This window comes from Eutrema salsugineum, unplaced genomic scaffold, assembly GCF_000478725.1.
Source record: "Eutrema salsugineum unplaced genomic scaffold, Eutsalg1_0 scaffold_3, whole genome shotgun sequence".
In the NCBI taxonomy this organism is placed as follows: Eukaryota; Viridiplantae; Streptophyta; class Magnoliopsida; order Brassicales; family Brassicaceae; genus Eutrema; species Eutrema salsugineum.
In genome coordinates this window covers 7,972,203-8,044,291 of record NW_006256756.1, presented here as the reverse complement: position 1 = coordinate 8,044,291, position 72,089 = coordinate 7,972,203, and the positions used below count along the sequence as shown (strand labels likewise).

Here is a 72,089-nt window from a genome sequence, read left to right as displayed (position 1 = left end):
GCATTGTTCAGATGGGTTTCTTCTGACGTTAAATTTCCTGGGTATGACTCTAATCTTTCCAAATCTGTTGAGAAGGGGGTAAAGTTTGCTGGGATGAAAAGCCATGACTGCCATGTGTTTATGCAACGATTATTTCCATTTGCATTTGCTGAACTCTTGCCCAAAAACGTCCATGAAGCTATTGGAGGCATTGGTGCTTTTTTTCGGGATCTTAGTACACGAACATTATCAGTTGATGTAATATCACAACTGGCATTGAATATTCCAATCTTGTTGTGCAATTTGGAAAAGATCTTCCCACCATCATTTTTTGATGTTATGGAACATCTTCCTGTTCATCTCCCACACGAAGCAGAGCTCGGTGGACCCGTTCAGTACAGGTGGATGTATCCGTTCGAGCGTTTCATGAAGCATCTTAAAGGTAAAGCCAAAAACCTAGCTAAAGTGGAAGGCTCAATTGTGGCGGGAAGCTTGACGCAAGAGACTTCACACTTCACTTCATACTATTTTGCACCGAAAGTACGAACACGCAAAAGAGCTACTCGTCGATATGATGATGGAGGAGTTGGCCATACATATGCCGTTGAAGGTGTACCTGACATATTCTCGCCGATCGAACGTCTTAGTGGAAAACTAAAAGATGTTTGGTGGTCCAATGAAAAAGATTATCACTGTGCACATGCGTATATCCTGTTAAATTGTGAAGAGTTGTCATCGTATGAAAGGTACTTTTTAATTAATAATATCTTTATATATATATATATATATATATAGTCAGTATTAATAAACTATTTGTTGTTTTCTCAGCACATTCGTTGATGAGGTTAAAGAATGCATATCTGGGGTTTCTGAAACTGAAATCAATGATCGTAAAGATCAACACTTTGCCCAATGGTTAAAAGCGCAAGTACGTATAAAATTTTAATTAAAAGACTACTTTGATATATATCCAAATCAAGAAATTAAAGCAAATTTTTTTCCTTATTATAGGTGGACCCGAATGATCCTGATGAATTCATGGTTCCATGAGTTACTACTAGGTCCGATGGCAAAAATAACTACAGCCTCCATGTATTTCACTCGGGGCTATGTTTTTCACACATAATGTCACGGTGCAAAGCAGGCGACAACTAACTATGGAGTTTGTGTGAGGGGTGAAATAGATTTTTATGGAGTTCTGCAAGAAATAATTGAAGTAGGGTATCCTGGATTGTTAAGGCTGAAAACTATTCTCTTCAAATGTGATTGGTTTGATCCAACTGTTGGAAGAGGGGTACGTCTAAACAAGTTCGGAGTTGTTGAAGTGAACAAATCACGACGGTACAACAGGTTTGAGCCAATTATATTAGCTTCTCAAGTAGAACAGGTAACGTTTCTGCCATACCCTCGAGTTCGATCAACAGGAATCTCATGGTTAGCTGTAGTTAAAGTGGCTCCGAGGGGCAAGATTGTAGGGGTTGAGGATGTTCCACTTCAACAGGACACTTGCGTAGATCTGTCTGAACCAGATGTTGATGAGCAGATTTTCTTAATAGACCCTCGGAACAAGGCAAGTTGAAGATCTTCCTGATGATACAGAAGAAGAAGGTGATGATGAGTTTGCTGAAACCGATGATGACGATTTGGCGGAAGACGAAGGTGATGGTGACGAAGTAATAGAGGAAGATGAATCAGATTGAGTTTCATGCATTGTATTTAGTGAATGTTTGTTATTATGTAATTTGTAACTTTGATTGTTCGAACTTTGAAAATAGAAAAAAAATCGATTTTACGACCGTTTTACGACGATTTTGATAAACCCTAAACCCTAAGTCTAGGTTTTAAGCCCTAAATGAATATGGTTTAAGCATTACGACGTCTTTACGACGAGCAGTCGTAATAGCGTCGTAATACGACGATTTTACGACGCGTTCACTATTTAGTCGTAAAATCGTCGTAATACTGAAATCCAAGATTTTGAATCTTTTATATCTTATTGGTTGTAAGGTATTTCACAAATATTTTTGATTGGTTATCTTATTTTATATGAAATGCTATCAATCTGATCAAAATCAAAAATTTGAAAAAAAACATACATATTTACAAGTTCATGCATGTTTTCGTAAATGGTAAGTAAAAGGTTATATATTAGATTACGGAATTTCAATATTTACTATCTCATGTCATAAATCCATCATACATGCAAAGTTATAAACCTTTTGTTATATGTTAGGATACAATAACCTTTGCGTTTTTCTTTATGCAATAAGTCTTTTGAAAGATTTAGGGTTTGATAACTTTTTAAATAAACATCGTAAAACCGTCGTAATATAATCGTAACTTTACGACAGTTTTACGACTAAGTTTCCTAAAACCTTCGTTAAACCGTCGTAACGTTTGCACCCGGATAGGCTCCTGATCCGAGGTATGAGGTTATAAATGTTGTAATGTTACGACGGTTTTACAACGGTTTAGGGTTTAGTCGTCGTACAACCGTCGTAACGGTCAAACGCTCCCATCATGACATGTGTCATGTCATGCAGTGGACCAACTGTTATACAACCAAATCGTCGTAACGTTACAACGATTTTACGACGATCACAAAATTTATATAAGGGACGCGAGTTTTCCCCCTTCGTCGCTCATTCCTCTCTTCCCCCTCTCTCTCTCTATAAATCTCTCTCTCTAGAAAACTAAACCTCTCCCTCTCTCCCTACTCTCCCAGCCAATTAATTGTAAGTATTTTTTTTTAATTAATTTTATTACAGTTTTTTTTAAATAATAAATAGGCCTGGAATTTAGATAGGTTTAGGTTCGGAATTTAGATAGGCTCAGAATTTTTAAATATATGATGTAATTAGTAACAAATGTTATTTAATTTTGTAGATTACGTAGATATGGCTCCTCGGGCTAAGAGGTTCCACTACCGACAGCTGGTAGATCCAGACGGTATGGCCCCGTCCACCTCAGCGACCGGGTCAGTCATCCCGGAGTCCTCGGGAACACAACGGACGGTTTCCCAACCGGTCGTTGTACCACAGCCGGCACCACCTCCACCACCACCAGCCGAACCAGCGGCCCCTGCACCGGCCGAACCTGCAGTCCCGATACAGCCTGTACCGTATGCCCAGTTTACGGTACATGATCTTTTACGCCAACCGGTTTGTGAGAGTATGAACAAACTCGATCCGGATCGAGCCCCAGAAATATTTTGGTACGAGTTTTTTTTCTTAAATATTTTTTAAATAATTAATATTTATAATTAATTGAAATTAATTTACTTTTTCTTTACATTTGACTAGGTTTACGACCGACAATGCGGTCGGTCGTAACGTTGCAGACATCATCAAAGGGTTTTTCGTACAACCCCATACAAGCTGGAAGAAGCTGGATCAGGAAACACTTGACACTTGGTTCAAGTGTTTTGCGGTAATACTTTACAATTTTGATTTATATTAATTTTGATTTTTAATTTTTTACAATAATTACTAAATTTTTGTTTTTTTCCTAGCAAAACTGGCATTGGGAAACATCCGCACACGGACGTGTGGAGACGACCTTCAAGGAGAAGGTCAAATTCCGCCTCAACAACACCGTTTCCGACTGGAAACGGAAGTGAGAGGTTGACGGCGACAAGGCCAAGCCGGCGCCTATGGCCGATACCGTCTGACAGGGTCTGGTCCAATACTGGTTGGATCCGCACAATCAAACTACTGCCGCCAAGTGTTCCGGATCCAGGTAATTTAACTTAAATACTAATTACATTATGTGTTTTCCTTCTTATAATACATTCGAATGAATATATTTTTCAGGAACGCTACTGACGATGCGAGAAATCGGAAGAACGTCCCGCACATTTCCGGCCAGATTCCTTTTGCCGGAAGACGACTTATGATGGTAATTTAATTTAAATTATTAATTTCTTGTTTTTAAATAATTAATTCTTATTTTCTTATTAATATTTTCATTTTGATTTTGTAGGTCAAAAAAAACGGGGGACAACTTCCTCCGATGACGAAGGTCTTCGCCGAGACCCATAAGAAGCGGAACGGCGAATTCACGGATCCTCGGGCGGAGGATATCTACAACGCCGCCTGTGCGGCGATTGAGGAGCGGCAGACGCAACTCACTCAGCAGGTGCGTCCAACGTCTCCCAGAGGTAGCTCGGTCCAATCGACCCCAGCGCTGATGGTGGCGGAGATGGACCAGATTTGGTAAATTCTTTTAATAAATTTAATTAATGTAATTTTAATTTTAAATTGAATTTTTAACCATAATGTATTTAAATATTTTCAGGTTGCCCCTAAGAAAAAGGGGCGGGTATTAGGGATGAGATCCATCCGTGATACCCCGACAGCTACGGCGACTGGTCACGTCTGGGCCCCGGATCCGGTTATTCGCCAGGAGATCGATCAGATGCGGACCCACTACGAGACGAAGATCGACCAGCTGTACGGTCTCTTCAAGATCATGAGAGCCGACAACCCGGTGCTCATGGCGCAGTTGGACAGGCTGCGGGCTGATGGAGTTGTCGGATCGTCTGCCGGGTCATCTTCTAGGAGGCAACCACCGGTGCAGACGGATGAGGAGATGAATCGGTTTCTCGGGGTTGATCCTCCTAGAGCCGGAGATCAGGCGCCGGAAGCCTCTAACCAAAGATCCGGGGATCAGGCGGCGAAAACCTCAACCCGAAGACCCGGCAAAGAACATGTGGAAGACGATGGGGAGCAGGCCGGTGACGGGATCGACCTTAGTTTAGATTTAGAATTAGATCTTTAGGGTTTTTTTTTTTGTAAATACTAAAATTAATTTTAATTTGAAATTTAATTAAATTTTAAATTGTAAATTAATTCTTTTTTTTAATTTAAATTTTAATTCGAATTATTTTTTTTTTCAATTATACAAAACGTCGTATAATCGTCGTAATATAATTATTATTATTTTATTAAACCGTCGTATATTCGTCGTAAAAAGTACGACGAAGTTACGACCAAAGACGACAAATACGACGACTATACGTCCGTGTTTTACGACGATTTTACGACGGAATAATAAAATAGTTTACGATTGATTTACGACGAAAATTGCGTCGTATATTTTACGACGATCCTACGTCGATTTTTAATGACGACTTAACGACGGTCCAGGCGAAGACCAAATCGACGCAATTTTGATGTAAAATCGTCGTAAAATGTACGACGTATTTACGACGATCTTTTTCCGTCGATGTTACGATGAAAAGAAACCGTCGTAGAGTATACGACGATTTGTCTATTACGACGATGAGTTTACGACGATTTTGAAATCGTCGGTAGTCCGTCGTAATAGCCCTATTACGACGAAATAACGATCATTTTAACCGTTGTAAAACGCTGTTTTTCTTGTAGTGTTTTAAATTGTACCATTTGTAGAGGAATACGAGGTAATACCTCATGATTCGAAATTAGAATAGTTTAGAATTGTTTTATATTTTTCTTCACAATTATTTGAATAATAGAGACAAATCTAAGGTTTTATTCAATTTTGGACGCGATTCGATATTGATGACTGCGTATGAATATGGATGGTTGAGTTGGAAAATATCAATGTTTTTAACAGGTTATAAATTTTTACTCGTTTTTTCGAATTAAAAATATATCAAAGATAAATTAAAATTTATAATGAGGACATATGATAGTTTTTAGATCGCAAAAAGGACTTCACATAAATTTTCTCAAAACCTTCTTATCTATGCATGTTACTTCAAACCTCAGTACACTGTAGTTCTAAAAAAAATGTAGACTTATTCTAAAGTTCTTCTATTGAATTGGGCCAGATTTTAGAACTATAAAACGGAAAACATCCAATTGATTCATTTTTTTTAAATCCAAATTTAATGTTTTATGGATTTTGGGTCGGATCAGGCCGATGTAACCAGATCGAAAAACCTATTCGTATCTAGAGATATTTACATAAACTGAAAAATGTCCAAAACCAAAAAAGAAAGAGATGTTAAAAAGGATAATTATCCTCATCACTTTTTCACCGTCTTATACTTTTAGATATTTACTCTTACCGACTTACTTTTATTATTATAAGTTTTCTCTTGGTCTATAAATAGACCTTCATGTTATGTAAAGAAATCAACTTTCAGACGAGTGAAATAAGAAACACTCTTCATCAATCTTCTCTCTCCCACTTACCTCTCGTCCCTTTCTCACTTCCTTCTCTTCCAAATTAAATAATATATATATATATATACATATAAACATACATATACTCACTTATTTTATATAATACATAAAACGTTATCAGCACGAACCGTTCTTATACCGTTCCTATACCGAAAAGGTGAGGTTTAATTTATGATCAATCCGTCTACTTTTATGTTTATATTCTATGGTCGGGATGATAGGCGATGCCTTCTCCGAACCGATCGTCATGGAGGCTATGCCTTTACGATCATGATCATATGGTAGACTATGTCTCCTCAGATCAAATATATGGTTGGTTTATGATCATATGGTAGTTGACTCCTCAGATCATTACCTCCATATAATAAATGTCCAGAAGACATTTAAGAAAAGTTTTTGAAGAACTAAGAAAAACATGTTATGTCTAGAAGACATACTTGAAAGAAAAATATGTCCAGAAGACATATGAAAAAGAATAGTTCCAGAAGAACTATATAAAAAAATATATATCCAGAAGATATATAAAAGCGTTCCTGAAGAACTGCATAATTAATTTCGTCCAGAAGACGAATATTTATTTTAATTATTGTTCTTTAAATTCTGTTAATTACTGTTATTTAATTTCTGTTTATTATTACTTTAAATTCAGTATTTTAAATTCAGTTTTTATTACGTTTATGAATTCTAAAATTTTATCATGTTTTATTAAAATCAGAATTTTTGAAACTGAAATTTATAAATTGTTGTATTGATAACAGTTATCATGTCGAATTTGACAAAACTCGAGATTACTGCCCTTGATATTTCTGGAAGAAATTATATGAGATGGGCAGTAGCTGCAAGGATGCATTTAAAAGGAAATGAGCTCCTTGATACCATCGATAAAACAAAAACAGTTCCTGAAGAGAAAAAGGCGAAAGCCATGATCTTTTTATTCCACCATATCCATGATGGTTTAAAAGATGAATATATCACGAAAGAAGATCCTGCAGATCTTTGGCAATCACTCCAAGATAGGTTTGATCACCAGAAATATGTGATCTTACCAAAGGCTAGACATGAGTGGTTGAACCTCCGGTTCCAAGACTATAAGAGCGTTAGTGAGTATAACTCCGCTCTATTTGGAATCACTTCCAGGATAATGTTGTGTGGAGAAAATATAAGTGATCATGATATGATTGAGAAAACTCTCTCAACATTTCATCCTGGAAACGTAGTCCTGCAGCAACAGTACCGGGCAAACGGATACAAGAAGTATTCGGAGTTAATGCAAGTTCTCTTGGTGGCAGAACAAAATAATGAACTCGTGATTTTAAACCATCAATCTCGTCCAACTGGATCAGCTTCATTCCCAGAAGTGAATGTTGCATCGTCAAGCCATGAAAATTGGCAAAGTGGACGTGGACGCGGTCGCGGAAATGATCGTGGTCGTGGACGAGGTTTTGGACGTGGTCGAGGTCGTGGACGAGGAAGAAGATTCCGTCCTGCTGATTTAAACGATGGAAGAAATAACAAAAAGTTCAAGGGTAATGAAGTTGTTCGCAAGCAACATGAGAGTGCTTGCTACAGATGCGGCATGAAAGGACATTGGGTTCGTACCTGTCGTACGCCAAAACATTTAGCCGATCTGTACCAAGAATCGCAAAAGGCGAAAGGAAAAGAAAGTGAAACCAACTTCATCCATGGTGAATCCAGTTTTTCGTTTGATGGTATAAACGATGATACAAATCTCGATATATCTGATTTCATCGTTGATCCCGAAGATATCAACGAAAAATAAAACGAGTAAAATCTTCTCGAAGAAGAAGATGTGACATGATGTATACATAGTGTGACAAATAAAAATGTAAAATATAATGTTTAAAAAAAATGTATCTTTTGTTGTAAAAAGGTTTTTATTATAATATAGACTCTTTTGTTTGCTATATTAATTTATCTTTTATAAATATCTTGAATTCAGAAAATGTCAGAGATTAATATCAAGGATGGAGATATATGTCTGGCAGATAGTGCGACAACGCACACAATATTAAAAGATAAAAAATATTTCTCCTCTCTAAATATGAAAGATTCCGCTGGAAGCGTGAATACAATATCTGGTAATGCAAAAATTATTATGGGCTCCGGAAGAGTCAGTTTTTCAATGCCAAGGAGAACAAAGTTTGAAATAAATGATGCGTTATATTCCCCTGGATCTTACAGAAATTTGTTAAGTTTCAAAGATATCCGCAGAAATGGATATCACATAGAAACTATGAATAAGAACGGCATTGAATATCTTTGCATTACATCAGTTATTTCGGAGAGAAAAGTTGTACTGGAAATATTACCAGCATTATCCTCCGGAATATATTCCACAAAGATAAATATGACTGAATCATATGTTACTGTAAACCCGAAGTTTACAAGTACATTTAAAATCTGGCATGAACGATTAGGGCACCCTGGTTCAGTCATGATGCGGAGAATTGTGGAAAATTCTAATGGCCATCCGTTGAAAAACCAGAAGATTTTTCAATTGGGAGAATTTATGTGTAATGCTTGTTCTCAAGGAAAACTTATAACTCGGCCATCACCAGCTAAAATCGGGAATGAATCTCCAGTATTCCTAGAGAGAATACATGGTGATATATGTGGGCCTATTCACCCACAATGCGGGCCATTTCGATATTTTATGGTATTAATTGATGCATCCAGTAGATGGTCACATGTGTGTTTATTGACAACACGTAATACGGCTTTCGCAAAATTCATTGCCCAAATAATCAGGTTGAGAGCACAGTTCCCTGATTATATGATAAAGAAAGTAAGACTTGATAACGCTGGTGAATTCACTTCCCAAGCTTTTAATGATTATTGTATGTCATTGGGAATTGATGTTGAACATCCTGTTGCACATGTTCATACACAAAACGGCATGGCTGAGTCATTGATTAAACGGTTACAACTCATTGCTAGACCGTTAATATTGAGAACAAAGCTCCCAATTTCAGTATGGGGTCATGCTATCTTGCATGCAGCGGCATTGCTTCAGATAAGACCGAGTTCATATAATAAATATTCCCCAATACAATTAGCATCTGGCCAGGAGCCAAATGTATCCTACCTGCGTGTGTTCGGGTGTGCGGTTTATGTTCCGATAGCCCCGCCACAAAGATTAAAAATGGGGCCGCAAAGAAGATTGGGAATATATATCGGTTATACGTCACCGAGTATAATTAGGTATCTTGAACCGCAAACTGGTGATATGTTTACGGCACGTTTTGCCGATTGCCATTTTAATGAAGATGAATTTCCAGCGTTAGGGGGAAGAATTAAAGAAGTTCCAAAAGATGTTACATGGTGCACACCATCTTTGTTGCACCTTGATCCCCCTACGAAACAACGTGAACTCGAAGTTCAGAAAATTGTTCATTTACAAAATATGGCAAATGAAATACCAGATGCATTCACAGATACGAAAAGGGTGACAAAGTCATATATACCCGCTGCAAATGTTCCATCGAGAATTAATGTTCCGGAAGAACAAAATGATGGAAAAATAGCAAATGAACCCAAAGTTCAGTTAAAGAGGGGGAGGCCGATTGGATCAAAGGATAAAAATCCCCGAAAGAAAAAGAAATTGGGAAAACAAAATGAAAATGGTCCAGAAGAACCACATACAGAGAAAGGTCTTGAAGACGAAAATGACGAAGAAAATCATGAGATTTCCATCAATTATGCCCAAGATGGGATATTATGGGCTAGAGATGAAATAGAAGATAATGATGGAATATTTTCATTCTCTGTATGCAAAGAAATTGAATATGAAATTGATGATCCAGATCCAAGGTCCATATTAGAATGCCAGAAAAGATCTGATTGGGAGAGAAATGGAAAATGGCCGTAGAAACTGAATTGATCTCCCTTAATAAAAGGAAAGTTTTTGGACCGATTGTTACAACACCTAAAGATGTACAGCCGGTTGGGTACAAATGGGTTTTTGTGAGAAAAAGAAATGAAAAAAATGAGGTGACAAGATATAAAGCCCGACTTGTCGCCCAAGGATTTTCTCAAAGACCGGGAATTGATTATGAAGAAACTTATTCTCCGGTTATGGATGCAATTACATTCAGATTCTTAATGAGTCTTGCGGCATCCAAAAATCTTGAAATGTATCTTATGGATGTTGTGACAGCATATTTATATGGATCACTTGATAATGATATCTATATGAAAATCCCTGAAGGATTGAAAATGCCTGAAGCATTAAGTTCCAAATCGAAAGAAATATGTTCAGTCAAGTTACAGCGATCACTTTACGGATTAAAACAATCCGGACGCATGTGGTATAATCGCTTAAGCGAATATTTACTAAAGAAAGGGTATGTGAATAATGCAATCTGCCCTTGCGTTTTTATTAAGAAATCTTCGTCAGGATTCGTGATCATTGCTGTTTATGTGGATGACCTGAACATTATTGGAACTCAAAAAGAGATTGATGATGCAAGAACTCATATGAAAGAAGAGTTCGAAATGAAAGATCTCGGAAAGACAAAATTTTGTCTTGGATTACAAATAGAGCATTTCCGAGATGGAGTATTCATACATCAATCAAATTATACTAAAAGGATATTAAAACGCTTTTGTATGGATAAAGCGACTCCTTTGAGTACTCCAATGGTTAATCGATCTCTCGATACGAAAAAAGATCCGTTTCGACCTTGTGAAGATAACGAAGAAATATTAGGTCCTGAAGTACCTTATATGAGCGCTATTGGTGGACTTATGTATCTTGCAAATTGTACCCGACCGGATATAGCATTTGCTACAAATTTACTGGCAAGATATAGTTCGTCTCCTACGCGCAGACATTGGAATGGAATAAAACATATATTCCGTTATCTTCAAGGAACAATTGACTTGGGATTGTTTTACCCTAGAAACTCCAAACTTGGTTTAGTCGGTTTTGCAGATGCAGGTTATTTATCAGATCCTCATAAAGCTAGATCGCAAACTGGATATGTTTTTATGTTTGGAGGAACCGCAATCTCTTGGCGTTCTCAAAAGCAGACATTAGTCGCCACTTCTTCAAATTATGCAGAAACTATTGCGCTTCATGAAGCATGTAGAGAATGTGTATGGCTCAGATCTATGACTCATCATATACAAGAAGCAAGTGGAATAGCCATTAACAAAGAACCGACAAGATTGTTCGAAGATAATGCTGCATGTGTTGCTCAACTAAAAGAAGGCTATATCAAGAGTGATAGAACGAAACATATTCCTCCAAGATTTTTCTCTTATACTCAAGAGCTCGAGAAGAATCAAGAAGTCGATATCCAGTATGTTCGTTCATGTGAAAATGCGGCGGATCTCTTTACAAAGGCGCTTCCTACTACAGTATTCAGAAAGCATATTCAAAGTATCGGAATGCGTTATTTACGGGATTTATGAAGAGAAAACGTTATATCCATCATTCCAGGGGGAGATTACGTTATTGTACTCTTTTTTCCTTGTCATGGTTTTTATCCTATTGGGTTTTTCCATGATAAGGTTTTTAACGAGGCAATACGTAATACGTTAACGATGATGGATAATTAAGGGGGAGTGTTAAAAAGGATAATTATCCTCATCACTTTTTCACCGTCTTATACTTTTAGATATTTACTCTTACCGACTTACTTTTATTATTATAAGTTTTCTCTTAGTCTATAAATAGACCTTCATGTTATGTAAAGAAATCAACTTTCAGACGAGTGAAATAAGAAACACTCTTCATCAATCTTCTCTCTCTCACTTACCTCTCGTCCCTTTCTCACTTCCTTCTCTTCCAAATTAAATAATATATATATATATACATATAAACATATATATACTCACTTATTTTATATAATACATAAAAAGAGACTTATATTTAAAATAAAATAAAAAAACACATATTTGGATTTAATAATAAAAAAAACAAAACCTTCTTGGTCTTTGCCGTTTCGTATAAAGTGAGAGAAGTGCCTTCTTTGTCCCAAATCTTCTCCTTATAATTTATCAAAAATCGCCGATCGATACTGGAGAGGGTTCCAGAGATAACGACCATCCGTTCATCGCCGACGGAGAAATCGTGGCCGTCCAATTTAGGCGAAACCCAATTCGAGCGATTATAGAAGAGAAGAGATGGGGAAGAAGAGAAAATCTACAGCGACGAGCCTCGATGAGGTAGATCGGACTGTTTACGCCTCATTTCGAACCGCCGCGAACTCTTTATCTCAGCTTTACACTCAGTCCATGAACCACCAGAAACTATCCTTCCAAGCCGGTGAACGCCATGGTCTGGTAAAGATTTAACCTTTTCCACTCTCTCTCTCTCTCTCTCTCTCTGACTGTTTATGATTCTTTTTTCTTAGGGTTAATTCAATTTGACCGATTTCGATTTCTGAGCTTAGTCTTATACGATTTGATTTGTCTTGAACATGACTTGATACTCTTTGCAACTGTTTCTGGTGATTTCAAGTTACGATGAAAATTTGTAGTTTTGAGTTTTTTAAGCCAAAGTTGTTACTTTCCTCATCTCTGTCTGATCGTGTATAGTATTGTTGTTAGTGTAGAATGTATGTGTTATTCTGCCTTGTGATAACATTGGTTTTCCAAATTGTATCACTGCAAAATATTCTCTGTGTTTTATAGTTTTTCGTCTTACTTCTTGTGGGGAGCCACAAATTTCTTCTTGATTTTTCTTGAACATGGCTTGAGACTCTTTGCATTGTTTCTGTTGATTCCAAATTTTGATTTTTAGGCAAAATTTGTTAGTTTTGTCTCTTCTGCTAAATCTATTTAGTATTGTTATGAGTGAACAACTATATATTTTGTTTCGTGTACAGTTATTGATTAATCTTGAACATGGCTTGAGACCAGTTAATATGAAAATTTGTAGTTTTGGCTTTTTAGCCAAAGTTGTTACTTTCCATTACTGTGTAATCGTGTATAGTATTGTTATTATTGTTGAATATATCTTGCATTATGCTTTTGGTGTTTCGTGTACAATCTATGTGTTAATCTTCCAATAGTAACACTGCAAAAGATTTTCTGTGTTTTGTAGTTTTCCAATTGTTTTTCATCTTACTTCTTGTGGGGAGCCAGACTTTGTTTTTCATCTTGCTTCTTGTGGGGAGCCAAACATGTATCGATACAAAATGATTCTTTCGTTCCCTTTTGATTGAAAGTGCCTTTGTCACCTTACCAATGAAACCAAAGCCAAAGAAGTGAAAGCTTGTTTTTCTTTCTTCTTTTATGGTTTTTTTTTTTATTATTGGTAGTAAAGACTGGGTGAGATGTCTGATTCTGTAGCTTGTATCAAGTTATAGTCGGTCCTTTGCTATATGTTTAAAGTATACTCCCTCCTTAGTCCTTACATTTCCTGTTCATAAACAAGAGTTTTTTTTTGTTTTTAAATTGCTCCTTCGTCTTCTTCATGTTGTTCTTTAGGGTGCTAATTCGCTGTACCTCTCCATCAGCCTTTACTGACACATTGTGCTTTAGTTTTTTAACGACTTTTCTTTTTTTACAAAGTTGAGTCTCCCTCAGACCTACCTTTCCTTTTTTTTTATCTTTTGTTCCGTCTAAATAGTTATTAAAACCATATATTAGTTGAGAACAAGTTGAGAAAGGAAAAAAAAAGGATATGAAGCTTGATGATGGAAAGGAATCAAGGTGCAAGATTTTCTGGAGGCCTTCTTTCCTACCTATGTTGAAGGGTTTCCAACTTTCACCTCGCATCACTATGTTTCTTCATCTATATGACATAACCGATTATAAACATAACGAATCTTAGAACTCCCCACCCTTCCCTACCTCTTTCTTTTGCTTCAACTCTAGTGCTAACTGCTAACATTTCATGTATAGCTACGTGAATTGAAAGCTAGTCGTCATAGGAAAGGGTAAGTATTTTCTTGTATGCGGTGGTCTCCGCTATATTGAGTTTGCTTGTATCTTATTGACTATAAGATGTTGACGACTAGAGTAACATCATGTTGTCTGTTCTTGTCTTTCTATGGTATACTGAAATTCTACTTGATATGTGGATGAATTGTTTTGTGATTTGAAACTTTTACTTGGAAGATGAACATTCTCCGCGAAATAAATATGTTAAACAGGGTATGGTTTGATAGAAACGTATAAAAATATGCGACTCTTGCTTAGTTTTATTTATACTTAGCCCAAGACAAAAGAGGCTCTGTGGCAGCTCCAGGTGAAGATAATAGCGATACACAATTAAAGAGGAAAAAATATCCTGATGAGAATGTTCTGCTCATCTCCCATGTTTCAGGAAAAACTGTACCAATGGATATGGAGGCAACAAGAAGGAGGATCAAGAGTGACAACTATGGATATAATCAATTATATTCAGGTGCGTATGACCTCTGTCTATCTATCTGTCTAACTTGGAATCCTGTTTAGATATGTTTTCTGCTCTTGATTGAGTTTCTGGTTTCCTTATGCAGAACGAGCTCGAATGCTGCATAGAGGAGCCCTCAATGTCCCCGAGAGCGCCACCACCTCAACCAACAATGCATGTCACTAATTCCGGGCTCATGACCTCTTCAGGCACGTCTTGCCCAACAGCTGTTCCAGTGGTTCGGTCTGAGCAATGTGAAAATCAGGCGAAGAACTCGGTTTTCTCAAACGCACTCTCGAGTCCTGTACGCCGCAGTCTTCAGAACTACCAAATTCCGCAGGGAGGCTACATATCTGGCGCAACCAGAAGCAGTGAACTGAACAGGGGATCTAACTCCCCAGGTTCTATTGATTCTTCAATGGACATGCATGCAGACTAAGAACTAAGATTATAATGTATTCTCGTTTGATAATGTTTGCTCTATACACAACCTGTTTGATCTTCATAATGTGTCAATTGGTTCCTATCTTCGAGGTGGTTTGCCGTGGTTGTTTTGTGGTTAGTGTTTCTTATGTTCACATGTAAATCATTGTGTCTGTGATACTCTAATCACTTGTTTAACTCTTTAATTTCCATGTTTCAAACTTCTTGAAGAACATCTAGCAAGGCATTTATATCATAATTCCTCTTGCAATAAAAAGTAGTAGTGTGAATTAGGTATATATGAAAGAAAATGAAGTCATGTAGCAAAGTGGTATTGGTAAAACCCAATTGATGGTTTCTTTTGTCTATTAATCTCACCAAACACAAAATAAAAATATGCAATTGTAATATATAACCACAATTATATATATATATATATATAGATTTTAGATTGATACTTTCTGAAATTATGATTCATATAATTAGATTCAAAATTAAGATCCTGTTAAGTTATTAACAAATTATATTTTATGATTTGTAATTAAGAAATTAGAAATTAATCCATATTATCAATAATCTCACAAAAAATTCTCTAAACAAATGATCAGTTTGCTAAAACTTGATTTTCATTAAATGGTAATTTCTGTTTTTTTTTTATTTTATTTTAACTTTCTATTTAATAATTTTCATTTTAAAAAATATAATTTATTTTATTTCCTTTCGAGATAAATAATTGATATAGAAAAATTTATATTATTACATTGAAATATCAAGATCAAAGTTAACAATAACACATATCATGATATGTTGAGTTATAATTATTTTACATGTCTAAAATATGTTTCACATGATATGTAGATAAAAATTATTTGAAATTGAATGAGAATCCAAATAATAATAATTATTTTTGTATTTAATTAAACAAATGAAAATCTATATATATATATATATATATATATATATATATATATCCTGCATTGTTCGTTTTAGTGTATATGTACTGTAACATGATTGTATAATTAAGTTTTTAATCATTAAAACAAAACACTTCTATTGATTATGAAAATCCAGTACATAAGATAACAACATGATTTCCTTCCATTATTAAATCCGAAATTGTTCCATGAGAAATTTGAAGAAAGAAACAAACAACAAATTGATCATATATATTTCAATAGTCATTTTTTTTTTCTTTTTTTTTGTCGACAGCCTAGATGCCTAGAACGGTTGGGTTATCCAAACTGGAGATATCGAGTTTACATAAATAACATCTTGTGGGTGAGCTCTAGCGCTCTTTGCTAGAATATCCGCTTTTGAGTTCTTCACACGTGGTATGTGTAATATAGTGAAGGGTCTTTCATCTTCGCGATCTCCTCCAAGTGTAAAGTAAATGCTGGCCATTCTTAGGGTGCAGACACCATCTTCACCAGCTCCTTACAGTCCGTTGCAAAAGCTACAGCCGCTTTCTGATTCCCTATCATGCAGTGCATAGCCCATATAAGGGCTTCTACCTCCGTATGCAGAGCTGAAAGGCTCCGTCTTACATTCTGTGCTCCCATTATTTTATCCATAGCTCCGTCTTTGAAATAGTATCAGCCTAATCCCGATATAGAATCCGTATCTTTCCATGAACCATCAATATAACACCACCAGCCATCATAACTCACCGATGATGAGTAGACCATTGAATTTCCATTATTTATGGATTTTATCTGCTGTTTAGATTTTTGCACCTCTTCCCATAATGCTGCTTCTGTTTCTGCTATTCTCAAGATAATTTGTGGGTCTGTATCAATATTTGAGTATACCTTTTCATTCCTTGCCTTCCAGATATACCATAAGATCCATGGGAATTGTGTATTTGTTATCTCTTTTGGTAGCCTCTAGAATAAGTGAACAAAATTAGCATAAACCGATGTCATTGGAAATACGCCTAGGGGTGTTGGGATTTTTGATAAGGCCCATATTTGTAAAGCAGGGGGACATTCAAATAAAACATGGTTGATTGTTTCTTTCTCTGCTCCACATTGTACATATTGTGTGTCATAGTTTATTCCCCGGATGTGAAGTCGAGTTGGCACCAAAAAGCATCCCAATAAAGCTTGCCAAATAAAGTGCTTTATCTTTGGGGAGTTTTCAATTTCCAAGTAGCTAGCAGTACCTTTATGTTGGGCCCATATTGGTCTTCAATACGATCGTCTGGTAATCGATACACCATTTAGTCATCATCTTAGTATATTAGTAGTTCTTATTATTATCTGAAATCACAGTTGAAAAAACCTCCGGATCCATATTTATTAATTCTTTCAGAACTATTATTGATTTCCACGAACTTGTGATTTTTTTCTTTTTCTCGTTCTTCGATTTTAATAGGCATTTCGTTTTCTCCAATGTATTCTATCAACATCTTCATCAACTCCTAAATTTAATAAATTAAATTAATTTTTATCAGAAAAAATATTAAAAAGTCCCCTAAATTGAAATATTTAAAAATCAAAAATATGCTAAAAAAAAAAACACAAAATTTAAGCCTTATGAATAGAACCTAAAATTTAAGCAGTAATTCTTAAATTATTTGGAAATTATATAAACAATGAAGAACCGTTTCTAAAACATAAATTTTGTCATACTTTCCAAAAACAAAAAACTCCGGTGATTTAATAAATACAACAGAAAAGCTGATATTATTTATAATTGCCACGAACAATAATATTGAAAAACAAAAAATATTACACGAACATTACTTTACCTTGTTACGTATTGTAGTCTCTTTTTTTTATGGTACTATCATATGATCGAGTTCAGCTTCAAGTTCGAAAATCCTAGCCTTCTTTGCCTTCTTACACTCTCCTTCTCTTTCCACTGGTTCCATGTTCAGATCAAAATCGGCTTCAGGCTGCATCATCCGCTTTCCACGCTCCATTTTTTGAGTATTGTTTTGTATTAGAACAAGAGAGGGAAGGGCTTATGTCTTTAACTCTTTGTTTTTGTTCTTGTTAATGTTCTCTTCTATTTATAAAAGTAGTGTTCAAAGCAAGTCCACCACGGTCAACTCTTAATTGCTATCATGGGTCTTTAGTTACCATCATAGGGACATATACTTATTTTGTTACGAAAAACGGATTTTTGTTTATTTTTGAAATTATACATTCTTGAATGAATTACCATTTCAGTATCAAAAATTCGTAAGTCAAAATTGTTTGTTATTCCGTCTAGATTATTTATCTTGAATTCATAATTTTTTTTTGGTATGCGCATAAATTCATATGTATATATTGTAGAGTAGTGAAAGCTATAATCAACAGGGGATCGACGAACTATCAATCCCAAGCTGAAGTTCATTCTCGTATTAGAAGGAGAAAACGCGAACGAAGATAAAAGGGTGAGAATACTCTTGACAGTGCTGTAAAAGCTCTTAATAGATTTCAATATCAATTCATAAGTATCTGTACAAAGGACTAATGTCGACTATTTATACAACTCAGGAAAGATTGTATCAAATCTCCCCATTCGGCCTCCAAAAAATGCAAGCAAAGAAAGGATCAGATGCATAAAGATCAGCAAAAGACGTGAATCCAGTTACCAATGTATGCATCGTTGTAAGAAAAGAATGACGCCTGCTAGAGCATCAGCCACTCTGATTCAACTTTCCTGACTGATGATGAATCAAGAAAGTGAATTTATGAAGGAAGGAGATCCAACTAGCACAACACACTGAAACTTTAACCTGACTGTTGAGATGGCACAAGGCATCTTGATCGGTAAACAAAACAAACTCGCGTTGCACTAGACAATGACGCCAATGCTTGATCGCTTGGACGATAACGTAGAACTCCACGTCATAAGTACTATAATATGCACCAGATAATTTCTCACTGTAATATGCAACCGGTTGCACTTTGATAACACCGTACTTTGACCACTTTTGTGGATCGATTTTAAATGATTTTCAAATATTTTTTATTTCTTTAAAGTGTTTTTACTATTATTTTCTAGTATTTGTAGTTCCAAGACTCTTTTCAGGTTATTAAGGCAAAAGGTGTGCGTTTTGGAGCAAAAGATCATTTTGGATAAATTCAGGCTGTCAGAAGTTTAACATTCAATGGAGACCCTCTCACCGTCTGATCATCCCCAAAATTGGAACTAATATAAAGGAGACAACTAGCTTTCAAATGCAATTTGTTTGAAGGCAATCCAATGGTTAGATCTCCGGATATCCTTGATGCACTGAAGAAGACATGTTCTGCAGTCTCGCGAAGGAAGCAAGCACAGGATGAAAATTCAACCTCAAAGACCAATCTCCGCGGGTCCAGGTGCCACGACCGCGGGGAACACACTCTTGACCACGGTCACAAGTGTCTGGCCGCGGCGAAACCCCAATTCACCGCGGTCACAAGCCTCGCGACCAGGGCCGACTAAAAGGCTGGCCCATGACCCTGTTTCAAGTCCAATTCGTCTTCTCTTCATAGAAAACCCTAAGGACGACTGGAGAGAGTTGAAGACCTAGAAATATGTATCTAAGCAGCCCTATTTTCGTGTGCCTCAGAAGAATCCCTTTTGGGAGCCACCAAATTTAGTTTTTAGGGTTTTTATGTTTTTATGTTCTTAGTTCATAGTTAGGGAGATAGAGATTTCTCTTGAACCCTCTTTATGTTCTACCTTTATTTTAATTCGGTTTTTACTCCTATGCATCTTTCAATTTCGTTTTTGTCTTCTTCATATTAGATTAGTTGTTTAAAGGATTTGAAGAGAAGTTTTCTCCGAGCTTAGATCTCGAAATCGAGATGCTTCTTCTTCTTCTCCTTGTCTGTTTTTCTCTACTTCTTTCTTCTTATTAATCTATGCACGTCTTTTCTATTTACTTTATGCACGTTTTGGAATGATGAGGTATGAGTTTAAAGGCTCGATCGAAGGGAATCAACTATGTTCGATAAGGATCTTCGCGAGATAAATCAAAGCCAAATTCTAGAAATCTTTCTTCTAAACTTATACTTATAGCATGGATCTAGCGTCGCGAACTAGAGACTGATCTAGGTCCTTGGTGTTGCGAAAGTATTTATCCGGGGCTGGATCTAGTTTGAGAAGAGCTGATCAACCATAGGAGTGGAAACCTACCTATGGGCGAGCTGTGAATGTTGACGAGTCTTAAGCATATTGCATCTTTTCCCTTCCAGGGCCAGAGTGGAAACCTACCGGTCAGGGTTGCGAGAGATAGTTGGTTATGATCACGACAGTGGCGTAGTCATACGTCCGTGACTCGAGTTCTAAGAATTTACTAGGATCATATTAAGAGCTTTGTTCATCCTTTAGATTTATTATCGATTTATTCACTTCTAATTTTCAAAACCCTTTTTAAAACCCTTTTTAAAACTCTTTTTAAAAACTCTTTTTAAAAACCCTTTTCAATCCCTTTTCAAATCCTTTTTTAAAATACATTTTAGAGATCGTGACAACCTGTCCAAAACCCCATTTTTCGTCTTAGACTTCGTTTACTAATTCTGGTTATAAGGTTCTGCAGTTAAAGCGTGAATTCTCTGTGGATTGACACCCTAAGTACTACAACGCACTGCTGTGAACTTGCAGATATCTATGGTTATAAATTTAAAACTTGAAGCTGCGAAGTCAACCCTAGCAGCATCACACTTGCTGACTAAGAATAGCGCTAATGCCCAACTTAGAGGCATCACTATGTAATTCAAACATCAAAGCAAAGTTAGGTAAAGCCAGAATCGGAGCTGTTGTCAGCTTCTCTTTGATATAACTCGAAAGCAGTTGTTGCTTCTGCAGTCCATTCAAATTTGCCTTCCTTTATACAGCTAGTACTTGGGGCCATAATTGTGCTGAAATGATCCACAAATCTATGATAAAAGGAAGCGAGACCATGGAAGCTACCAATGGAAGCTACCAATGGAAGCTACCAATGGAAGCTACCAACTTAAGATACTGTACAAGGAATAGACCAAGAATGCATGACCTCCACCTTAGAAAAATCCATCGGTAACCCCTCAGCAGAAACCCTGTATCCGAGAAAAAGGTCTTCACGAACACCAAACTTTCATTTGCTGCGACCTGCATAAAACTTCTCTTGTAGATGGTTAGCATGCTCTGCCATGGTCAAACTAAACACCAAAATATCATCTAAATATACAACGACGAACTTGCCAATAAATGGACAAAGAGCATGGTTCATAATACGCATGAATGTGCTCGGCGCATTAGATAAACCGAATGACATAATCAGCCACTCAAAAAGATCCTCTCTAGTCTTGAATGCTGTCTTTCCTTCATCTCCAGGCCTTATTCATATCTGATGGAACCCACTCTTAAGGTCAATCTTCGAAAATATAGTGGCTGTACCAATTTGATCCAACAAATCGTCGAGGCGGTATGGAAAAGCGGTAGCGAATGGTAATGATGGCGCGACTGTCCACCCACATTCTTCAAGAGCTGACCTTTTCGGGAATGAGTAATGCTGGGACTGCGCAGAAACCTACATTGACTCTAAGGCCGTTAGTCAAACTCGTAACCCCGTTAATGGAGATGAGTCACCTGCCACGGTGGACTCACCATCGGCTACTGTTGTTATACGACGTCGTTTAGGGAAGGAAGAGACAAACAAAACAACGTCGTATAACATGAAATTTGAGTTTTTAAAAAAAAAAAGATATACGACGTCATTTTGTCCATGCTCTGTCGTGATTAAGCAAACCCAGAAAAAAGTTTGAGGCTTTGTGAGAGATATTGAGAAAGGGGATTTTACGATTTGTCAATAGTGTGGTGGATGTGAAGGAAAACTGACTGATTTCAAAGAAATTGAAGGAAAATCTGAGTTTGAATACTCGAAACTGTACTCAATTTCTCAAAAAAAAAAAATTAGGTAATTGGAAATTCTGGGGTTTAGGTTTTCATTTTGATTTTCAAATATTTTCTTGTTGTTCAATTTTTTAATTAGGTGGAATATAAAATTTGTGTGAAAGCAATTGTATATTCGTTTTGCAGTGATGAATTTGATTGCATGTTCCTCATTTATCATGGTGGAAAGTTTGAACATTTCGAAGACAGGACTGTTTACTATGGTAGTGGGTCTGTGCTTGAACATGTTACAAACGCTGAATCTATTTTTCAAGCTTTTCTCGTGAGTTTGTATTGGCAGAGGGTTTGGTACAAAATGCCGTATGAAGAATTAAGTGAGCTTAAAATTTTATGTAATGGTATTGGAAATTTTGGGAAGATGTGTGCAGCGGCTAAATGGACGAAGACTGTTGAGATCTATATGAAGTGTGATGAAGATATCGAAGAAAATGAAATCAGACATGGAGATGAAGGAAGAGATGATGTAGGAGACGAAGGAAGAGATAGAGGTTAAGAAAGAGATGCTGAACAAGGAGAAGGAAGAGATGCTGTATGAGAAGGGAAGAGATGAAGGAAGCAAGGAAGATAAGATTTGTGAAGAGGAAGTTTGTGTGGAGGCCATAGTGTCCACATTTGTCGATGAGGAGGAGAATGATGAATTGATGATTATGGAAAAAAACTCCTCCTACTTCAGACTGTAAAGGAAAAGACAAGTGTTATTAGATAGATGGAGTAGAGGTAGTGGAGAGCTTCAGATTGTGCAAGTCTTCGAAATTGTGGAATAATTTAGGGAGGCTATCTTGGAGTATGCTTTAAAAGGTGGTTGGAATATTCTGTACACACGGTGGGTAGCTAAGAAATACACGGCTAAGTTTTGAAAAATGCAATTGGAGAATCTACTACTCATACGAAGACTCAGCGGCTCATTGGATGATTAAGAGGATCCAAGAGGAACATACATGTCACAAAGATGGGCACACAAGATTTTGACAGAAAGTGTCATTTGTGACATGTATATTCATGAGCTGAGAGATAATCCTGATCTGAAGCCGAGAATGATGCAAATGGAATCCATGACCGTTACAATGTGGCTCCTTCCCATGATCAATGTCGAACGGCAAAGAAGAGAGCATTGGATATCATCGACAGAGAATATGCTGAAGAATATTATTTTTTTTTTTAAAGTGAAAGACATCTACATGATTAATTTTTTTGTTAACTTAGGAAAAATCCAAATTCTACCGTGGAGCTACGCACAATTATTGGACCTAGTGGAAAATAAGTTTTAGATAGTTTCTATATGTGTTTTGATGGACTTTGTAATACATGGAAGAAATACTGTCAACCAATTTTTGGAATAGATGGTTGCTTCTTGAAATCTCATACCAAAGATCAACTTTTGGCAGTCGTCAGGAGAGATACAAACAATTAAATATACCCCTTTGCTTGAAAAGTTGTTCAAGTGGAGAACACGGAGAGTTGGTTATGGTTCATTCAACATCTCAAAAAGGTCTTGGATCTTCGAAATGGTGATGGATTCACTCTCATATCTGATAGGCAGAAGGTGTGATTCTTTTGTTTAACTACTTAGTGATTGCATAATTTCTGGAAAACATCAGATTATGACTTTGTAATCTATGTTTACATTTCAGGGTTTACTAAATGCTGTTCAAGAAGAATTGCCCGAGATTGAGCACCGAATGTGTGCTAGATACATCTATGGCAATTTTGGGAAGGTGTATACGAAGAAGCCTCAGATGAAAGGCTTGTTTTGGCAAGTTGTGGAGAGTTTTGATGAGGCTGATTATGATATAGCTTTGAAGAAGATGAGGGCATACGATGAAGGTGTCTACCAAAAATTCAAGAAGGGAAACCCAGAAAATTGTAGTCGAGCTCTTTTCAAGACTACTTCTTGTTGTGAAGATGCACTACATAATTTGTCAGAGTCTTACAACAACGCCATTGACAAGGCACGTGCACTTCATGTGGTTCAGAGTTTAGAGACAATGAGAAGGCATGCTATGGCTAGGATAGAGCTGAGAAGAAGAAAAGTAGCCAAGCATAATGGCTTACATAGTAAAGATTTGTCTCGTCATTGCGGAAGAAGACAAAGGGGTTAAAAACTGCATGTCACTCTCTGGTCGTGATTGTATTTCCAAAGTGAAAGAGAAAGGAGTACAATACACAGTTAACATGAGAGAGAAGACATGTAAATGTAGGAGATGGGATCTAACTGGAATTCCATGTCGCTATGTGCTTTGTGTTGTCTTTAACCATAAGAAGATGTTCAAGACAGATGATCTAGTTTCCGATTGGTATCTGAATTTAAGTGGCAGCAACAATACATTGATTCCATTGAACCTGTCAATGGGATGAAGTTTTGGAAACCATGTGGTGAACCAACAATCGATCCACCAATAAGAGAGAAATGTAAAGGTCGAAAAAGAAAACCAGAGAAACATAAGAAGTCAATAACTGAGTCACCAAGTAAGGGAAAAAGGCGACTAATCATGGGAGAACAATGCATTGTTACCGCTGTAGTATGCCTGGACATAACGCACTTCAATGCATTATTAATGGAGTTCCAAGGAAGCTAAGAAAACCCAAAAAGAGTAAGACATCTCAGCCATCAGAGTCTATCACACTTGACTTCGGAGAAGGTCCTAGTCAACATCTCAGATATCGTATCCTCAAGATTTAGGAGAATGATAAGGTATATTATCACAACCATCTCAGACATCGTACGTGTGACTTGGTAATTATATTTGGAGATGTAAAAATAATTGTTTATGATGTTGCACAGTTTCTTAATTTAGCAGGTGGAGCTTAAATATGCAGAAGAGAAGAGTACATTTTTTTGGCATTTTCATCTATTCGTATTAGTTGTTTCGATTAAACATTTGTAACTTATTGCAAGATGTTTTTCTTTGGATTGGATTTGTTGTGGAAAACCTTCTCTCGGCTTCCTCTTACTGCTTAAGTTTGGTTTTGTGTAAGACATGTTTTGTTTGTTTAAGACAAGTTTGGTTTTGTGTTAGACAAGTTTGGTTTGTTTCAATTTCTTTTGTCGTAGACATGCATTTCATCATTTCATCATATTCACAAATTTCAACGTACATACTCACATTTAGTATTCAAAATAATTTTAAACATTAATCTTCTGAATTCCATCATAACATTAGGAGTTTAACTTCATGAAATTATAACAACAGAGATAGAGCTAATTATGCCCAAAACAAATAGACACAACCTAACACAACAACTCCACACACAATCATACTTTTCAAGCAACGTAACTCACTTGCCAATCCCTTCACTTCTTTCTCACATCCTTGTATCTGGGTTTTTAGTGCGTTCATTTCTTTCTCATTCCCGTGAACTATGTTCCTAATTTCAAGGCAATTGACCACGACTTTGCAAGTTCTTGACTGAAGTTCTAAATCCCCTTTTCCTTCATCTCTTCAATCTCTTCTACCATGGACTCGTCTGTCCATTTGAACAAATGGTAGTTATCTTGTCACAAGAAAAAAACGGTTACTCATTTTATGTTCTTAATCAAATTCATGTTTTCCTTGATTTCACTGTCAAAACACGAAAAATTGACTTTTTTCCGATCACAGAAAATGTTAAACTTATATCTAAACAAAATTTTTGGCTAAAACATACTTAAACATAATTTTCGTTTGAATTTCATCCTTAATCCATTTATTTTGTGTGTAAACCAATTTTTGTCCAATAGCTGTTAACGATCCATCAAATCACCTATATGTGACATCCACGTAAGCTAAATGTGTTGATAGACTTGTTAAGAAAATGGTTGACTTACTCGCATAGTTGACTTTGTCAGTAGATTTGTTGACAATGGGGTAGATTTAATACCCCAATTGGTAGACTTATTTCCTTTGGTGGTAGATTTATTTACGAAAATTTATCATAACGTGACGGTAGATTTATCCCTTTTGTGGTAGATTATTTATGAAATTGGTAGAGTTATATCATGTGGGTAGATTTATCGTTCTTGTGGTAGATTTATAAGTAATGTGGTAGATTTAAATTTAAGTAAAAATTTGGTGATTTTATTCCGTTGAGTGGTAGATTTACTGTTACATGAGGTAAACTTATAAAATGTTGGTAGATTTTTTTGTTATTGTAGTAGATTTTCAATCAATTGGTAGAGTTATTGCACGAATGGTAGACTTCTATTGAGCTTCATGTGGTAGATTAAATAACTTTTGTATTTACTCAGATAACTTCGATCTGGTAGACATTTGATGCTTGATGGTAGACTTTTCTTATGGTAAAGTTATTTACATTGCTTATGGTAGACTTAGTTACATTGTTTTTGGTAGACATTTGACTTTTTCAATTGAAATTATTTATTTGCCCTAAAGGTATTCAGCAATCTACGAAAACACTAGAGGTGTGGTAAACTTGTTTTGGGGGTGTCGTATGTTAAATATATTCCGTATGTATGGTAGACTTGTTCCATGGTTATATTTGAGTTGGTTTTGTTACCATTGTCATTTTCTTTGCACGAGTTTGCTGAGATTATGCCGGTAAACTGTGATTTGATCACAGATGATTGTTGGTCTTTATGGTATAGACGCCACAATCAACGGTCAAAAATTCCTTGTATGAATCTTTTTTCTATGATCGCTATATCTTTCCTCTAAGATAACATTGCTTTTCATATTAATTTTGAACATATATGTCCTATTAGTTCACTTAAACATTTATCTTATGTCCTTTTTGTTTTTGTCTGTATAACCATCTCTTAACTTATGATCTTTTGATTTTTATTTGTAAATATTTTTTTACATTTAACTCTATTTACATAAACCCTTGAACATCACAATGTCAAATGACTTTAGTCATGTGTTTTGGTTAAATTTCATTCACTTAGGATATACATCGTAGTGAAAGTAAAGAAAATAATTTGAATTGAATAATATCAATACCAGCAAATGTGGTAAAAAGATGAAATGTTTGGGTCAATGTTTTGCGACAAATATAATTTGAAAACAAAGATATCATCATCTAAAATATAATTATCATTTGTACAAATTCAAATATAGATATATCATCAATTCAATAATAATTCTACCATAATTTCAAAACAAATCTACCAAATGCAAATCTACAATTCATAGTAGAACACATCAGATCGATGCTGGATATCCCATCGGAAATTTGTTCACCATCGCAAAGCTCATAACCTGTCAGAGAAGAACAAACAAATGTCATCATTCATATATAAATTCAAATATATATAACTGATAAATCTACCATTAAATGACAAATAAATCTACCAAACCACATTGTTTTTCAAATAAGTCTACAATTAGATGACTAATAATATCTACCAAAACCTCACATAAAAACGATAACTGTACATCAAATAAATCCACCATCAAATAACTAACAATTCTACCATCATATAAAACGAGAAGTGTACAGTCGTTAGCAAATAAATGTACCATCAAGTAACTAATAAAAACTACCATATAGCATTTTAAAATAAATTTACCATGAAATAACTAATAAATCTATCAAACCACATATCGTTTTTAAAATAATATACCATCAGATAACTAATAAATCTAACATACCATATATCGTTTTATCAAATAAATCTACCATCAAATAACTAATAAATCTACCAAACCACATATTATTTTTAAAATAATATACCATCAGATAACTAATAAATCTAACATACCACATATCGTTTTATCAAATAAATCTACCATCAAATAATTAATAAATCTACCAAACCACATATCGTTTTTAAAATAATTTACCATCAAATAACTAATAAATCTACTAAACCACATATCGTTTTATCAAATAAATCTACCGTCAAATAGCTAATAAATCTATCAAACCACTTATTATTTAAGTCTACCATTACACGTTACAAACTTTACGACATTAAAAATCTACCATCCACTGGAAAATCTTTTTCTTTCACCGGAATCTTGTTCCGTCGAAGAGAACCACATATTAAACAAGTTATCTGCAACAACAACAAAAAATTAAGTTTTCTTGTCACCACCAACTGATGTGTGTCTGCGTGAGGCTTGTCAAGTTTTACCCTAAATGAAATCAATAGCCGCAAGTGCACAGCTGATCTATTGTAGTACTTAGGGTCGAATCCTAAGGGAAGCAGGATCTTTCATGCAAAAGCCTTCGAAAAAATATAAATTAAGGAAGTCTAGAACCAGGCGATTTTTGTGAGGGTTTTGGTGGTGTCTTTAAAACGTAAAAACTAATCTTAAAGAGAAAGTACAGGAATTGAAATGACCTAATAACTAAACTTAACAAAAACGACCGAAAACAAGAAAAACGGCTAAACCTAATTGCTTATATGAAAATCGATTGAAAGAGTAAAGATACTAGAATAAAGTTTGAATGAAAATCGGTGTTAATCTATAGAAAAGAAGGTGTTGGGTTCAGGGAGGTTTTCTTAGGGGTATGAACGATTCAAAACATTGCTAGAGAGTAAATTTGATAAGATCTTAGCTTAAAATTTTCGAACTGGAATCACGTACGTATGAATACGCCACTGTCATGATCATAGAAAATTATCTCTCTCAACCCTGACCAGTAGGTTTCCACCCTGGCCCTGGAAGAGAAAAGATGCATTATGTTTAAGACTTGTCATCATTCACAAATCGCCCATAGGTAGGTTTCCACTCCTATGTTTGTTTTGCTCTCCCAAACTAGATCTGACACCGGATGACACTTTCGTGTCACCAAGCATCTGGATCAGATTGTAGTTCATGACGCTACTCTCATGCAGTAAAAACGAATTCAGAAGAAAAAGTTCTAAGATTCGGCTTCAATAGCTCATGGAATCCTCATCGAACATATGTATCCCATCGAAAATCCCTTAGACCCAACAATAAAACTACTCAGACATGATGAACGAAATAAAAAACATAGTATTAAAAGTAGAACAGAAACCGAAATTGAAAAAGAAAGAACAAGGGTTCAAGAGATAGATCTCTCTCTCCCTAAAACCTAAAAACAAAAGCTTAAAGTAAAATTCTTCTAAAGTATTTCGTCTCTCCTTTTCTCTTCTTAAAAACGACCTAAATGATATCTATTTATAGTCTCCAATGCTCTCTGGTCTTTAGGGTTCTGGGATTGAGGCTGGGAAAAGCATATGGGGTTCAGAAATGGGCCTCCGAACTCGGAGTTGCCTGGCCGCGGTCGGGATGTGCGTGACCACGGGGAATGGTCTGTTGGCCGCGGATGGAAACGCTTGCCGGCTGGTTTACGAGACATCTTGCTCTTCGCGTATCTTTTGATTGAACTGTTGAATTGCCAAGCTGTAAAGTGTTCTAGAAAGCTGATACTTCCATCTTTGAGATCTCCAAAATTGAGTTGGATCAGACGGTGATAAGGCCTTCAATCGGGGGTGAACTTCTGACGGTTTGACTCTGAGCTAAAAATCTGGTCTTCTATCAATTTTGTTAAGTTTTTCTCTAAGTTTCCTGAAAAGAGTCTTGGAACTACAAATACTAGAAAAACGTAATAAAAGTACTTGTAAGCAATAAAAACATAGAAAAAATATTTCAAAACGATCCATAAAAGTGGTCAAAATACGGCGTTATCAACTCCCCCAGTCTTAAACCTTTGTTTCTCCTCAAACAAAGCAAAAGTCTAAACTGGTTAAGTGAAAACAAAAATAGGAAATGCACAAATCTCAGAGACATGAACTCCTAAACTAGGACCAAAGATCGTGCATCAATCCACAACTTAGTCTAGAAAATTCTCACCAATACACAAAAGATACTAGTCCACTTTTTCCGTCATGCAAAACTTAAATAATCTAAATCTTGATTCCAGTCAACTAGCTCTCTACATTCATTAAGTGCAATAGTGAATTCTCATTAAAGTCATCATCCAGGGTAGACAACGTTTAGCATTAAAGGGCTGTTTAAGTGGTGGAGTTAAAGTGTTTCGGGTTACCTGATGAATCTGGAAGATGCAAGATAATATGCAAAACCGCAAGAGAGATAAGGACCTGTTGATGACCGCAATTTTCAGTCACTTCTTCTTGTCCAATGTTATTGCATAATCCTTCCTCGTTTGTCGTGAACAGATATTTCCCCAGACTTAAATTCTTTCCGGAAATCAGAAAATGATCTCCAAAACTCCATAAAATCGAACTCCAGTTGCCTTGGGACTTAAAATTTCGACCTCTCTAGACTCTCTAAGGTTTTTATCTCCTTTCTTTTCCTATTTTCGGATTTTTTTTTCTTTTTTTTGGAAAGGGAATGCCTTTAAAAGAGACAGAGACTAGAGGACGAGATTGTACCAAATTTTGAGATCTTTCTAAAGCAAACTGAGCTTTCTCATGTGTTGAATCATTCCAGGAAGTTTTCCGGCAAATCGCAGGTCTCTGTCTTTGGTGACTGAAAACTGCGTCGTTCCTCTTTCTCTCCAACGTTTTTGCACTTATCTGCATATAAGACAATAGAAAACAAGAGTGCATGTGGTTTGAAAGAGGATTGGTTAAGGCAGGGAACTAGCTAAAGATGAACTAGCCATTCAGGATCAACAGAGAGTGGTAAAAAGGATAAAGGAGTCCTGAATGTGTATGATTCGTTTCCCTGGTCTAATGTTTCAATGAGAGAATTAAGTCCAAGTTAAGTCCAAATAAAACAGAGCTAGTGTATTCCTTCATCTAAATCGAAATCATTCAAATTCCTCTGGGGTAATTCGTTTCAAATGTGCTTAGCTACCGTCTAGTATAGTCCTAAATCATGAATGAGCATGTCACTAGGAACAGTCTAAAAGCACACAGTCAACTATCATTGATTCATGTTCACCATTCCCTTTAAAAAGTATTTTGCTTTGAAAACCAATTTTGAAAAATACTTAAGGAAAATGCAGAAAGTGTAGATAATACAAGACTCATGAAAGAAAAGTGGTTAGAAAGGGATGAAATCCTCCCCCAGACTTAAATCACACTGTCCTCAGTGTGAAACAAGTCGAGATTGGATGAGAAAAATGCATAGATAATCGAATTTGGTAAGGCCAAAGAGAACTTACGTGGATCCGGGATGCTGGTGGATATGGACCGGATCCATTCGAAGAGGTTTGGAAAGGTGATAGGTGGTGATGAAGGTGGTGAAAAGTGATGAATGAGGTGGAGTGGGGCTTGGTGAGGTGGAATGAGGTGAAGTGGGTGGTTTTGTGTCGGGTATGATCTCAACGACCATCTGCCGTGGTCATGAGTCACACGACCGCGGCAAACCGGTGCTCGGCCGCGGTCAGAAAGACGTGGCCGTAGTCAAATAGGTGTTTCCCGCGGTCAGAACACCTGCGACCGCGGGGGCTTAAATGCGGCCTGTTTCCTGCTTCTCCTTGGTTCCTGCTGAGCAGTCAGGGACCATCCTTCTTTTTGGTCTTTTTGGTTTTTTTTTATTTTTTTGCCTTTTTTTTTTATAAGAAACACCTGAAACTAAGAAAAAAAAAAGATCAATAGAAAAAGAAAGAAAAATCCTAAAGAAAACAATACATAAATGGGTTGCCTCCCATTAAGCGCTTCTGTTTTAAGTCGTTTAGCTCGACTTTGGTGTTGGACGTGGATTAGTCCAATGAAGAAGATCTTGTCCTGAGACAAGTCTTTTTCGACATCTCCTTGCTTTGCCTGGCAGGTTCTTCGTCACTCCAAAGTTCTTCTTCAAACTCTTCTGTTGCAGAACATTTTCCTGCTTTGCTGTTGTATGGACAGCTTCTGTGAAGACATCTTTGTCGATATTAGCAAACGAAATCCTCCGGTTTGGCCAGTCCATTATAACTCCGGAAGTTTCTAGAAAAGACCATCCAAGAATCACTGGATGTGTTGCGTCTCTTGTTTCGACAATGTAGAAGTCGACAGGCACGATGCAATCTCCTATTCTCAAAGGAATGTCATGAGCTATTCCTTGAGGTGTTGCATTGGAATCATCAGCTAGACTAATCTTTGCTCTAGTCCTGCGCAGGTGCTTAATACTAAGTCTCAAAGCAATTGCCTTGAACATCATGTTAAGACAAGCTCCAGAATCACAAAGCACGTTTTTAAACATTTCTCCTCTAATAGAACAAGAGATGAGAAACTGACCTGCACCTTCGATTTTGTGAAGTGTTCGAACAGGTTTACCTCTTCTGGCATGTTTGAACAAGTCTTCTATTTCAGGGATTGATTCCTTGCTCTCACAGAAGTAGTGGCCTATCATGAAGTCCTTGCAAGCTCTGGCAAAGGTGATTCCTTCAGGCAAATTTTGAACCACTTCATTGAACTCATCGAGCTTCTCTTTGCTGTTTTTGTTGGTGTAGTGGCTGCATTCTTCAGGTTTTTGAAGGTGGATCGCATAGACAGCTGCTTCTGGTGATGTCATGTATCGAGCTCGCATAAAGTATCTATGTATATCCTCTTTAGACTCCTTGCAGTACCTGAAAAAGACTTGCAAACGACCAAGCTTCCAGATTTCATCAAAGCTTAGGTGAGCAGGGAATGTCCTGACCATATTGTTAAACTTTATGAGCTTCTCCCTACTGATGTTGTTGGTGATCCATTGAATTTCTCCCATACTTTCTTCAGAGGAGTTTCCTGCATCTGGATCCTTCACGAAAAATCCATATTCTTCATCTTCAGAGTATTGCTCTTCATACTCATCCTCACAAGACAAGGCCATGTTGCAGGGCAATGGCTTGTCTTCGTCTTTAGATCCTTGGGTGCTGATGGAGCAAACTAGTTGTGGATGGAGGGATCTAGGCATTCCAGGAGGTGCATCAGATGCACAACTGCTTGTATGAGCTGAACGGGGCTGTTTTGGAACGTTTTTTCGATTGGCCTTGACTGCAAGAGACGCGACCGCAGGAAAACGTCCATGGGCCGCGGGTAGGCCAAGCACGACCGCGGGGAAGTGCTTCTTGGCCGCGGTCACGGGTGACGCGACCGCGGAAGAACATGTCCGAGTTGAGCTTCTGCATTTGCTTGTTCCCTTGCTTCCTGAACGATCTCCTGGGTCTTCTGGCTTGATGTTCTTCCTCTCTGGACTTAAGTCTTTAGTTTTGGCTGATGGAATCTGCTCTCCAAGTCCTTGTATGATCTCCTCAACCTTTTCTTCAACTTCATCAAGAGCATACACTACTTTGTCCATGGTTGAGTCAAGCTCTTCGGTTTTGCCAATGACTTTGTTAACCTTCTCTGAAACTTCGACTGTGAAGTCATAAGAGTCGTTCTTAGCTTCGTTGAGGGCTTTGTCCACATCATCGAGTTTGAAATCAAGGTCCATGACTTTGTTTTTAGTGTTGCGAAGCTCGTAGTTGTGCTTTGCTTGTTCTTCCTCCATGCTGTCAAACCTGTTGGCGATCATGGCTGCGTCCTTGGTTGCTCGTTCTTCTATTGATTTGACCTGAAAAGCTAGGTTATCAATCTTGTCATTGAAAAGTTTTGATATCCCGTCAATTCTTTCGTTTAGAGCGGCTGTAGTGGTTGCTTGAGCTTCTATGAACTGCTTGATTACGCCTTCGAGCTGACTCAATCGGTTACTGAGCTGGACGTTCTCATCTTGCTGGAGAACCTGGTGAGGTAGGCGATACATAGGTGGACTAGGGTTTACCATTGGAGGCACGTAGAGCTCGTTCAGGAACGTTCTGTAGTCTTTGGTTCGAACTTCTTCGTAGAGATCGCGTAGGTACTGCTTCTCTCTGCGTCTGGTGGCTTGGGGAGTGTTGTAAAAACCTCCCTCATAGTAGGGATTTCGATTTATAGGATCCATTGCTTCAGGAATGGAAACAAAATAACCAAAAAATGGAAATATGCAGAAAAAGGGGTTCTATAGTCGATTTACCAACCTCTCTTAGGGTTTTGCGGAAAAGAAAACGCGTGCCTTCCCCGGCAACGGCGCCAAAAACTTGATGTGTGTCTGCGTGAGGGTTGTCAAGTTTTACCCTAAATGAAATCAATAGCCGCAAGTGCACAACTGATCGATTATAGTACTTAGGGATCGAATCCACAGGGAAGGAGGATCTTTCCTGCAAAAGCATTTGAAAGAAATATAAAGTAAGGAAGTCTAGAACCAGGCGATTTTTGTGAGGGTTTTGGTGTTGTTTTTAAAACGTAAAAACTAATATTAAAGAGAAAGTACGGGAATTGAAATGACCTAATAACTAAACTAAACGAAAACGACTAAAAACGAGAAAAACGGCTAAACCTAATTGCTTATATGAAAATCGATTGAAAGAGTAAAGATACTAGAATAAAGCTTGAATGGAAATCGGTGTAAATCTATAGAAAAGAAGGCGCTAGGGTTCAGCGAGGTTTTCTCAGGGGTATGAACGATTCAAAAAATTGCTAGAGAGGAAATTTGATAAGATCTTAGCTTAAACTTTTCGAACTGGAATCACGGACGTATGAATACGCCACTGTCATGATCATAGAAAATTATCTCTCTCAACCCTGACCAGTAGGTTTCCACCCTGGCCCTGGAAGAGAAAAGATGCATTATGTTTAAGACTCGTCAGCATTCACAAATCGCCCATAGGTAGGTTTCCACTCCTATGTTTGTTTTGCTCTCCCAAACTAGATCTGACACCGGATGAACACTTTCGTGTCACCAAGCATCTGGATCAGATTGTAGTTCATGACGCTACTCTCATGCAGTAAAAACGAATTCAGAAGAAAAAGTTCTAAGATTCGGCTTCAATAGCTCATGGAATCCTCATCGAACATATGTATCCCATCGAAAATCCCTTAGACCCAACAATAAAACTACTCAGACATGATGAACGAAATAAAAAAACATAGTATTAAAAGTAGAACAGAAACCGAAATTGAAAAAGAAAGAACAAGGGTTCAAGAGATAGATCTCTCTCTCCCTAAAACCTAAAAACAAAAGCTTAAAGTAAAATTCTTCTAAAGTATTTCGTCTCTCCTTTTCTCTTCTTAAAAACGACCTAAATGATATCTATTTATAGTCTCCAATGCTCTCTGGTCTTTAGGGTTCTGGGATTGAGGCTGGGAAAATCATATGGGCTTCAGAAATAGGCCTCCGAACTCGGAGTTGCCTGGCCGCGGTCGGGGTGTGCATGACCGCGGGGAATGGATGGCTGGCCGCGGTCGGGATGTGCGTGACCGCGGGGAATGGTCTGTTGGCCACGGATGGAAACGCTTGCCGGCTGGTTTACGGGACATCTTGCTCTTCGCGTATCTTTTGATTGAACCGTTGGATTGCCAAGCTGTAAAGTGTGCTGGAAAGCTGATACTTCCATCTTTGAGATCTCCAAATTTGAGCTGGATCAGACGGTGAGAAGGCCTTTAATCGGGGGTGAACTTCTGACAGATTGACTCTGAGTTAAAAATCTGGTCTTCTATCCATTTTGTTAAGCTTTTCCCTAAGTTTCCTGAAAAGAGTCTTGAAACTACAAATACTAGAAAAACGTGATAAAAGTACTTGAAAGCAATAAAAAACATAGAAAAAGTATTTCAAAACGATCCATAAAAGTGGTCAAAATACAGTGTTATCACCAACCACCGCATCTCCTTAGTTTATCTTCGATACTAGATCCAAAAACTCAGATCTAGAAAAATAAAATAAAAGAATTCGAAATCTAAGAAAGAAAACTCACATAATAATAGAACCAATTGTAGAAGCCATGGAAAAATCTAGATCTTCGAGCTTGGAAACATTGGAGGTGCCTTGGTATAAAAAATGGGTAGGGCTATGCCTCTTTTTCTTTATCTGAAACATCGATGCTTTGAAATTCATTGAGGATAACTATTCATGCAAAAAAATTTAACAAAAAAAAAAGAGAAAGAGGAGAGCAAAAGAGGAATGGAAGGTTAAGAAGAAGAGAAAGAAGGGGAAGAAGAATAGCAGCGCCGTTTTAGAGAGAGAGAAGAAAATGAATTTAGGGTTTTTTCTTTTTTCTTTTTGATTTTGTAATTTTTTTGTAATTTTTTTTCTATTAAAAAATAGTTTTTTTCAAGAAAAATAAATTCGAAATTTTTTCAAAAAAAATCAAAATGGCAATTTTATAATAACATAAAACATTAGAATAATTTTTTTGATTTTATTAATAAAAAAAAAAAAAATTTTTTATTAACCATAGTGGCATTCTCGTATAAATATTCAATATTTTGATAAAATGGTATAAGACCAACTTTATAAAGTTAGTCTAGTAAGGCGATCAATATGTTAGACTAGGTTTGTTATTTTATCAACCTTTAAGGCTAGTCTGAGGAATTTTCACTAAATACAATCATGCAATCATTCAAACAACCAATATAACGAATCTACTTCACATTTCCAAGGGTCGCAACCGCTTGGTACTCAATCTATGCTAGAACCCATAAATGGGTTTGACGATTAATGCCTCCGCCCAATCACAGGACTCGACATTTAATCCCGGTGCTACAGCCCTCTACAGGGTTTGACAATAGCTCGTCAGCCCTTTCTCGATCACTACAGCTTCACAATATTCAGTCCCTCACTATAGGCCGTCAAACAATTTATCGATCACTACAACTTCACAATCTCAATTCCTCGTTGTAGGCCGTCACATACTGTAACCAAATAACTACTATTTCAACTAGGGACTAAATAACTTACAATTCTGTTATCATATTCCAATACTTTTTATTATGAATTATCATCAAGAACCAATCAATAACCAATATCAATCAACAGTAACAAATACCAATTATCAATCATGTCTAATTCCTACTCTAAGCATACACACATTACTAAATCAACTAATATATCTTAGAAATCCACAACTTGTCCTCACCTTTGCCACTTGATGATGAATAGCAGATCTGGTTCACCTTTGAACAGATTTGATACTCGACAGGAAAACGATCCTAACGTTCTGGTCACAACTCGGAATGGATATCGGAAGATTGACCTAGAATTCCGGATTAAAGATCTTCACGCTGGTATGTAGATTGCCTTCTGAAGCTTCCTAGATCGCCGGAAAAATGCTTCACAAGTCGGTTACTCACGGATCACTTCGTAAATATGGCTCGGGAAAACACTCATAACTTATAGAATACATCTCCAAATAATGATCCGCTTGCGGCTATAGTTATATATGAGGGTCAAGAATCACCTAAGCAAGTTTCATGCCGATCTGATCTAATTTGACCAACCGATTATCCCTCACGCCAAAACACATCGGATTAGCCTTCTAGATTGCTGCAGTGGATTCTCCTTCGAGCTGTTTTGATGGTGGCTGATCGAAAATGATTTTGACAGGGCTTCACTGCAGAAAATCTCTTCCTTCTCTTCTGTTACGAAGTGATGAGGTTTACTGAGTTTAGGGTTTAATGAAAAAGGTCTCTTTTGCCCTTAATGATCATTTTGGGCTCCTCTCATTGGGTTCTTCTTCTCCTTTCCAATGGGCCATGGAAATTGCGTTTTAAACCTCAAAGATCCATTTTAGAATAAGCCTCAATAATTTCTCCTCTTATCTTTTTTACTTATTCGGTAAGTTAGGATTAGGGTTTCTTCGGCGGCAAGTTTTAGGGTTAACACTTTAAGGTTTTGATAGAAAAATAGGCCCTAAACCTAATTCTTGGGATGTCACAAACTCCCCCACTTGAAATTAATTCGTCTTCGAATTCCCGGGGTACTTCTCCCCCACTTGATTGTCGACTATACTTTAGAGTGTCGTTCAGATCACTTTTATCGTGACATCCCTAGGCTTCCACTGCGTGACTCTATTCGACTTTTCCTAGTTTCCCTTCTCGTTGCACTAAGGTCTTGACGTCTTGGATGAACACTCGGATCTGATCTTCAACCTATGGAATCAAAGACGATTGACTCGGTCAAGGTCGTTGTTTTCCTACTCTCTAGCCCCTATAAGAGTTTTTAAAACCTTTTTTTTTTTGAAATCCGAAATTTAAATCATTTTTTTAAAATTAAAAAATTCAAAATCAGAAAATCCTTTTTTATTAAAAACCGATTAAAAATTATAACAGGTCTCAAAACGCCTCCCGGGTCAGAACCGATTTGGCTAACCGTACGCTCTGATACCAAATTGAGACACTCTAATCTTGCATATTAAACCTAACTTGATTTACACTCATTTAACAACTTTAAAAAGAATAACGAATTTATTAAATATTCATTTAGTGTCTAAAATCCTTTATTAAAAAAATAAATAAATCATAAATTCGAAAAGTCTGTACAATAAACCAAATATTAAATATTTTAAGAAAACTAAATAAAATATAATTAAAATTTTTATTAAAAACAATTACATAAATGCGCCCATGACCCCCGGACATAACACCATAACGATCGCCACAAGTATTACTCTTTGGTCTCACCTGAAAAAGAAGAGAGTGGTGAGTATTCGGGGAAAAATACTCAATGAGGGTGTGCTCTTGGAACACACATGATTCTTTGACATATTATTTAAAATAGCATTAATGTATATATACATAATATATGCATCAAACTCAAGCAACAATCAACCTAGAATAACTAATATTATTATATAATATGTATGGTCCTAATATTTCTTAATAAATACAATCATGCAATCATTCAAAACAATCAACCTAACAAATCTACTACACATTCCCAAGGGTTGCAACCGCTTGGTATTCAATATATGCCACAGCCCATAAATGGGTTTGATGATTAATGCCTCCGCCCAATCACAGGACTCGACATTTAATCTCGGTGCCACAGCGCTCTACAGGGTTTGACAATGGGTCGTCAGCCATTTCTTGATCATTACAGCTTCACAATGTTTAGTCCCTCACTATAGGCCGTCAAACAATTTATCGATCACTACAACTTCACAATCTCAATTCCTCGTTGTAGGCCGTCATATAATACTGTAACCAAATAACTACTATTTCAACTAGGGACTAAATAACTTACAATTCTATTATCATATTCCAATACTTTTTATTTTGAATTATCATCAAGAACCAATCAATAACCAATATCAATCAACAGTAACAAATACCAATTATCAATCATGTCTAATTCCTACTCTAAGCATACACACATTACTAAATCAACTAATATATCTTAGAAATCCACAACTTGTCCTCACCTTTGCCACTTGATGATGAATAGCAGATCTGGTTCACCTTTGAACAGATTTGATACTCGACAGGAAAACGATCCTAACGTTCTGGTCACAGCTCGGAATGGATATCGGAAGATTGACCTAGAATTCCGGATTAAAGATCTTCACGCTGGTATGTAGATTGCCTTCTGAAGCTTCCTAGATCGCCGGAAAAATGCTTCACAAGTCGGTTACTCACGGATCGGACCTTCGTAAATATGGCTCGGGAAAACACTCATAACTTATAGAATACATCTCCAAATAATGATCCGCTTGCGGCTATAGTTATATATGAGGGTCAAGAATCACCTAAACAAGTTTCATGCCGATCTGATCTAATTTGACCAACCGATTAGCTCTCACGCCAAAATATGTTGGATTAGCCTTCTAGATTGCTGGAGTGGCTATCTCCTTTGAGCTGTTTTGATGGTGGCTGATCGAAAATGATTTTGACAGGAATTCACCGCAGAAACTCTCTCCCTTCTCCTCTGTCACGAGCTCACAATTTTTATAGAGCAAATGATGAGGTTTACTGAGTTTAGGGTTTACCAAAAAAGGTCTCTTTTGCCCTTAATTATCATTTTGGGCTCCTCTCATTGGGTTCTTCTTCTTTTTACCATGGGACCATGAAAATTGAGTCTTAAACCTCCAAGATCCATTTTAGAATAAGCCTCAACAATTTCTCTTCTTATGGTTTTTACTTCTTCGATAAGTTAGGATTAGGGTTTCTTCGACGACAAGTTTTAGGATTAACACTTTAGGGATTTGATCGAAAAATAGACCCTAAACCTAATTCTTGGAATGTAACACTACGCCACAATTACAAGGATCTAATCACAATGAGAGCTCTAAGAGATTGGTATGTTTTGGAAAATCAATACGAATATACCTACCCATTTCTTCAAAGGTCGAGTGTGGCGAACCTTTGAGATTGACCCTGAGGAATGTAATGCATGCGGAAGATACCCAATAATATGAAATCGCGTTCTCACACAAGTGAATGAGGAGAAATGAGAAATCAGAGATAACAAAAAAAAAACAACAGCCATTTTCTGGTGTAGCTTGATGAACTGAAGACAATACCTTAGAATTGAGAAGTGAGAAGCGAAAATTAACGTTCTTTTTAGCCAAGGAGAGCGAGAGGTTCATCATAGTAATTAGAGTTTGACCCGAAACCAAACCCATTTAAGGACTTCTTTATGATCGAGAAAGTTTCAAGAAACCATTCTCAAATATTGGTGGAAATTGGATGGATTGAGTTTGTTTTATTTTTTTCCCAGGCAAATATGGGTCGAGAATAGACTATGAATAAGAAAAAAAAAAGAGAAAAAAGAGGGAACTTTTCATCCACAAAGCTACACGACGTAGTTTTACTACGAGATGTTTGGCCCATTGTCTGTTATTAATTAAGACCCATAACTAAACGATGTCATTTTGTCAATTTTTTAAAAAACCTTTGATAGAGCAAAACGACACGATAGCTTAAGTGGACCAGCTATTGGAAGAAAATTGGTTTAGGAACAAAATAAATGGATTAAGGATGAAATTCAAATTAAAATGATGTTTAAGTATGTTTTAGCCAAAAAATTTGTTTAGGCATAAGTTTAACATTTTCCGAAAGTTGAGGTCGAAGAAGCCAATTTTCACATACATAACAAGATAAATTCATGTTAAACGAGTATTATGTTTATCTTTTCCGACCTATTTGGACAACAATGAAAGAGTTTACCCATTTTTTTTTTGTAGTTTCTGAGGTTCTTATCAACGACAAGCGTCCACACACACAAGCTTTGGGCATATATTTATATCATTCAGGTACACCACGAGTCATACTTGCACTAAACCCTGCAAAATATCCATCGAATTATAATTTTACAAGGTGAATCTCACAAATTGAGTTTTGAAAATATTCTTTTTCACAGGCTAATTCACATCACCAAACTTACCCGAATTCCTTGAGGAAGTCTTTTGATTTGATGAGGTAGCCATTATCTTATGCTTTCTTCGGCAACCAAAACCCTAGTTCTTCCCCAATTTTTCTGTCTGAACTCATGAGAAAACGAAGAAGAAGACTCGTATGTCTTTTTTTGAAAACTCAGATTTCCTATTCACTACAAAAAAACTCATGAGAAAACTCAGATTTCCTATTCACTACAAAAAAAACAAATATTGTTACGGAAAAATTATGACTAATTGTTATGTAAGAATTTTGTGATGATTTTCATATGAAAATGTGACCAAAGTCGTTAGTCATAAAAACATTACTACTTTCGTCATAATAATGTTATTGAATTGAAGGTAACAAATTTCTGTCACTATTCATGACCTAATTGTTACAAAGTATATAGTCACAATATTGTTACAAATTTGCGACGTCATAAAGTAACAAAATAATACAAATTTTTGACTAAACATAAGTCACTCATAATTACATATATTTTGTAAGTACGACATCATAATTAGTTACTGTATTAGTGACTTTTATGTTTTGGTCATAGATACTGATGTTTCTATTATCGTTTTGTGACAAAATAAATATCAATGAATTTAAAATAAAGAAGAAAATATTTTTCATTCTAGAAAAAAAAAATCCAAGATTAAATCCATCTTTTTATGAATTTAATATGGATATGTGCATATGTGCATTGATAGTTACAATATGAACTGAATATATATATGCCAAGTATTATATTAAGCTTGATTTAAAAGTATTATATCAAAAAAATTTTGAATTTTCTGTGGTATTTCGTATTTATGTTAAAAGAAAATACTATTTTGTTATTTTGATTTAATGATCATTATTTTTTTGTCACATAATTTGATATATTCGTATGATTAGATTATATTTATATGTTATTGCCGCTTGAATGATTTTAAGATCGAATACTTAACTGAAAAATATCCACAAGAAATTTAGAGCAATCTAAAGAAAATGTATAATCACTAGAATGTGATATTACACTCATTATGATTGGTTGATGAATCTAAAATTACATGACTTGAAGTTTGTAAGTAAGTTTGACTCAGCTATGTTCAGATATTATGTGAAGTGATATTGTTGATGCAGAGATGTTAAAAGACATATTCTACCATTTGAGAATGAGATGTTGTCCTGGAGACACACTACTCTACACTTTGAGAAGTTATAAACTTGTATATGTGTCTAAAAGAGGCTGAACAACATAATGAGTTAGAAAGAGAAAAATCAGGATACACTTCTGATTTGAGATAGTCCATTTTCTGAAGTAAATGTGACATCTTATATTGAGAAAGAAAAGACCACATGATTGATAAAGGCCGAATAAGTGGCTATGGAAGTGGTTGCAGACATTAGTGTGGATATGGATATAGATATGGTCAAGGTCAAGCTTGAGCCAAAGAGTTTCTTTTAAGAACTCAGATACTCACTAGAAGTGAGAAAAGAAAGCTAGTAACATACAAGAGATATGTCTATCATATGATGATAAAATAAACTAGTGTGAGTACAATATGAGATTGTATAAAATATTGGAAGCTCCAGAAGAGTAGATATGATTGCCTATGGAAATGATTTGGAATCATTAATGGATTATACTCTCCTAAGTCTCACAGGTCAATAGGATCTAAGATATAATACAAAACCCAAGTTGGGTATGTTATTGATCCTAGAGTGGGATTCAATTCGAGATGAAAAGACCTAAAGTGTCATCATCATCTTGAGGGGGAGAATTACAGAATCCCACAATTCATAGTAAGTGAAACATCCAGAAGATCATGTTCACACTCATGTTCGATAAATCATGTGTAAAGAAAATCCAAAGGATTTTAAGATTTATCAAGTTGAGGATATGAGTAAAGAAAATGTTTAACATCTTCACATCATGAGTATTATCCAAGGCAGTAAAAGTAATTTAGAGAAACTACTTGTATTCTCTATTGAATTGTACTACACTAGTATATGAGATATAAATGGGTCTAGTAAACAAGAAGTTTACTGAAAATTTCACTGTTTTGGCATAACTGGTTAAACCATTCCAGTTAAATAACAATGCGAAAAAGACCCTGAAGATTCTTATGTGTTTGATTTTCACTTTCCAATAAATTTGGATATGTTAATTTTCTGGTACATACACAAAGAGATATTTTGGATTGATCATCCACTATGTATCGTTGTGAAAGTATTTGGTTAATTGATTAAAAGTGAAACCACATTGATTCGCATTATGCCAACAAATAATTTTAAGTTCTCCCCATGTTTGGTTTTGGTCAGAAACCAGATGTTTCCCATCTAAAACTTTTGGATGATGTTGCTCCACCACATTGATCTAAGATGGGACCTCAAAAGAGGAATATATGTTGGATATGAATCTCCCTTGATGAGTAAATGTATTAAGCCATCAAATAAGGATAATTTTAGAACTACAGACTGTAATTTCAGTGAGCTAGTCTTTCCAGCAATTAAGCAAGGGGGGAGAAAATAGCAGCTGGAAAATCAGTGAAAGAAATTATCTTGATCCTCAAAAAGAATGTGCACTAAAAAGTTTGAAAGATAATTTATTTGCAAAGTTAAGCAAATTTGATGCTAGAAACATTACCTGACCCTGATTATGTGATACCAGCTGTGCTCCAATTAATATCGATGTTCCAGGCGGACAATATCAACTGTTATAGAGGCTAAAGATCGCATGAAGCGTGATAGACCTACTGATTCCAAAGATAAGAATCCTCGAAAAGAAAAAAAAAGTATATTAGAAAATAGCAAGGTCGAGGAATGATGCTGTAGAAGAGATATAGATATGAGAAAGAAAGAAATCTAGGTACCTAGTAATGATAAGAGATTTCTAATTGAGTCATGTATGGAATGAATGGAATCAAAAGCAAATCGATGTCGATAATATTTTGCATGCAATAAAGCAGTTGATGATGAGAAATGAGGATCATAAACTGCGGTACAAAAGTTATATTGAAAAACGCATAAAGTGATGATTGGCCAATCATGGTAAATGCTGTATAGGTAAAGTTAAATCTCTTGTAGAGAAAGATTTAGACCAGTAGTCCGTATACTTGAAAGTGTAAAACTTGTTAGACATAAGTGGATCTTTATACGAAAGATGAATGAAAGTGATACATGAAAAGATATACTTTCTTGTGGTGGATGCAACTATTTTACAGATCCTTTATCAGTCTAAGAATGAAAGAAAGACTTGATTTAGTTCTAAAAGGAAATCAAATTGCCAGAAGAAATTATAAGAATTAATAATTTCAAAACGATGTTCTCGAGAACATTGGCTATTGGATTGAATTAAAGCAAATATGCTTCATGAGGTATACTCCTAAAAAGGATATTATATGATAATCAATATACCCATGCGTATGTATCAAAAGATTATGAATCAATGGAATCTTTGGTTTGGACATAATCAAAACTCTTGAAGAGTTATCGGAAGTCAACATTTGGAAGAAGAAACTTTGGAATGACAAGTTTGTCTTGAGGTTCTTCAAATTGTAAAGAGATATTGTCTCAAAGATCCTTGTATGATTTTACATACAAAATGTTCATACATAGTTGGTATTGAGTACCACACCTAAAGTGATATTTGAGCAAGTTGTTGATCTCTTTCATGATTAAAAGATGGGTTTTTGTATGATAAGAAAGAAAGCCAAAATGATAGCTTTTACAAAAAGAGCATGAATAGCTCGATGTACAAATATGTACAATATGAATACGTAGAAGATTGTATGTAAAAGAATTTGGCACAAAGTCCAAATAGAAGAAGAAAATATCTTCTATGCGAAAAGATGTTATGGATTAAAAGTCCATAAGCATACAAGTGTATTAACTAAAGTTATGTTTATATCAATACCCGAAAGATGATATATGATTGGTATACATCTCCTGAAAAAAAAATGCTTCCAAGGGGAGAATTATGATGATATATGTGGCTGTACTCTTTTTCCTTATCATAGTTTTTATCTCATTGAGTTTTTCCATGAAAAGGTTTTAACGAGTCAGCATAACACATGTAAGTGATAGACACCTAAGAAGAATATGAATATGAAAGTCTATCACAATTCTAAAGATTATTGAGATCATCATAATCAAAGAGATTCTTCAGACTGTGGAATATCTTAAGAAAGTATTTGAGATGAAAGATCTCGGGAAAACAAAATTTTGCTTGGGATTGCAAATTGAGGATCTAAAAGGATGAAATCCTAGTGCATCAAATGACATATACAGAAAAGATGCTTAAAAGGTTCTATATGGATGATGCACACCCTTTGAGCAGTCCAATGATCGTAAGATCACTTGATGTGTCAAAAGATCCCTTTCGACCTCGAGAAGAGGATGAAGAAGTACTTGGTCCTGAGGTACCATACTTAAGTGCAATAGGGGCATTAATGTACTTTACGATTCATACGAGACCTGACATATCATTTGCGGTAAATTTATTGCCAAGGTTTTGCTCATGTCTAACTCGAAGACATTAGAATGGGATTAAACATATATTTCGTTACCTCAAAGGAACGAAAGATATGGGTTTATTCTTTTTTAACCCACCTAAAGGAGATTTGATTGGTTTTGCAGATGCTGGATATTTATTTGATCCCCATAATGCCAGATCACAGACAGGATATGTATTCACATGTGGTGGTACAGCTATTGTTTGGCGTTCTATGAAGCAAACCATTACTCCTTCTAACCATGCTGAGATTTTAGCTATTCATGAAGCCAGTCGAGAGTGTATATAGTTAAGGTCCGTCATTCAACATATTCGAGAAGATTGTGGTTTATCAGAAGGGGAAGAAGCTCCAACAATTATGTATGAAGACACATCAAAGGAGATAGAACAAAGCAAATTCTACCAAAATTCTTCTTTATGCATGACTTGCAGAAGAATGGGGATCTTCGTGTTCTACAGATCCGCTCAAGCGATAATTTGGCGGATTTCTTTACCAAGGCGATTCCAACTGCCACATTCAAGAAGTTGGTTCAACTTATTGGATTACGACATCTCAAGGATCTAGACGGAGGTACACATGAGGGGGAGTAAATGCGCTGCACCCTTTTTCCCTTAACTATGGTTTTTCCCACATGGTTTTCCTAGTAAGGTTTTTAATGAGGCATCATCTTACACGCTTTACTACAATATCATTATAATGGTCATCAGGGGGAGTGTTATGAATATTAATATGGATGCCTACTATAACGCCCATAACTAATATTGTATTTGTCCCACATCGGAAACTTGGAATGATTGCTAGATCTTTGTAATACTATATATACCTCTCATTATTTCTGGAATAAGACACACCAATTTCTTCTCTTCTCTTGATAACTGTTTCACAAAACATCCGTACATAACTCAAGGTAAACATTTATTGGTTCAGATGCAAAATCAGGGAATACCACGTCAAAATGCTTCCATGGTTCCCCATCTGATGGATGACACATTTCTCCGTCATTCGCGAAGTGTGTTGCATGCCATCTTATATCTTTTGCAGTATTACCTGATTGAAATAACCTTTTCAGTCTATCAGCTATCGGCAAATAAAACATTTGGCGGTATGCAATTTTTTTCTGCCCAATCTTTTGAGCAGGACGAAATCTATTTTTTGTACAAAACAAACAACTTTCTTCCTTTTCAACATCCTTCCAGAATATCATGCAATTATCTTGACAAACATCAATCTTGTGATAAGGTAAACCCAAAAACCGCATAAGCTTCTTGATTTCATAGTATGACTTTGGTGATTTGTTACCTTCTGGCAAATATTCTTGTATTATCTGAGCAATCGCGTCCATACAATTTTGAGACAAATTATAATCTGTCTTCAAAGTCATAAGCTGAGCTGCTAAAGAGAGTATAGAAAGACCTTCTTTACATCCATCATAAATTGGTTGTTTTGCAGCATCTATCCAAAATATCATAATTTTTTTTTTTGTCTCAGGGTTAGGTTCTTCCATAATCTGATCAAACTCTGGCTCTGTATTACCAAATGCATCTGAGACCATTGTCACATAAGGGTTCATTGGCTCTGTGTGAGACTCGATTGTGAAAGCATCTTCTACTGAATCATTGTTTAACATATCGTAATCTTCTCCATGAGAAATCCAAACCCAATAGTTAAGCATAAAACCTCTGTTATATAAATGTGCCGACACCAGCTCTTCTTTCAATAATCTTCCTCCATTCTCACACTTAATACATGGACAAAACAGCTTGTTATTCTCCGGATATAAAAGTTGACTCTTTGCAAACTCGATAGAAATTTTCACCCCTTGGCAATAAAATCTCTGAAACTTGATTGGTTGTATGATCAATTCTTTCATATATCTATCGTCTTGTAGCATATACATCACTATTTGAAGCCATTAAAATATGAAATTAGGTCAAATAAATCGAAACCTATTCAAATAATTTTAAGCCCATTTGGAATTCACAAGTGAACTTTTGAGTTTTTTTTTTTTTTTAGTTTTTCATGGTTTTTTTTATTTCTCTATTTATAACTTCAAATTTCTTTCCTCTTTTCAGTTTGTAATCGATGTGGGATAATTGGTAGTTGGGTATTGGTGTCATTTTTTTTAATGTAAAGAATCTAATGTAGTTAGAAGGTATTTCAGTCAATTAAAACTCAATGTTGAAGACGTTATATGGAAAATAATTAAGAAATTGATAGTGGCCTGACGGCGGAGAATTTCATGCTGGGGCAATGCAGTGGCACGTACGATTGTACTATCCGCTTAATAAGGACATTTTAAATTATAGTTTTTAATAAAATAAAATCTGTAAAAATTAAAACGTTGATAACTGAATGTAAAGAATCTAGGATACAACAATTAAATCCTTTGATGTTCGGTGAAATCGAACATATAATTTTTTACTCAATTTTCTCTTTCATAGTTATTTTAAATATCAACAACTTTTTTTATCTGATTTTTAACTTTAACATTCTCTTATATTTTTTTTCTCAATACTATATTTTTGTTGATTAAGTAAAAGTTGAATAAACCTTCCTTGATTGCAGGAAATACAAACAACAGATTTTGTTTTGGCTTATTCGTCTATTTAAATGAACATTTTCACTTTCTCTCTATATTAATTTACAATTTATTCTCTCCATTCTTTCTACAAATTCCATTTTGTTCTTTTGTTGAAAAAAAAAATGAAGCAAGAAGAAAGCATGAAACAAAAAATGAAGCAAGAAGAAAGCATGGAAAAAAAATTGAAAGAAAAAGATGAAGGAGGCTGTATTTGTTTATCTTTTTCCTTTGTTTTCCTATGTACTTTTTTCTTGTTTCAAAAATGCAATTAATATTTCTATGTAATTGTTTCCATATGAACTCGAGTTTTTTTTCATAAGTAAACATATAGTCTCAAAAAATAAATTGTGGGTTTATAATAAAAAAAGTTTATAAAAATAATTGTCCTAAAACTAATTATATTTTTGTTAAAAAATTAATTATTTAAATTACTATATCAATTAGATAATCATAATGTTGAAACTATCATCATACAAATTAATAGATGTTTGCATTTTAATTTCTCCATGTATACTATAAAATTACACTATATAATACTATAATAGTATAGAATAAACTACTCTTTGTAATGTTAGTTATTAAACAGACATGATAAAAATAATAATAATGAAAGTTATTGTCTTGACCAAATAAGAGTGGGTTTGATCATGTTAACAAATAGAAAAATAATGGGTCTTACTGTTTTTTTTACTGTAATCGTGTTTTTATCCAAATCTCCAATATTACAATTAAACATAAAAAACAAAAAATAGAACTTGAAAAATAGAAAAATAAAAAGAATAAAAGGCTGATTTGCCATAAATCGAAGCTGACCGATCTTCAGAGCCATAATGGAATCTCAGTGCCACAATTGGTGTGTAAATCCAATTATACCCTTAATAAAATTGAATTGTAGCATATGTGAATTTTTGTTTTTTTTTTCTTTTTAATAAAATCTGAAAATGAAAATTGAGATAGATAAAAATAAAATATTTAATTTTTTGCTGTGCTCGCTCTCTCTCTCTCTCCTCGAATTCCTCATTTTCGAGAATTTCGAATTGGTTCCCGATCCGAGCTCTATTCAGCTGAATCTTGAGCTGGACTCGTGACCCATCTCGCCGGAACGTATTAGCCACCATGTCGTCCTCCTGTACACCACGTCTTCGTACTCTGAACCCAAGTGAGCCTCCATTCCTTGTGAAGCATTAGGTATGGTTTTGGGGTTTTCTAATTTTGGAGCTCGATTTGTGAAATTTGTGAGTTTTAGCATGCACACTGGATATTTAAGACACCTATATGGGTCGATTAGTCGATGGTTGTTGGTGAATCGAGCTGAATTGTAGTGTTCTAGGTTGTGAATGATGAGTCCGTGAGATTTGTGAGAACTGGGACAAGTGGTATAACTAAGAGTTATGGGACAATTGGTACAAATGGTACAACTTAGAAAGATAGGACAACTGGTACAAATAGTATAACTTATGAATGTGGGACACCTGGTACAAGTGGTTTGACTTATGGATGTGGGAAAACTGGTACAAATAGAATATATGTAGGACATCTGGTACAAATATTATTACTGATGTGGGACAATTAGTACAACTGAGAGAAAGCTAACAATTGGCAGTATTTTTTTTTGTTTTTTTTTTTATTTCCAGGAGAGGATGAGCAGCCCCACAGACATACATTTTGAGTATGGAAGATATTACTCACTGAAAAGAGAAGAGTTTAAATGGAATTCAACAAATTCCATATATGCTCTATCATTTAGAAACTTATCTATGGACGAGTTAACCTATTCGGTACTTGTAGATGGTATATGCAAGAAGATTGGGTTGAACGACAGTATGAGGAAGCTGAAATTGAGCTATATTCCGTTGGTAGCTAAGCCTCGTAGGGAGTCATGTATTGATGATGATGGTGATGTGTATGTGTATCTTACGACTGTGGATAAAGAGGGACTTAGATCCATTCTGAATGTGGAGCTAATGGAAGATATTGAGAGAGATAAGCGAGGGGAGTTATGTGAAGAGCTTCCCAGAGCAGAGAATGTGCCTGATATTCAGGGACAACAGGGACAACAAAGAGACCAGTTGATTGTTTACAACCCAGAATAAGCAGAGGGACAACAAGGACAAATGAGAGGATGGACAGTGTTGATTTAGGGGTAAGCTATGAAAATGTGGTACTAGGGGAGAATGCGGAACTGGATGAACATGTGGAGGATGGCATGCATGAAGATGTAGATGAACATGATCATGTTGAGCCTCAACGGCCTGTGGAACAAACTTGGTTTGTTCTAGAATGGGAGGATGGCGCTGGCTTTGAAAAAGATCAAGAATTTCTTTCCAAGGAGGCTTTGCGAGTTTTGGTCAACAGAGCTTCACATAAGAGATGTTTTGAGGTAAAAACCATAAAGTCGGTTCCAGGGCGACTCATACTAAGATGCCATCAAGCTGAACATGGTTGTACATGGCATCTACACGCTGTATGAATTGTGGATTCAACTTATTTTAGTATTAGGGTGTATAGGAATATCCATACCTGCTCTCGGGTTGTTGCGAGCACAATTTGGAATAAAAGGAAAGGCACACCACAAGTAGTAGCAGATGTTTTGCGTGGGTGCTATCCAGGTGAAGTAGACACCCCTGTGCCCAAAACTTTGATAGAAGTTGTTCAAAATGAAGCTCACTTGAATGTGTCATACTATACTGCCTTGAGAGGGAAAAGTTGTATTGTTATACATGTTACAGCTTGTTAATCCTAGGACAGTAACCAGTGTGAAAGTGGATGCCAGAAATAAGTTTAAGTATCTCTTTGTCGGTTTGGGCGCTAGTATTGAAGGCTTTAGAGCAATGAGGAAAGTTTTAGTTGTGGATGCGATTTTTTTTAAGAGTGTGTATGGTGGTATGCTACTATTTGCCACAGCGCAGGATCTGAATCATCACCATTATCCAACTGCAATGGGTGTTATTGATAGTGAGAAAGATGCTAGTTGGAAGTGGTTTTTTGAAACACTCAAAACTGTTATACCTGATGATCAGGAATTGGATTTTATGAGTGACAGACATAAAAGCATCATTGGAGCAGTGAAGGAGGTGAATCCTCAGTCTCAGCATGGATATTGCATTTGGCATTTGTCGCAAAACGTGAAAGGGAAAGCTGGGATTGGCTGCAAAGATTTGTATGCAGTGAAATTCAGAGAATGCGCTCACAAATACACTGAAAGTGAGCTCCTAAGTGCGTACACTGATTTTAGAAAATGGTTTCCAAAGGCTGCTGAGTATTTATATGATAATGTTGCAGTTGATAAATGGGTAAGGTGCTTCTTTAAAAAAGACAAGTACAACTTGGACACAAACAATGCTTGTGAGTCTATGAATAGTGTCTTCAAGAAGGCAAGGAAGTATGCCTTATTACCGTTGATTGATGCATATGTTGAAAAAATCTCTGAATGGTTCAATAGGCATAGGAAAGACACTGCATATGCATCGGACTGGAAGACATTGATGCCCTATGTTGAGAACCATTTGCATACTCTATGTGCAATTGGGACGAGATTATTTGTCACTGAGCTTAACGCTACTCATCTGGAATACAGTGTGATTGGAGATGATGGGAAGGGCTATCTGGTCGATTTGTTAAGTAAATGTTGTAGCTGCAAGCGTTTTGATATAGACAAGATTCCCTGTGTTCAGGCAATAGCCGCTGACTTTGCAATGATGCGTTCGGCTGAGAGAAGAACGGAAATCCACATACATGAATTGTGCTCAAAATATTACCACATTGATACTTGGGCCCTGGCTTATTACAGGACTATTTATATGGTGTCACATCAGTCTACATGGATTATCCCTGATTAAATCTACAAGTTAGTCGTTTTACCACCGGACTACCCTAAGAAACATGGAAGAAAGCGAGATAAGCGGTATCCCTCAACCGGAGAAGCTCGCCCTAAAAGAAATAACAAGGCTAACAAGGGAATACATCTCAGATGTATGTTTGAGCCATTAAACCCAGGTGAAAATCAAAGTGGAAACCAAAGTGGAACCGAATTTAGTTTGTTTGTGATCTTTGTATTTGGATGTTGTTTTTCTCTAAGGTACAAGTGGACATGTAGGTACAACTAAGTTATGTTTCTTATATGTAATGGTTTTTTTATTTCTCGGATGACTGTGACAACTAGACAAATTGGTACAACTAAGTTAAGTTTCTTATATGTAATGGTTTTTTTATTTCTCGGATGACTAGGACAACTAGACAAGTTGGTACAACTAATAGTTTCACAAAATTAGGGGAAGAGTATTTTAAGTGTGCGTCAAATGGAACAACTAGACAACAAGGTACAACTATATATTAAATTAAAGATGTTAAAATTCTGGTTAACCTAACAAATTAAACAAAATAAACAAATAAACACATACCCTCATATGATACATATAACTCTTTCATAATGGACAACATAATATTGGTTTGTTGAAACAATGTAGGAGTTTCACATCAACAACCTCATATGATACATGTAACTCTTTCATAATGGAACCATCTTCCAAGGGAAAAAACACAATTTATATGATTTTGTTCAAAATTTATTGTAATCTACCACTAAATGGTAACCTTAAGTGTATAGTCATGTGGACAACTATAAAATATAGATTTATGCTCCAGGATAATTAGAATAACCAAAATGGACAACTATGAGCGATTTTGGAAAACAGGACGCATCGGTACAACTATGTGGTATTTTTGGTTTTAGCGTCGTAAAGCACATGTTAAATTAATAATTGTGGCACCAACACAAGTGTTAAAATAAAATAATATATTTTATGTTTCAGATAGGTAGAGGGAAACTCAGCGTTTTGATAAGTAAGGAAATTCAGAAAATATTAGAGAGGAAAAAGCAATTTCCCCCAAATCAAAATCTATGGTTCCTCCGCCGCTGAACAAGATGCCAAGTTACAGTTCGGGTTCTTCTTCTTCCAGACACTCGATGGATAGTTCATATTTCCAACCTGATGGAGAAGGGGGTATGAGAGAAACGTGTTGGTGTGGTCGCCTTATGGTTATCAGGGAATCGAAGTCTGAAGCCACACGTGGAAGGAAAGGGTACACTTGCCCAGATTGGAAAATTGAGGTAATAAGTTTTGGGGTTTTGTAGGAATTAGTTCTACAATGTTGGATTAGTTGAATTCGAGTTTTCTTTAAAATCTGGCGAATTTACTGATTTCGGCTCAGTGTTATAAGAGGCCTTGCCCAAATCATAACCACATATAGAAATGGTGGGAGGACGCTGTTACAAAAGAGCTATCAACTCTAAAAATTCGAGTTGATAATACCACATCTGGGATGAAAAGCATGCATAACATGGGAGTTGTCCGAAACTGCTTTCATGAGAATAGCTCGTTCTACACACAAGAATCCAAAATTAGGCAACTCAGAGAGCTCCTAGCTGGGATGGAAAGAGAGATTAGAAGGATGAATGAATTGATTGCCAACAGAGGTAATGGATATGTGATAATCACATTTTTCATGGTGTTTGTTGCGGTTTCTTATCTTTTTAAGTAGAATTTTGTATTGCTCATGTGTTTGAATTTTTATTTCCTCTACTTTGTGTTTCTGTGCTCAATGTTGTCCGAGTTATGTAACAATTTCAAACTTATTAATGTTGTCCCTGTTGTCAAAATGTTACCTTAAAACGATTTCATAATTGTCCCAGTTGTCCAAATGTTACCTAAAAATAGGAAATGTTGTCTTTGTTGTCCAAATGTTACCTTAAAACGATTTCGTAATTGTCCCAATTGTCCAAATGTTACCTTAAAACGATTTCATAATTGTCCCAGTTGTCCAAATGTTACCTAAAAATGGGAAACGTTGTCCCAATTGTCCAAATGTTACCAAAATGGGAAACAAACACAAATCCAAAAATTCAACAACAAAGTAAATAAACCAGCAATATCCTAAAATAACCAACAATATCCAAAAAACATAAGTTATCAAATAAACCTAAGCATCATAGTTTTCCAGACAACAAAATTTATCCAAATCCCACACATTCTACTACTTCTTCTTCTTAGCCGAGGGCTCTCCCATAAAAGGGGACGTCACATGCTTCGATGGTTTAGGAATCCTCTTAGTTTGTGATTCCAGATTCTTCCTAATTCCCTTCTTAGTCCTCTTGAATGGTCCTTCGCCAGGTTGGTACATTGCTCTCCTTGCTGCATCATATGCTTCGATTGCGATAAGAAACATGCAGCAGACTGGAGCTCACCGATTCCAATTTCGACTCGGCGATATCCACTTTGATTGCATCTTTGTCGATTTCTATGCTCCTTGGTGTGGCCACTGCAAGCGTCTTAACCCCGAGGTATTTAAATCTTGTTCTGGGTTTGAATAATTTGCTTTAGTCAAATTTTTCGATCTGTTGCAATTAGATGCAGTTGCTCCTGTTCTTGCTAAACTGAAGCAGCGTGAGTTTCTAAGGTCATAAGTGACTGTCAGTGGTATGTTGCACATCCCTTGAAAAGATCAATGCCATGGTGTTACTTGATATGATATTTGAATTTTGCCTTAATTTTTATACATTGGCTCTCTGAATTATTGTTCTCTGCAGCTCTTTATATGGCAATTTTACATGCAGGTCTCATGAGTTAATGTAAAAATGATTGACCATATGGTGGATACGCGTCACATTGATATTGATGCTCAAATGCTGAAAAAAGTGAAGGTAGTTTCCTTTCTTAGGACTCTTTTGCTTATGTCAAATGGCCCCTAGTCTAAAAAATTAGAAACTGCGATACTGGTTTCAGTCTTTACAAATCCAATCTAATATTTCTTGCTTCCTAGCCCTCTCTGCTGATGATTTACTCAAATGTTTACTTGACAGGATATGATCCTAGCTAGCTTGTCGAACATGAACAAATACTTATGTTTTTTAATTATTTTTTACCTTCTTTCATAATTTGCAGAGCAACAGAGAGAAACGTTTCTTGTATGATATTGTTCCTATAGGTCGAAATGGGATTGATGTGGACAAGTAATTCTATCTATCCTTTAATCGTATACTTGTCTGCTGTTTCTTTCTTTCCCCTTTCACACATCATGGTGCTTAGATTTGCACCTTCGTCTTGAGAAGTCAATTTTAATTGTCTACAATATTTAACTGGTTTGACTACCTTGTTCGCGATTCTCGAGCTTGTGGATTAGGATGCAATTTTCAGTTCCAAAGGTCTTCATACTACTCTACAGTCATTTCAGTCTTTGCTAGTAAGAAAATTGCTAATTTTTAGTTTTCTAGACTGACAGAGACGATGAGAGTCATAGACAATGAAATTTGCTTTCGCGCTAAGGAGTGTAAGTTTGTTTCCACCTGATATATTCTGTATTCGCACTTGCTTCTACTCCCTTGTAAAACCAGGTGAATTTTGCCGATTGTAATGTCCACACAAGTTATTTGCAACTCGAGCTGATCTCTATCGAACGGTCTTCACGCATTCGAAAGTAAAGGTATTATTGCACCGTTATCGTTCTCTCTGTTCCATCTCTATTCTTTCTCTCTTTCCCACTAGTTTCTTTCCATTCGTTTGCAGACAATAGAGCTAATGACAGTAGATGCTATGGTCTAAGCCGATGATCACTTGGGGTTTTCGTCTCACATTGATGACCCATCTCTATACATGAGGGTACACGCCTTCCTCACAAGACAAATCTTTTGCGTCTCTATATAAGTTTTGTTCTCCGCAATTGCAGCTGGACGATTCAATCATCAAAACCATTGAACTATCTCCAGATGAACAACTTGCAGAAGCTAAAAGGAGTGCTTGGCTTAGACTGTGGACGCTGTAGAACCTATTTCACAGTTTTAAAAGTCTTTTTTCTTGCCGATCAGACTTTTTAATTTTTTTTCATTTTAAAGTCCTAAAAGTCTGCTTTTTATTTTTGGTCATGGATTCTAAAAGCTAGTATGAGGAACTTTTACACAAAAAACTAATAAAAATAAAATATTTATTTTATTTTTCTATTTCTTATTTCTCTAGAATCATTCAAAAGCGTTGAATATCGAAATAACATCTCCATCAACGGATTGGGGCCAATTGTTGTATTATATCCGCACACGAGGTCACTTTGGTAAATGTTTCTAAATGGAGCTCGGAGATTCTTGTTTGAGTAGAGGTGAGATCGATATGAGGTTTTCGAGGTGATATTACGAGGTCAAGTAAACGAGGTAAGAGTTGAAAATTTAAGTGTAGAATGTTTTTGTCTTTTTTTTGGATTACGGATCCCGTAATAAATGAAGTTACAGGGCTATTTATAGTGTTGAGATTAGGTTACATCTCGGTCAGATTAGCTTGGGCGGCCGGGTAGATAGACCTGACCGACCGTCTATTAAAATGTCGTGCTGGCGAGCTGTTTTATCTATGTCAACGTGGCGAGCTGTTCCATCCATGTCGAGGTGGCGAGACGTCCCATCCGTGTCGAGGTGGCGAGCTGCTCCTTTGAATATGAAAAGGTCGTCTCCCCGAACGACCTCGTTTTACTCTTCGCGCATGGGCTTGTTGATCCTTGATTTTACTGGGCTTCCATTTCGCTAACGGGCTTGAACGAAATTACAAAAAGAGGGCTGTGCTCAGCCCACCTACAACAAAAAGATTTTATATATTTATATATAAATAATTATGAACTAAATTTAATTGATTAAATCTTTTCTTTTCAGCTTTTTTATGAAATCCAATTTTCTAAAAAAATAGAATTTTTTTTTATTTTTTGTATTGATTACTTATGTTAGTATAAGTATTTTGATAATTTATTAATGTTATCAACTAAATTTAAATCTGGGTAAATTATATGTTTGACTAATAAAAAATTATTTCTAGTTTAAAACATAACAGTTAATTTTTACAGTTTTTCGGTAAAAGTTTTTGAAGACAAAAATCTACAGTGAAAGCTAAAAGTAAAATTGATTACTAAGCAAGCCCTAAGATTTGATACTAAGGCAACTGTATCAAGTAATAAAATGATCTTAACGGTTTCCTCCTCCTTAGTTTACACTTGATTAGTTTTAACACTTCCCCCCTGAAAAGTTGGCTTTTTGTATATAATGGCAGTTCTGTAGCGAGTATACGGTTCCAAAGGACAAAATCGACCATTTCAAAGCTGTCACTGCCCAGGATATCATCTGTTCTCAGGTTCGTATAAAAATAGCAAGGAGTCATCAGGTTTGTTATTCAAATTTTTTTAAAGCGATTACCCTTGGCATTGAGATATACTATCGAGTCACTATATAGATAGTTATATTTCTTTAGGTAGGTACTTTATTATATAGTCTCTTGATTTGGATTAAGTTAATTCTAGCTATGTATATATAATGAAATGTCATTAATTTTACCCTAATTATTATTACACGTCCTCAATTTTCTTTAGCTGCGTTGCCAAAATTTCCCACTAATAGAGAAGCGCTAAAAAATTCCTATCCATCTCCTCCACTCTCTATCAAAACTGCTCACTTCCCTTTAAATTGAAGCAATTTGTTTTTTTTTTATTCAGTTTCGACGACACTTTCTTTTGATTGAAGCGAATTGTTTGTGTTTCAGTTCTGAGATTTTATTTGAAGGTAATTCTACAAATCTACTAATTCTGGATTTGTAGAAGTTAATCTACAGTTGAATTTGTATATAGTCTCTTGAATCTGTTTTCCTCTCATGTTTTTACTGTGTAGGTATGGAAGAACCATATGTGGATTGGACACTTTTGCCTTTGCTACATCCGGCTCGTCAAAATGGAGCTAAGTAGTATGTAATATTTCGGGAATTCTGTTACAGATATCAAAAATAATTTGGTTTGCTCTGTACGAAACAAACAGAGTACCAGGATTTATAATTATAATATTTTAGTGTAGCTATGCATGTTAAATACGTAGGTAAGTTTAAAACCAGAGTAACACAAGTTCTTCACATTGAATACGTAGGTATAGAATACAGTTTCATCCTATTAGTAGTAAGTAGCAACTAGTAAGTAATCTATTTCAATTGACCAGGTTTGGACACCACACCCAAGTATCAACAGCTGTCAAGAAGATTATTCAAAACTGTTTTAGAGGACCATGGTACTCTTGGAAAAGAGTGCCACCTTTCTACAAACGAACATGGTTTGAATTGTGTTAAATATTCTTTGTTTCCGGGTTCACTTGTTTCTTGTAGGAACAAATCATTTCCAAACTAATTCTTTTTTTTTTGGTAGAGAAAATTTAACTGGCATGTTAAATGATCGAGTTGAAAGTGAGTTTAATAAACTTGCTGTTTATCGCCTCAGAGGAATGATAAGCCATGCAAAGAATTTAGGTGAAAAACCATATTGGTTTCTGCTTGATTATTAGACCCTGATGTTAGATCATTAGGGAAACACCAAAAGCAAAAGCCAACAGTGAGAAGGCTTGAGCTTCTAGATTGTCAGATCGCAATGGTTTAGGCCCTCATTCTCACCTTGCTGGTTCAAGATCCAGCACCAAAGTTCAAGATCTTTTGGTAATGAATTTTTTTTTATTGCTAATTTTGAGTTTTGACTATTTTTTTATTGTTTCACTTTGTTTTATCTATTTGTTTACAGGAAGCAAACAATGAAGACTATTCTTTTATTGCTGTGATGAAGAAAGTGCACCAGAAGCCTGATGGGACTTATGTTGATTAGCAAGCAAAAATGGTTGAAGAACTTTATGAGAAGTATATACAAGAATGACTGGAACAACTTGTAGCTGCCGGTGAAGAGAACGTGACTGCTGAAAGTCTTGGCCAAACTGAAAAAATGAAATTTATATCAAGGTAATATTTCTAAACTTATACTATTTTGGTATTTTTTTTTGAAAATGTGTTTGTGTTCTTTTGAGTTGATTAGTGTGTTTGTGTTCAGCGTAATTGAAGCAGGTGTAATTACAAATTCTTTTGGCTTGATTAGCGTGGTTGTCTTCAGTTAGGCGTGTTAGTATTTGTTTTTTTGGCTTGATTAACGAATGTTTTAAAAAAAAAGAGATTAGTGACTTTGTTGTGGTCATCATTTTTTTTTTTTCTAGGCTGCTGCATCTGTTCTTGGGTCTTCTAAACAAAACTATATCTTTGGACTTGGAGCACTAAGTGGGGTTTTACCATCTGCGGAAGCTTCTCCAAATCAACCAGACTTTTGAAGAAACAGGGATGATAACTCGTTTGCAGGAATTGGAAGCTGAACTGAAACAGAACCATGAAGAAAATCAGCAAATTCAGAAAAGGCTTAAAACTATGGAAAAAATTGTCCAGTCTCTTGCAAATCAGAATACATAGATCAAACTGCACCATTTCCACCACCAAGCAAGTTCACGTAATGTTTCTAGTAATTTTTTAGTATTGTTTAGTTTGTTTTTTATCAAGTTGTTTCTACTTATCTTTAGGATTGTTTTTTTTTTTTTTTTTTTTTTATGAAATGGACTCGAACCATCATTAGGATTATTTATCTTTAGGATTTTTTTTTTAGTATTCTATTAGGACTATTTCTTTTAAATTTGTTTCTGTAACTTTGTTTATTAGGACTATTTCCTTTATGTTGGTTTGTGTAACTTTGTGTCGGATGTTGGTGGTTAATTAATATTATCAATTGCTTATTATATATTTCTTTTAATGGTTTATTGTATAGTATTTATTATATAAGAAACTATAGCTATAATTAAATTAAAAATATTTTATAATTTTGTAACGATTTGTAAAAAAAAAACGTCATTATACATATCAATTTTGTGACAATTATGTGATTATTTTTTCTCACAACTTGTGGCGTAGTTCTGATAGTATTAGACACTAAATTGTGTTGTTTTTGTGACTTTAATTTAGTCACTAATTGTAACGAATGTTGAGAAACTATTTTGGTCACAGTTTATGACGATTTTATGACTTAAATAAAATAATAATTTGTGACAACTATGTGATAATTTTTTGTCATAATTTGTTTCATAACTGTAACAGTATTTTTCGACATGAATTTTGTCGTTTTGTAACTGTAAAGATTGTCACAAAATGTTACGAATTGTTACCATTCTTATTCGTCCCAATTCATGTCGTTTTTGTAACAGTTTAAAAATCATCACAAAATGTTACGAATTGTTACCATTCTTATTCGTCACAAACTGTTAGTAATATTTTTGTAATGGATATGAGGTTGTGACGATTTTATTGTGATGTTTTGTAAATTGTAATTTGTGATGAAAAATATATATATATATATATATTGTTACAATAAAATTGTAACAATAATCATTTTTTTGTAGTGATTATACGACGTCGTTTTGTTTTGTCTCTTCCTTCTCGAAATGATGTCCTATAACAACAGTAGCCGACAGGGACTCCACCGTGGCACGTGACTCATCTCCGTTAACGGAGTTACGGGTTTGACTAACGGCCTCAGAGTCAACGTAGGTTTCTGCCAAAAAAATATGGGTTTGGGTACTAAAATTCCAATTTTACATAGTCGAGGTACGTTTTAGCACAGAGTAAAAATTCGGGTACTAAAAAGTACCATTGGTGCCAGTTGAGGTAGGGATTACCCGCTCATGTCTATGACTCTTTGTTTTTGTTCTTGTTAATGTTCTCTTCTATTTAGAAAAGTATTGTTCAAAGCAAGACCACTGAACTCCATAATTGCTATCATGGGTATTTAGTTACCATCATTGGGACATATAATTATTTTGTTACGAAAAACCGATTATTGTTTTCATTGCTTTTGAAATAATACATTCTTATATGAATTACCATATCATTATCAAAAAGTCGTAAGTCAACATTTTTGTTATTCCGTCTAGATTATTTCACAAAATCTTGAATTCATATTTTTTTTTGGGTATGTGCTTAAAGTCATATGTTTATATGATAGAGTAGCGGAAGTTATAATCAACAAGGGATCGACAAACTATTAATCCCAAGCTGAAGTTCGTTCTCGTATTCGAAGGAGAAGACGCAAACAAAGATAAAAGGGTGTGAATACTCTTCACAGTGCTGTAAAAGCTCTTAATACATTTCAATATCAATTCAAAGGTATCTGTACAAAGGATTAATGTCAACTATTTTGTACAACTCTGGAAAGATCGTATCAAATCTCCCTTCTCCCTATTAAAATGGGATTCAAACTTCTCTAATAAAAGAAGAGTATGAAAAGAGAAAATAAAATGAATACGTCAAAGCTCACAAAGTGTTAATGCAAGGCCTCGAAGTGTATATGATGCTCAGCATCAGGTCTCTCCGAGTGGGAGAGTATTCGACCACAAATCCAGGCCTCATTGTTGCCACGAAAGGGAGATAGATGCTTCAAGTTGAAAACGCTTGAAGTGTTCATGTGCTAAGGTAAACACACACGATATGCATTTGGTTAATAAGCTCCACGACTTCCACTGGTCCAATCTTTCTGGATTTGAGCTTGTTGTATTCACTATCAGGAATACGACCCTTGGAAATGACGACCCAAACCAAATCTCCGACCTCAAAAATGACTTCTTGTCGCTGAGAGTCTGCTCCGGCCTTATACTTGGAGGCAGAGAGCTCCAAATTAGCTTTGCGCTTGTCGATGAATACTCGCAAGGTCAGTAACAAAATCAAGCGCTTCCCCATGAAAACGAGACTTATCTGGGAGTGTTGTCAAATCCAGAGGATAACGAGGGAAAATACCGTAAATAATACGGAAGGGACTAAAGCCAAGATTTTGGTTAAAGGCATGATTATGTGCAAACTCCGCTTGGCACAGCTTTGCAGCCCACAATTGATGTTATCCCCCAACAAGCAGTGCAGAAGATCACCAAACGTGTGGTTAATAACTTTGGTATGTCCATCTGTTTGGAGATGATAAGCTGAACTCATATCAAGAGATGTACCTAGGAGCTTCCACAGGGACCTCCAAAAATGACTAAGAAATCAGTCATCCCGATCATAGACAATCGAGGAAGGAAGACCCTGAAGTCTGTAGATTTTGCGGAAGAACAATACGGCCAGACTCACAGGGTCTATTGTTTTCTTGCTGGGAATGAAGTGTGTTGTGAATCAAACTAGAAGAAAGAATAATCAAAGAGAGAGAAATTGCAAATTGATGCAAAACACCCGTTTATGGTTTCTTATTAATTGTGTGAATGAATAATGATTACAAACCATAAGCCTTGTATTTATAGCCCCAAAACTCGAATTCCTAATCCCACTCGATAAAGGAAAACCTAAATCAAGCCCAAAAAAGAAACCGTAGCATGGGGAGCTTCGTTACATTCCTCAACTCGCTCTAGCAGGACCCTTTTAGATACTTTGTCACAAAAAAATAACAATTTCCACTTTGACAAAGAATCTCCATAAGAGTCACCTTCAAACTCCAATCACTTCAATGGGGGGGGGATTTCTTGTTTTTCAGCACTTGAAGACATGGAGCAAATCCAAGCAATGCATGAATTTTTCCATAGTAAGGGCTTGGTCAACATATCAGCTGCATTCTTTGACGTGTGCACCTTCTCCAAGAAGACTTCCCCAGATGCAGACAACTCTCTGATCTTATGAAATCTGACATGAATGTGCTTCGTCCTTGCATGATACACCAGATTCTTAGCCAGAGACAATGCACTCTGACTATCGCTATAAAGCTGAACTCCACCTTGATCAACACCCAATTCTGTCACAAGTCTTTTAACCCAAAGTGCTTCCTTAGCTGCTTCTTCCATTGCCATATACTCAGCTTCTGTGGTAAATATTTCCACAACAGATTGTAGCACAAATCTCCAACAAATAGGATTTTCAGCAAGAGTAGAAACATACCTTGTAATAGACTTTTTATTGTCTAGATTACCAGCATAATCTGAATCCACATATCCCACAACTTAGCCACACTCATGACCACCAAATATAAGCCCAAGATCACTTGTACCCTTTAAATATCTGAAAATCCATTTGACGGCTTTCCTGTGTTGTCTTCCAGGATTGGACATGTACATGCTCACTTGACTAACTGCTTGTGCTAAATCAGGTATAGTGGCATACCATAGTATACATCAAACAGCCAACTGCACTTGCATAAGGTACCTTCGACATATGTCTGATCTCTTGATCAGACTTAGGACACTGCATCGCTAAAAGTGTCTTTGCATCTCTCATGTCAAACCTGTCTACAATCTTCTGAATATAGCTCTTTTGAGAAAGCCATAATCTCAAAGAGCTTCTTTCTCTGCAAATTTCCATCCCAAAGATCTTCTTTGCAGCACCAAGATCCTTCATATCGAACTCTTTCTTCAATAACCCTTTCAGCTTATCAATATCATCCATATCTCTCGCAGCAATAAGCATATCTTCAACATAAAGCAGTAGGAATATTGGAGAATGACCATCCAGAAACCTTACATAGATGCAGCAGTCATATTCACAGCTTGTGTAGCCAATCTTCACCATGTAGGAGTCAAAACGTCTGTACCATTGCCAAGGAGCTTGCTTCAATCCATACAGAAACTTCTTAAGTCTGCACACAAGTTTCTCCTCTCTTTGTTTCACAAACCCCTCTAGTTGCTCCATATAGATATGTTCATCCAGATCTCCATGACGAAATGCTGTCTTTACATCCATCTGATCAAGGTGGAAATCCTAGCTTACTACCAAACCCAACACAACTCTAATAGATGTGTGCCTAACCACAGAGGAGAAAATCTCGTCATAATCAACCCCTTTCTTCTGTGAGTAACCCTTTGCCACCAACCCTGCCTCGTACTTAACTGATTCCTTCTCAGACATTCCAGGTTTTACCTTGAAAACCCATTTGTATCCTATTGCCCTCTTGCCTTTTGGTAAAGGCGTTAGATCCCATGTTTGATTTTTCTCCAGGCTTTCATTCTCCTCTGTCATAGCTCCAATCCACCAATCTCTTCCAAGACTTATGAGAGCTTCCCAAAAGTTTTCTGGATCATCTGAGCCAAACACCAGAGCATAACTAGCCATGTCTTAAAACCCTAATCTTTCAGGCGGTTTAATGATGCGTCTTGGTCTTTGAAGTGCCAAACTCTCCTCTGCCTTCCTATGCTGAACGTCCTGGTCCACCGCAACAGGTTGCTCATCACCTTCTACTGCTAGTCTAGTCTCAGTAGACTCCTCCTATGATGTACCAGAATTCGTTTGTCTCAATGATCACAGACACTCGTTCTGATCTCGCCTGCTGCACCATATAATGCTCATCAAGGACCGCATCTTGACTGAATACCCTTTTCTTATCAACAGGATCATATAACTTGAACCCTTTCACACCTTTTCCACAACCCAGAAATATGCAGTTCTTGGATTTCAAATCAAGTGTTAATCTCTCATCACTTGTAACTAGCATATAAGCTGGACATCCAAATATCCTCAATTTGACATCCAAATATCCTCAAGTTTGACAGATCAATATCTGTCCCAGTCCAAATCTCTTCAGAAACTTTCCTTCTAGAGACCTCCTATGCAACCTATTGATGAGATAGACCGCCATGGTTACTGTCTCAGCCCAGAACTGCTTATGGAGCACTGCATTCAATCTCAAACACCTTGTCTTCTCTGCAATAGTTTGGTTCATCCTCTCACTGACACCGATTTGCTATGGTGTTTTCTTGACAGTGAAGTTTCTTTGAATGCCATTCTCCTCACAAACTTCTGGCACTCCCCGTCAGTATACTCTATGCTATTATCTGATCTGAGATACTTAACCTTTTTCTCCACCTGATTTTCGACTTCAGCCTTCCAAACCTTGAAATTGGCAAAACTTCAGATTTATGCTTTAAGAAGTACATCCAAACCAAGTCATCAATGAATATGAGAAAGTACCTAGACCCTCCCAATGACAATTCCTGAGTTGGACTCCACACATCAGAATGGACATAGTCTAAAAGTCCATTTGTCGTGTGTTGTCTTGTCTTGAACGAAACTTTGGACTGCTTTCCCATCACACAGAACTTGCAGAAATCCATCTTGCAATTCTTTACCCCATATAGAAGACCCATTTTATGGAGTTCAAGCAAACCATGCTCTCCTATATGCCCCAGACACATATGCCAAAGAGCTGTGCTATCAGATTCAAATACAGCAGTTGCAGTTCCACCTACAACCACACTCCCTAACATCCTGTAAACGTTCCAGCTGTCATTTTTCCTTTAATCACCACCATAGATCTTTTACAAACCTTCAACACGTCTTCATCTTTATCACCTTTGAGTCTGAATCCATTTTTATCAAGAGTACCCAAAGAGACCAGATTCTTCTTCACCCCTGGAACATGCCTAACATCAGTCAATGTTCTGATGATGCCCTTGTGCATACGAAACTTGATCTCTCCAGTACCAATAACACCACATGATATGTCGTTTTCCAACTGAACAGAGCCTATGTTCCCAGCCTTATATGTCTCAAACCATTCTCTGTGAGGAGTCATATGGAATGGTGCACTTGGACCTACGTTCCAAGAATCTGCGTGATTACCAGATGTCACAACTAGAAGATCGCCTACACTGTCATCTGAATCCTCATTATGAACTGCATTAGCAGAACCAGATCCACCTGCGTTCTGTTTTCTGTTAGGACGATCCCTTCAAATTCTTCCCTGGTTTAGACTTCAACTTGTCCCTGTTACTTCCATCCAGCTTTATTTCCTGTTTTCTTCGTTGATGATTGCTCCCCACGTACAATCCATCACCTTGAGACCATAGTAATGTTTTGTCGCCTTTCCCAATGAGATTGCAGCAAAGTACAAACCCTCTCTAGGGATATAATCGTTTTTTCGACTGTAGTAGGTCACCAAAGTCTAGAACTGAGGAGGAAGAGAACACAGCAAGATCATGGCTTTATCCTCAATTTTAACATCCACACGCCCCAGATGTCCAATAATTTGGTTGAATTTGTTGACATGAGCAATAAGATTGCCAGTCTCTACCATCTTTAACCCATACAACTTCTGCTTCAGATACAGCTTGCTAGACAACGACTTCGACATGTACATCTTCTCTAACTTATCCCACATCTCCATGCAAGTCGTGATGTTCATCACCTGATTGGTAATATCATCAGAGAGACAAAGTTGAATTGTTGAAACAGCTTGATCCTGCATATCGGCCCAATCATCCTTCTTGAGCTTGTCTGGCTTCTTCTTTAACAGGACCTTCTTCATCCTCTGCTTTTTCAGCAGATCGTTGACTCGACTTTACGAAAGATCAAAATTTCCCTTCCCATCAAACATAGGACATTGAAATTGAGAGAACTTCCCTTTTTCATGGCACAGTTTTGCGGAAAACCTTAAGCTTTGATACCACTTGTTGTGAATCAAACTAGAAGAAAGCAATAATCAAAGAGAGAAATCACAAATTGAGGCAAAACAAGGCCAGAAATATGATGCCATAATAAGCTGAAGAGTTCGATCTCTGCCCACGTGCTCCTCATGATGTAACTCGCGAATAATTTGCAATCATAAGCTGCACTCTGGGAGACATACTCGTAAGCCCTTAAAAAGAAACCCCTCAAGGACCGTATAATCAGCTCCCCTGCCTGGTTCGGCCTCCATATAATGCGAACAAAGAAAGGATCAGATGCATAAAGATCAGTAAAAGACGCGAATCTTGTTACCGATGTATGCATTGTGGTAAGAAGAGAATGATGCTTGCTAAAGCATCAGCCACTCGATTCAACTTTCCCGACTAATGACGAATTGAGAAAGTGAATTTCTGAAGGAAGGAGATCCAACTAGCATGACGTGCTGAAACTTTGACCTAACTGTTGAGATGGTGCAAGGAATCGTGATCAGTAAATAAAACAAACTCGCGATGCACTAGACAATGACGCCAGTGCTGGATCGCTTGGACGATCGAATCAAACTCCACGTCATAAGTACTACAACGTGCACCAGATAATTTCTCACTGCAATACGCAATCGGTCGCCCTTGCTGACTAAGAACATTGCCAATGCCCAACTAAGAGGCATCATTATGTAATTTAAACATCGAAGCTAAGTTAGGTAAAACAAGAATCGGAGCTGTCGTCAGCTTCTGTTTGATAAACTCGAAAGCAGCTGTTGCTTCTGCAGTCCATTCAAAATTTCCTTCCTTGATACATCTAGTAATTAGGGCCATAATTGTGCTGAAATGATCAACAAATCAACAATAAAAGGAAGTGATACCATGGAAGCTTTGAACTTCAGACACTATACAAGAAATAGACCAAGAAAGTACGGCCCGTACCTTAGAAAAATCCATCGGTAAGCCCTCAGCAGAAACCCTATATACAAGAAAAAAGAGTTCACAAACGCCAAACTCGCATTTGCTGCGACCTGCATAAAACTTCTATTGCCACAAAAGATGAAGTATATCATGTAGGTGGTTAGCATGCTCTGCCATGGTCGAACTACACACCAAAATATCATTGAAATATACAACGACGAACTTGCCAATAAATGGGCAAAGAGCGTGGTTCATAATATGCCTGAATGTACTCGGCACATTACATAAACCGAACAGCATAACCAGCCACTCAAAAAGATCCTCTCTAATCTTGAATGCCGTCTTCCACTTATCTCCAGGCCTTATTCATATCCAATGGTACCATTCTCAAGGTCAATCTTCGAAAATATAATGGCTGTACCAATTTGATCCAAAAAATTGTTAACGCGCGATATGGAAAAACGGTACCGAATGGTATTCTTGTTGGTGGCGCGACTGTCCACGCACATCCTCCAATAGCCGCCCTTTTTGGGAATGAGTAATGCTGGGACTGCGCAGGGACTTAGGATTTCTCGAAATTGACCCTTCCACAACAGTTCCTCGACCTGCCGACATTGTTCGTTGTGCTCCAGAGGACTCATGGGATAATGTGGTCTATTCAGAAGAGTCACGCCTGGAACCAAATAAATGCGATGTTAGATATCGTGTAAAGTTGGTAACTTGGTCGACAAATCAGTGGGAAAGATGTCTGTGAATTCATCCAAAATGTCGTGATCTCCGCAGTAATGGTCGATGACAAAACCCAAAATGAAGAAGCTGGAAACAAATCTAAAGCAAAGCCTTCAAGCTGTAATTCTGAAGAAAATACAGCATAAGAACACAGCAGTGTCGTGAGGCGTGACTGGATAGGTGTGGAAGGTGAAGGTGGTGGAGGTAACAGTTTCAAAGGAGCTGGAAGTGCCATCTCGCGAGATGGTAGAAGAAGGATCTGTTGAGTTTCCCAAATGAAACTTTAAGTATTTTTGACTCCATCATGAATTATTTTCTGATCAAACTCCCAGGGACGATCGAGTAATAAGTGGCTCATGTTTATCAGAGCAATTTTGCAATACGTATGATCGCGATAATAGGGACCAATAGAGAACACTACCATAACTCCATCTTGATCTGTATGCTAACTCCATCTTAAAACCATCCCAAAGTGTAAAGAGCCGGATGGTTTTTGCGAGGAATGCCCAATTTATCAACCACTTTTTCCGAAATAACATTCCGGCAACTACCAGAATCAACAATAAAGTTTCATATGCGACCTAGGATAGTGTAAATGCACCTGAAGATATTTGTACGAAGCCATTGCTCGTCCTGTCGTCTTAGAGTAACACATTAATGATGTTGTCGTGCGTGAGGGTTGTCAAGTTTTACCCTAAATGAAATCAATAGCCGCAAGTGCACAGCTGATGGGTTGTAGTACTTAGGGATCGAATCCACAGGGAATGAGGTTCTTTTCTGCAAAAGCCTTCGAAAGAAATGTGAAGTAAGGAAGTCTAGAACCAGGTGATTTTTGTAGGGGTTTTGGTGGTGTCTTTATAACGTAAAAACTAATCTTAATGAGAAAATACAGGAATTAAAACGACCTAATAATTAAACTTAACGAAATCAACTAAAAAGGGAAAACGGCTAGACCTAATTGCTTGTATGAAAATCCGCTGAATGAGTAAAATACTAGACTAAAAAACATGAATGAAAAGCGGTGTAGAACAATAGAAAAGAGGCGCTGGGTTTTTAGGGAAATTCTCTCTAGGGATGAACGATTCAAAACATTGGTAAAAAGTAAATTAAAAGATCCTACCTAAAACTTTTTGAACTCGAGTCATGAACGTATGAATACGCCACTGTCGTGATCATAACCAACTATCTCTCCGAACTCTGACCAGTAGGTTTCCACTCTGGCCCTGGAAGGGGAAAGATGCAATTTTGTCTAAGACTCGTCATTCACAGCTCACCCATAGGTAGGTTTCCACTCCTATGGTTGATCTTCTCTTCTCAAACTAGATCTGACCCCGGATGAATACTTTCGCAACACTAAGGACCTAGATCAGATTGTAGTTCATGATGCTACTCCCATGCATTAAAAATAAGTTGAAAAGAAAAAGTTCTAGGATTCGGCTTCAATACCTAATGGAATCCTCATCGAACATCTATAACCCCATCGAAAATCCCTTAAACCCAACAATAAAACTACTCAGACATGATTAAAGAAAGCAAAAACATTGTATTCAAAAGCTGAGTAGAAATCGATATTGAAGAAGAAACAAAAAGGGGTTCAAGAGATAGATCTCTCTCTCCCTAAACTTAAAAGAAAGAAAAGTATTGAAAAACCTAAAAATATTCTAAAAATTAAGAGAGCCTCCGACTTAGGGTTCCTAAAACATGTATTTATAGTGCTCAAGTCATTCATGGGCGAGGAAATCATTTTGGGCTTGAAAATGTGCTTCGGGGTTGGACAGACCATTCTCCGCGGTACGGGAAGTTTGGGACTGGTGTGAAATGGTTGTTGGCCGCGGGTAGGAATGCTTGCCGGCTGGTTTACGAGACATCTTTCTCTTTGCGTATCTTTTGATTGAACTGTTGGATTGCCATTCTGTAACGTGTGATGGAAAGCTAGTAGTTCCATCTTTAAGGTCTCCAAATTTGAGCTGGATCAGACGGTAATAAGGTCTTCATTTGAGGGTGAACTTCTTACAGTTTGACTCTGAGCTGAAATCTGGTCTTCTATCCATTTTGTTAAGCTTTTTCCTAAGTTTCCTGAGAAGAGTTTTTAAACTATAAATACTATAAAAACATAATCAAAACACTTGAAAGCAATAAAAAACATAGAAAAAGTATTTCAAAACGATCCATAAAAGTGTTCAAAATACGGTGTTATTAATAAACGGCGAATCACTAGCAGTTGTCTTGTATCTCCTTGTGTTAGACGGAGATTTTTTTCAGCCTCAATCCTTCTCATCATATGAGTCATCACCATTGGAGTCTGCTAACAACAAAACTCGAAGGTTTTGATCAGCATACGCTGTCTGACGGTGGCCTGGCTTGCCACAAGAATAACACTTCATGGCATTGGGACGAGTAGAGCGTTGTAATGTTATGAAATCATGGAAAGCTTACTTGAACCAGAGCTTGGAGACACAGAACTTGTAGCTCAGGAGCTTGAACCTGAGGAAGCATTGCAAGTACCAAACAGTCCACTGACCAGAGCCAAGTCTAAAATACTTAAAGAAGCCGTTAGCAACATCATCAACCAACCAAGTTCAAAGGGAAAAGAGTATAATTCAAACACCTTGTTTTGATCCAAGTCCGAGATACTTAGTGGACTTGTGATCCAACTTTGTACTCTTTTTCCCAATACTAGTTTTGTCCCAATAGGTTTTCTAGTGATGGGTTTTTAATGAGGCAGAGTTGGATCACTTAATCATTTTAGTCCACTAATTCCAGCCCAAAGGAGTCGGCTAAGAAGAGGAGCATATGAAGACATTTGAATTCAAACTTAGACAGCTTACACTTGTAATTTTTGAGATGTGTTTATTGCTTTAGCCGAGACTATCTTCTACTTCTTTATATTCCTTTGTAATCTCATTGGAGAAACCAACTTATCTTTTTATCAAAATCTCTTTTCAAGTTAAGATCAAACTCTTGCTGGTTTGTAATATCCATCAAGAACCCTCGATTCTTTTTGACTGGTGAGTCATATCTAGTGAGAAAAATCGAACAAAATTCATCAAAGGTCTTTCCATACCTTTGGAGTTTTATCGCTATCACACGCCTTGAAGCACTTGTGGTTTCAAGGATTATCTGTTCCAATCCAATGCTTGAGTGTTGATCTAGGGAGATGGTTCTATCCAGAATCGCATCACAATGTCTGAGAAGAGTCGTCTGGTGGTGCTGATGATGTTGCCTGGGAGGAGGATTCGATGACTCGAGATCTTTAGGTGTAGCACCCGAACTCATCTCCTGCAGCCTTGAACACATAGATTGCGGCAACCATTGCGAGGATCGATATTGCTGCTCAAAAGTGGCAGCGCAACGGTGAGCTTCCACGATGGTCGTTGGATCGAATTGAGCCAACGCGTTTTGGAGCTGTTGACGCAGACCCCCAATAAAATGAGACATTAATTGAGCTTTACTATCTCGAAGATCAATACAGGTCAGCAACAACGAAAATTTTTTGGCATAGTCTTCGACAGAGCGCGTGCCCTGCTGATATACTCATATTTTGTCATGTTTAGGATTGCATTTTTGTCCAAATATTGAGTCTCATGCATACATTTAGGTAGTTTTACATATATTTGTCTTTGCTTTTGTCTTTAGTTAGGAATTGCATTAGGTCCTAGAGGGTCCTGCTTTTTTGGAGTGTTCTCAGGTCATTTGGAGACTTTTGGGAGCAACTTGGAGCTGGGATCATGGAGGAACCCTCACCTGTGTATAGCAACTCGGAAAGATGGTTTGGTGCAGACAAAACCCTCATTTTTGATCGCGTGGGACGAAGGACTTGCAATGCGACTCAACCTCCGGTGTCTTCATCAAGAATCAAAAAGAATGAGTCTAGTTTCCGGAAAACTTTGAATCAGACGATTTGGAGCCGTGAACTGGGAGATATCGCCATCGGAAGGAACACATGTCTCGCGGCCCGATCAGGTCTTACGCGATGCGCCTCAAAGAACCGGTGCAACGGAGCCCTTGCCGACGTCATCTGAACCCGAACGTTTCATAAAAGTTGGAGATGATAGAGTCACGGTCCCAGAACAGGTCTAATCATTGGATTTGGATTTGTGAGCAGTGAGTTACGGAAGGGGAGAGACAGACATATCAGCCAGACGTCTAAGAGTGAATAAGGTGCTAAGTGTCCTAATTTGACACGGTGATAACGCCACGGCCTGAGCTTTCCCGTAGCATAATATGACAACTCTCGGGATTTGACATGGTTACCATGCCACGGCCATGCACTTAGCCGTGGCA

At 36.6% G+C, this 72,089-nt stretch overlaps 2 protein-coding genes and 1 pseudogene across 2 annotated transcripts; all 3 read left to right on the top strand.

Annotated features, from left to right (window-relative positions):
* The first annotated feature begins 12,108 nt into the window (after window positions 1-12,108).
* LOC18014331 lies at window positions 12,109-15,176 on the top strand. The gene is made up of 3 exons (XM_006397076.2): window positions 12,109-12,461; window positions 14,452-14,532; window positions 14,627-15,176. The coding sequence occupies exons 1-3, from the start codon at window positions 12,303-12,305 to the stop codon at window positions 14,957-14,959; spliced, it is 573 nt and encodes a 190-aa protein (XP_006397139.1). The 5' UTR covers window positions 12,109-12,302; the 3' UTR covers window positions 14,960-15,176.
* Window positions 15,177-50,027: 34,851 nt separating this feature from the next.
* Window positions 50,028-51,744, top strand: LOC112085349 (protein FAR1-RELATED SEQUENCE 4-like). The gene is made up of 2 exons (XM_024154555.1): window positions 50,028-50,285; window positions 50,635-51,744. The coding sequence occupies exons 1-2, from the start codon at window positions 50,028-50,030 to the stop codon at window positions 51,742-51,744; spliced, it is 1,368 nt and encodes a 455-aa protein (XP_024010323.1).
* A 1,501-nt stretch (window positions 51,745-53,245) lies between these two features.
* Window positions 53,246-58,561, top strand: LOC112085348 (annotated as a pseudogene).
* The last annotated feature ends 13,528 nt before the right edge of the window (window positions 58,562-72,089 follow it).

Bases quoted from the DNA above. Each gene is read 5' to 3' on its own strand.
- LOC18014331 (XM_006397076.2), top strand. From the start codon at position 12,303: ATGGGGAAGAAGAGAAAATCTACAGCGACGAGCCTCGATGAGGTAGAT. The intron at 12,462-14,451 runs GTAAAGATTTAA...CCCATGTTTCAG, and splicing joins CCGGTGAACGCCATGGTCTG to GAAAAACTGTACCAATGGAT. The intron at 14,533-14,626 runs GTGCGTATGACC...TTCCTTATGCAG, and splicing joins ATATAATCAATTATATTCAG to AACGAGCTCGAATGCTGCAT.
- LOC112085349 (XM_024154555.1), top strand. From the start codon at position 50,028: ATGGACAGTGTTGATTTAGGGGTAAGCTATGAAAATGTGGTACTAGGG. The intron at 50,286-50,634 runs GTAAAAACCATA...TACATGTTACAG, and splicing joins CACATAAGAGATGTTTTGAG to CTTGTTAATCCTAGGACAGT.